We start from the raw sequence: 71,385 nt of genomic DNA, 5'->3' as shown, positions 1-71,385 counted from the left end.
GTGAGAAAATAACCAAGAAATTGTGCAATTCTGCAGACAATCAAGTCTAAAAGATTTAGCAGCAAAAATGTTTTCTATAAAAAAGCACTGTAAGAGGTACTTCGCACACTGCGACATCGCTAGCCGATGCTAGCAATGCCGAGCGCGATAGTACCCGCCCCCATCGCACATGCGATATCATGGTGATAGCTGGCGTAGCGAACATTATCACTACGGCAGCTTCACATGCACTTACCTACCCTGTGATGTCACTCTGGCCGGCGAACTGAATCCTTACTAAGGGGGCGGGTCGTGCGGCATCATAGCGACGTCACATGGCAGGCGGCCAATGGAAGCGGAGAGGCGGAGATGAGTGGGACGTAAACATCCCGCCCACCTCCTTCCCTCCGCATTGGCGGCGGGAGCCGCGGGACGCAGGTAGGAGATGTTCCTCGCTCCTGCGGCTTCACACACAGCGATGTGTGCTGCAACAGGAATGAGGAACAACATCGTAACATCAGTCGTTCAGAAATTATGGAAATTACCGACGCTACACAGATCGCCGATTTACTACGCTTTGCGATCGTAAATCGGCGCATCTAGGCTTTACACGTTGCGACATCGTTACTGGCGCCTGATGTGCGTCACTATCGATTTGACCCCGACGATATCACAGTAGCGATGTCGCAACGTGCAGAGTACCCCTAAGGGTATGTTCACACAGGGCTTTTTTGGTAAGTTATTGCTGTGTTTTTTATCTGCAGATTTGTCTTGGTTTTATGCAAATCCATGCTAATAAAACACTGCTTTTTACAGTACCAGTAAAGTCTATGATATTTCTGAAATCTCATGCACACAAACACCTGCAGATTTTTTTCCTCTTTTGTCAAATAATCAAATAGTCAAATATCTGCATTTTTGCTGCAGATTTCAAAGAATGAGCATATCAATTCTTTGCAGTGTTTTTGCAACGTTTTTTCATTGATACAACCCAATTAGAAAAAACGCACAAGAAACGCACCAAAAACGCACGTGACTGAAATGAGATTTCCTGCCACAAGATCAGGTTTTGGTCAGGAAAAAACTTACCAAAAAAATCAATGTGTGAACATAGCCTTAAGATCTAAGGAGTACTGGCCAGGATATACAGTTAGGTCCAGAAATATTTGGACAGTGACACAAGTTTTGTTATTTTAGCTGTTTACAAAAACATGTTCAGAAATACAATTATATATATAATATGGGCTGAAAGTGCACACTCCCAGCTGCAATATGAGAGTTTTCACATCCAAATCGGAGAAAGGGTTTAGGAATCATAGCTCTGTAATGCATAGCCTCCTCTTTTTCAAGGGACCAAAAGTAATTGGACAAGGGACTCTAAGGGCTGCAATTAACTCTGAAGGCATCTCCCTCGTTAACCTGTAATCAATGAAGTAGTTAAAAGGTCTGGGGTTGATTACAGGTGTGTGGTTTTGCATTTGGAAGCTGTTGCTGTAACCAGACAACATGCGGTCTAAGGAACTCTCAATTGAGGTGAAGCAGAACCTCCTGAGGCTGAAAAAAAAGAAAAAATCCATCAGAGAGATAGCAGACATGCTTGGAGTAGCAAAATCAACAGTCGGGTACATTCTGAGAAAAAAGGAATTGACTGGTGAGCTTCGGAACTCAAAAAGGCCTGGGCATCCACGGATGACAACAGTGGTGGATGATCGCCGCATACTTTCTTTGGTGAAGAAGAACCCGTTCACAACATCAACTGAAGTCCAGAACACTCTCAGTGAAGTAGGTGTATCTGTCTCTAAGTCAACAGTAAAGAGAAGACTCCATGAAAGTAAATACAAAGGGTTCACATCTAGATGCAAACCATTCATCAATTCCAAAAATAGACAGGCCAGAGTTAAATTTGCTGAAAAACACCTCATGAAGCCAGCTCAGTTCTGGAAAAGTATTCTATGGACAGATGAGACCAAGATCAACCTGTACCAGAATGATGGGAAGAAAAAAGTTTGGAGAAGAATGGGAACGGCACATGATCCAAGGCACACCACATCCTCTGTAAAACATGGTGGAGGCAACGTGATGGCATGGGCATGCATGGCTTTCAATGGCACTGGGTCACTTGTGTTTATTGATGACATAACAGCAGACAAGAGTAGCCGGATGAATTCTGAAGTGTACCGGGATATACTTTCAGCCCAGATTCAGCCAAATGCCGCAAAGTTGATCGGACGGCGCTTCATAGTACAGATGGACAATGACCCCAAGCATACAGCCAAAGCTACCCAGGAGTTCATGAGTGCAAAAAAGTGGAACATTCTGCAATGGCCAAGTCAATCACCAGATCTTAACCCAATTGAGCATGCATTTCACTTGCTCAAATCCAAACTTAAGACGGAAAGACCCACAAACAAGCAAGAACTGAAGGCTGCGGCTGTAAAGGCCTGGCAAAGCATTAAGAAGGAGGAAACCCAGCGTTTGGTGATGTCCATGGGTTCCAGACTTAAGGCAGTGATTGCCTCCAAAGGATTCGCAACAAAATATTGAAACTAAAAATATTTTGTTTGGGTTTGGTTTATTTGTCCAATTACTTTTGACCTCCTAAAATGTGGAGTGTTTGTAAAGAAATGTGACAATTCCTACAATTTCTATCAGATATTTTTGCTCAAACCTTCAAATTAAACGTTACAATCTGCACTTGAATTCTGTTGTAGAGATTTCATTTCAAATCCAATGTGGTGGCATGCAGAGCCCAACTCGCGAAAATTGTGTCACTGTCCAAATATTTCTGGACCTAACTGTAGACAGAATGCAAGGTAATATAATTATACCCAGGTAAATAGCTGATGTTACAGTTCGCGTATTCGCCTATCCCTAATCATGGATTCTTTTCAAGAAGGGGTGGAATCAGAATTAATTTGGATAAGAGGATTAGAATAGAAAAGGATAATATGGATAATTTAAATGCACTAGAAAGAAAAGCATTGAGGGATTTAAGAGAGAATGAAGGCCCAGTCACACACAATGACTTACCAGCGATCTCGACAACGATACGACCTGATAAGGATCGCTGGTAAGTCGCTGGTGAGATGCCACACAGTCAGACCTACCAACGACGCAGTAACGATGAGCGACCTGTATAACAATCTCGGCGGATCGTTATATATGTATAACGACTCTGTTAGGAGGTCGTTGGTAGGCGTCAAACACAGCGATGCGTCCTGCCCAGCAGGACATCGCCTTTGAAGAAAATGGTCCGGACCATTCGGCAACGACTAGCAATCTCACAGCAGGGGCCTGATCGCTGGTAGGTGTCACACATAACGAGATCGCTGGCAAGATCATTGCTGCGTCACAGAAACTGTGACTCAGCAACGATCTTGTTAGCAATCTCGTTGTGTGTGATGGGGCCTTAAGGATTTACTCATTAGAAAATCTGATAAAGGATGATCCACTGTTGTATCAAATTCAGAATTATATAGAATATTAAATTTGAAGGATATTGAGAATAAGGAGATGTATCTTGAATTGCCCTCAGACCCCACTGAGAGATTTAAGAAAGAATTATCCATGTTACTTAATGAAGGTCTATATACAAAAGCAATAGATAAAAAATGATGTGATTATATTTTGGTAGAATATCCAATTGTTCCTGTATATCACTCCCTTCCGAAAATTCACAAGGACATCTTTCCCTTACCCCTTAGACCCATTGTGGCAGGGATAGGGGGCTTGAATGAAAGGTTAGGGGAGGGTATTGATCATTATCTCTAGCCCTTAATCAAATATATTCCCAGTTATATCTGAGATAGAGGTCCACTGTTTCGCTACTTGAAAATCTTATATGGAATAAGGAGTTTTTTTGGATCATGTGACGTGATAGGTTTATATCCATCGATACCGCATGATGTGGCAATCACCAGTTTATCATATTTTCTAGATATATATAGCAATTATGATGTAGTGGTTAAAGATTTTCTGATGGCATCAGTTATGTACCTTCTCAGCCATAATTCTTTTTCTTTTAATGGATGGTTCTATTTACAATTTAAAGGAGTTAAGCCCGCAACACACGCTTCAATATATCTCACAATCCGTCGTTGGGGTCAAGTTGTAAGTGACGCACATCCGGCATCGTTTGTGAGGTATTTGCATGTGACAGCTACGTGCGATCAGGATTGAACGCAAAACCGTTGATCGCAAACACATCGTATCTTTGTCTAGAATTGAACGTTTTGTTGCACGAACCTAGTCAATTGTAACGTGTGACATCCCTCATACGATTTTGGTGTCTGAGGCTATGTGCGCATGTGTGCGCTCTGCACCGCAGCTTAAAAAAGGTCCGCTTCAGAGCGCAGCTGAAAAGCTGCGTTCTGAAGCGCCTCACAATGTCTGTCATTCACTAATCTCTGTCAGTCGGTCACTATCTCTGTCCCTCACTCTCTGTCCATGTCAGTCTATCCCCCTCTCTCATATACTCACCGATCCCCGATCTCCGGCGCTGCACGGCGTTCACACTGCTCCGGCGGCTTTTACTGTTTTGAAAAAGCCGGCCGCCCATTAAACAATCTCGTATTCCCTGCTATCCCCGCCCACCGGCGCCTATGATTGGTTACAGTGAGACACGCCCCCACACTGAGTGACAGGTGTCACACTGCAACCAATCACAGCAGCCGGTGGGCATGTCTATACTGTGCAGTGAAATAAATAATTAAATAATTAAAAAAAACGGCGTGCGGTCCCCCCCAATTTTAAAACCAGCCAGATAAAGCCATACGGCTGAAGGCTGGTATTCTCAGGATGGGGAGCTCCACGTTATGGGGAGCCCCCCAGCCTAACAATATCAGCCAGCAGCCGCCCAGAATTGCCGCATACATTATATGCGACAGTTCTGGGACTGTACCCGGCTCTTCCCGATTTGCTCTGGTGCGTTGGCAAATCAGGGTAATAAGGAGTTATTGGCAGCCGATAGCTGCCAATAAGTCCTAGATTAATCATGTCAGGCGTCTATGAGACACCTTCCATGATTAATCTGTAAATTACAGTAAATAAACACACACACCCGAAAAAATCATTTATTAGAAATAAAAAACACCAACATATACCCTGGTTCACCACTTTAATCAGCCCCAAAAAGCCCTCCATGTCCGGCGTAATCCAGGATGCTCCAGTGTCGCTTCCAGCACTGCTGCATGGAGGTGACCGGAGCTGCAGAATACACCGCCGCTCCTGTCACCTCCACACAGCAACTGAAGACAGCCGCGCGATCAGCTGAGCTGTCACTGAGGTTACCCGCTGTCACTGGATACAGCGGTGGCCGCGGGTAACCTCAGTGACAGCTCAGCTGATCGTGCTACTCACCTCAGTTGCTGCGTGGAGGTGAGAGGAGCGGCGGTGAGTAGCGCGATCAGCTGAGCTGTCACTGAGGTTACCCGCGGCTACCGCTGCATCCACCGCTGGATCCAGGTAACCTCAGTGACAGCTCAGCTGATCGCGCTATTGTCTTCATTAGCTGTGTGGAGGTGGCAGGAGCGGCGGTGTCTGCTGCAGCTCCGGTCACCTCCATGCAGCAGCGCTGGAAGCGACGCTGGACCATCCTGGATTACGCCGGACATGGAGGGCTTTTTGGGGCTGATTAAAGTGGTGAACCAGGGTATATGTTTGTGCTTTTTATTTCTAATAAAGGATTTTTTTGGGTGTGTGTGTTTATTTACTGTAATTTACAGATTAATCATGGAGGGTGTCTATGTCTCACATAGGGTGTCAGTTCATTCTGACAGTGCGGCTCTGTCTGTGTCTGCTGTCATCTGCCATTCAGCTCTGCTACATGGCTGTCTGTGTCTGCTGTCAGCGGCCATGTAGCAGAGCTGAATGGCAGATGACATAGTAAAAACGCATCCCTACACATTACACATGCTTGTCAAGTCAATAAATAAAAAAAAAAAAAAGGTGCCCAATGCATACGTCACAGAACACATGATCTAAAGGATCGCACACAAAATTGATCAATTTAACATAGACTACTAACGCTCGTGTGACAGCAAATGAACGACCTACGTGCAATCTCATAAGATCCCGTATGCAACCTGGGCGTGTCACATCGCAAATGCGATTGTACAACTAATTGCAACGTGTAAAGCAGGCTTTAGTATGGGTGAAATTTTCTCACCATCCTTGGCGAATATCATGATGGCGGTATGGGAAGAAAAAGTTTTATACAGTTCCACCAGCCCATTTTTTGATTCTTTATTTTGGATTGGGGAGGTACATTGATGATTTAGTAATAATTTGGAAGGGAACTGAATTAGAAGCTAAAAATGTTTTTTTTAATGCATTGATATTAATAACTTCAACCTAAAATTTACAAAAAATATTCATAAAACAGAAATTAACTTTTTAGACATTAAACTTTCTGATTTACCAAAGAAAAAAGGAGCTATTTCGTGTAATTATAATAATTTATTATAAATAGTAGAAAAGTACATATATAGAGAGGACATTTAAAGCAAAAGATTAGGGAATATACACCGGGGTCCCATAAACCACACTTACAGACATAGTACAGTTATTATGATGAGGTTTTCAAAAGCCCAAATCATTAGAGACATACAGTACAGACCAAAAGTTTGGACACACCTTCTCATTCAAACAGTTTTCTTTATTTTCAGGAATTGTTGATTCACATTGAAGGCATCAAAACTATGAATTAAAACATGTGGAATGAGATACTTAAAGTGTGAAACAACTGAAAATATGTCTTATATTCTAGGTTCTTCAAAGTAGCCACCTTTTGCTTTGATTACTGATTTGCACACTCTTGGCATTCTCTTGATGTGCTTCAAGAGGTAGTCACCGGAAATGGTTTTCCAACAGTCTTGAAGGAGTTCCCAGAGATGCTTACCACTTGTTGGCCCTTTTGCCTTCACTCTGCGGTCCAGCTCACCCCAAACCATCTCGATTGGGTTCAGGTCTGGTGACTGTGGAGGCCAGGTCATCTGGCGTAGCACCCCATCACTCTCCTTCTTAGTCAAATAGCCCTTACACAGCCTGAAGGTGAGTTTGGGGTCATTTTCCTGTTGAAAAATAAATGATGGTCCAACTAAACGCAAACCGGATGGAATAGCATGCCGCTGCAAGATGCTGTGGTAGCCATGCTGGTTCAGTATGCCTTCAATTTTGAATAAATCCCCAACAGTGTCACCAGCAAAGCACCCCCACACCACCACACCTCCTCTTCCATGCTTCACGATGGGAACCAGCCATGTAGAGTCCATCCGTTCACCTTTTCTGCGTCGCACAAAGACACGGTGGTTGGATCCAAAGATCTCAAATTTGGACTCATCAGACCAAAGCACAGATTTCCACTGGTCTAATTTCCATTCCTTGTGTTCTTTAGCTCAAACAAGTATCTTTTGCTTGTTGCCTGTCCTTAGCAGTGGTTTCCTAGCAGCTATTTTACCATGAAGGCCTGCTGCACAAAGTCTCCTCTTAACAGTTGTTTTAGAGCTGTCTGCTGCTAGAACTCTGTGTGGCATTGACCTGGTTTCTAATCTGAGCTGCTGTTAACCTGCGATTTCTGAGGCTGGTGACTCGGATAAACTTATCCTCCGCAGCAGAGGTGACTCTTGGTCTTCCTTTCCTGGGGCGGTTGTCATGTGAGCCAGTTTCTTTTAGCGTTTGATGGTTTTTGCCTCTGCACTTTGGGACACTTTCAAAGTTTTCCCAATTTTTTGGACTGACTGACCTTCGTTTCTTAAAGTAATGATGGCCACTCGTTTTTCTTTACTTGGCTGCTTTTTTCTTGCCATAATACAAATTCTAACAGTCTATTCAGTAGGACTATCAGCTGTGTATCCACCTGACTTCTGCACAACACAACTGATGATCCCAACCCCATTTATAAGGCAAGAAATCCCACTTATTAAACCTGACAGGGCAGACCTGTGAAGTGAAAACCATTACCGGTGACTACCTCTTGAAGCTCATCAAGAGAAGGCCAAGAGTGTGCAAAGCAGTAATCAAAGCAAAAGGTGGCTACTTTGAAAAACCTAAAATATAAGGCATATTTTCAGTAGTTTCACACTTTTTTGTTAAGTATTTTATTCCACATGTGTTAATTCCTAGTTTTGATGCCTTCAATGTGAATCTACAATTTTCAGAGTCATGAAAATAAAGAAACCTCTTTGAATGAGAAGGTGTGTCCAAACTTTTGGTCTGTACTGTAGGTAAGGCACCAATTATAGATTGTAATAAAGTTTGGAATGGAGACAGGCTGTAAGTCCTATAGCAGCATAATAACATGTATCGCAATAGCCCTATCCAATATCTATTAGAGAGCCCAATGATGGCCCTTACCTATATCAAAGGTGGTTCAGGTGAGCCAGCCAGACCAGAGGTTCCTGTCTGGTCTGGCTCCCCTGAACCACCTTTGATATAGGTAAGCGCCACCATTAGGCTCTCTAATAGGTATTGGATAGGGCTATTACGTTACATGTTATTATGCTGCTATAGGACTTACAGCCTGTCTCCATTCCAAACTTTATTGCAATCTACAAGCTATAATTGGTGCCTTACCTATGTCTCTAATGATTTGGGCTTTTGAAAACCGCATCATAATAACTGTACTATGTCTGTAAGTGTGGTTTATGGGACCCCGGTGTATATTCCCTAATCTTTTGCTTTAAATGTCCTCTCTATATATGTACTTTTCTACTATTTATAATAAATTATTCTAATTGTACGAAATAGCTCCTTTTTTCTTTGTTAAATCATATGTTTTTGGAGTGTGCGGTCTCTTGGCCATTCTGGAGGGTTAATTCAAACCCTTTACCAGTATGACCTATATGAGACTTTAAGGTATAACCATTAGGCTCCTTGTTTGGAGATTAAACTTTCTATAGTAAATAATAAAGTGACTATTGCACCTTATCACAAGCCTCTTGCTAGTAACAGTACTCTTAATGCTAAATCCTGTCATCCCAGACAAGTAGTGAGGAATATACCTGTCGGTGAATTTATACACACACAAAAATAAATAGTACGCAATTACAGTCATACAATAATGAAATTCACAAGATTAGCTCTAGATTAAGAGAATTGAATTATCCTATATGGCCTATAAATAGAGCAAAACATATAGTGGATGGTACAGGTAGAAAGAAATTATTAAAATAAAAAGTAGAGGAGTTCATACCAATAATAATAAAATCATTATTACTTTTTCTACGCAATATAGCGAACAATTTGAGTCAATCAAAAATATATTTTAAAAAATTACCATTACTTGATTAAGACCCTAAAATTAAAGAAATATTGAAAAACAATGAAATTAGATATGTTGCAAAAATAGCACTCACACTCAGTGGCGTACCGTCAATAGAGGCAGGCCACGCGACTGCTACGGGGCCCGTGAGCTGGAGGGGCCCGGGGGCGGCTGCCCGCGGTATCAGCTCCAGCACCGGGCCCCCCCAGGATCGCACTTTCAAGCGTATCGTCATCGCAGATGCTGATACAGTTGAAAGCGACGATGACACAGAGCGCAGCGCGCCCTCTCATCATTGTGCTCTGACAGTTCTTCAACACAGCGGTGACGTCACTAGTATGTGCCAGCCGCCACTGTGTTGAAGTACTAGGCAGAGCACAGACATCTGGTGAACTAGGAGCAGCGTCGGGGGACCGAGCTGAGTATGCAGGAACAGCGGGATATCCACCGGAGGGCCCCGGGTCCTCAGTTGAGCCCCCCGTGCTTTATATAGGACTGGTTAATAGCCCTCTGCTATCGGCTGGCTGGGCTAAGGTAGGGGGCCCCTCATGCAGCACCACAAGCGGCTGTTCCAGGCCGCCTGTTTTTTTTATGTCGGCCGGGGCTACACTGCACCTTCAGATGTTCTTGTGCAGCCCGGGAGTGTCACAGTTAACAGACGCTGTCCTGTCTGCTGACCAACGTCAGGCTGTGCGCCCTGGGCTCCAGCTTCCTGTTCAATGGAGCCTGCAGGCCGGACCGGAGATAAGCCGCCGGGGGAAGGTAAGAACTCCTCTGATGTGTGTGTATGTATGTATGTATGTATGTATGTATGTATGTATGTATGTATGTGTGTGTGTGTGTGTGTGTGTGTATGTATGTATGTATGTATGTATGTATATGTACAGTCAGGGCCAGAAATATTTGGACAGTAACACAAGTTTTGTTATTTTAGCTTTTTACAAAAACATGTTCATAAATACAATTATATATATAATATGGGCTGAAAGTGCACACTCCCAGCTGCAATATGAGAGTTTTCACATCCAAATCGGAGAAAGGGTTTAGGAATCATAGCTCTGTAATGCATAGCCTCCTCTTTTTCAAGGGACCAAAAGTAATTGGACAAGGGACTCTAAGGGCTGCAATTAACTCTGAAGGCGTCTCCCTCGTTAACCTGTAATCAATGAAGTAGTTAAAAGGTCTGGGGTTGATTACAGGTGTGTGGTTTTGCATTTGGAAGCTGTTGCTGTGACCAGACAACATGCGGTCTAAGGAACTCTCAATTGAGGTGAAGCAGAACATCCTGAGGCTGAAAAAAAAGAAAAAATCCATCAGAGAGATAGCAGACATGCTTGGAGTAGCAAAATCAACAGTCGGGTACATTCTGAGAAAAAAGGAATTGACTGGTGAGCTTGGGAACTCAAAAAGGCCTGGGCGTCCACGGATGACAACAGTGGTGGATGATCGCAGCATACTTTCTTTGGTGAAGAAGAACCCGTTCACAACATCAACTGAAGTCCAGAACACTCTCAGTGAAGTAGGTGTATCTGTCTCTAAGTCAACAGTAAAGAGAAGACTCCATGAAAGTAAATACAAAGGGTTCACATCTAGATGCAAACATTCATCAATTCCAAAAATAGACAGGCCAGAGTTAAATTTGCTGAAAAACACCTCATGAAGCCAGCTCCGTTCTGGAAAAGTATTCTATGGACAGATGAGACAAAGATCAACCTGTACCAGAATGATGGGAAGAAAAAGGTTTGGAGAAGAAAGGGAACGGCACATGATCCAAGGCACACCACATCCTCTGTAAAACATGGTGGAGGCAACGTGATGGCATGGGCATGCATGGCTTTCAATGGCACTGGGTCACTTGTGTTTATTGATGACATAACAGCAGACAAGAGTAGCCGGATGAATTCGGAAGTGTACCGGGATATACTTTCAGCCCAGATTCAGCCAAATGCCGCAAAGTTGATCGGACGGCGCTTCATAGTACAGATGGACAATGACCCCAAGCATACAGCCAAAGCTACCCAGGAGTTCATGAGTGCTAAAAAGTGGAACATTCTGCAATGGCCAAGTCAATCACCAGATCTTAACCCAATTGAGCATGCATTTCACTTGCTCAAATCCAGACTTAAGACGGAAAGACCCACAAACAAGCAAGACCTGAAGGCTGCGGCTGTAAAGGCCTGGCAAAGCATTAAGAAGGAGGAAACCCAGCGTTTGGTGATGTCCATGGGTTCCAGACTTAAGGCAGTGATTGCCTCCAAAGGATTCGCAACAAAATATTGAAAATAAAAATATTTTGTTTGGGTTTGGTTTTTTTGTCCAATTACTTTTGACCTCCTAAAATGTGGAGTGTTTGTAAAGAAATGTGTACAATTCCTACAATTTCTATCAGATATTTTTGTTCAAACCTTCAAATTAAACGTTACAATCTGCACTTGAATTCTGTTGTAGAGGTTTCATTTCAAATCCAATGTGGTGGCATGCAGAGCCCAACTCGCGAAAATTGTGTCACTGTCCAAATATTTCTGGACCTAACTGTATGTATGTGTGTGTGTGTGTGTGTATGTATGTGTGTGTGTGTGTATGTATGTGTGTGTGTATGTATGTGTGTGTGTGTATGTATGTGTGTGTATGTATGTGTGTGTGTATGTATGTATGTGTGTGTATGTGTGTGTATGTATGTGTGTGTGTATGTATGTATGTATGTATGTATGTGTGTGTGTTAAAATATATATATACTGTATATATAAAATATAAGTGTTTATATTATATATGAGTGTGTCTATATATGAGCATATGTGTGTGTGTGTATATATATATATATATATGACCGTGTGTATATGCATCTTTGTGTATAAATATACATATATACTATATGAGTGTGTGTGTGTATAAGTATGTAATATACATATGAGTGTGTGTGTATATATGAGTATATATGTGTGTATATGAGTATGCATATGTATGTATGTATAAGTGTATATGCATGTGTGTGTATATATGTGAGTGTGTGTGTGTGTGTGTGTGTATATATATATACACAGTATATATGTGTATGTGTATATATTGTATATAAGAGTGTGTGTATATTTGTCTGTTTTTGACTTTTTTTATGAATTAGTGTGTATCTGTGTACATGTGTGTATGTATATGCCTGTGTGTCTACGTATTTGTGCTTGTCTGTGCATGTGCCTGTCTGTATTCTGTGTGCATGTATGTGCCTACGTTTGTGTGTCAACGTACCTATACAACGCATACACTCCACATACAGGGTGTGCAGGCTTGTGCCTGTGTCTAAATATGTGTGCTTGTTTTTGCATGTGTTTGCCCTTCTGCATTCTTGTGCATGTCTGCATATTTGTGTCTGTGTGCGTGCATGTGACTGGCTGTGTTCTTGCGCGTCTGTGCGCATGCATCTGTTTGCATGATTATGTATGTGTGTATGTCTGCGTTCATGTGCATGTCTATGTGAATATGTGCATGTGTGTCTACGTGCACCTGTCTGCATATATGTAAAGTTTTCTGCATGTGTACATATCTGTGTACCTGCCTATGTGTACATGTGCCTATTTGTGTGTCAGTGTGTCTACGTATGTAAGCGTATATGTGTGTATGTGCACATTTCTGTGTCTGCATATGCGTGTCTGTGTGCATGTCTTTGTATGTTCATGCCTGTGTGTTTACGTATGTATGAGTGTGTGCTTGTCTGCATGAGTGTTCACGTCTGTGTGCATTTGTATGCATGTGTCCTTGTGCCTGTTTGCATGTATTTTCCCTTTGTATATCTGCTTGTCTATGTATATAAGCGTGTGTGCATGTATGTGTGTCTACATACTTTTGCATGTCAGTGCATCTTTGTATGTGTGCAGGGCCGTATTTACCATTAGGCACCCGTGGTCCGGTGCCTAGGGCGGCAGATTGTGAGGGGCGGCACCTTCTGGCAGCAAAAAAAAAAAAATTTTTTTTTTTTTTTTTTTTACATTTTTTTTTTTGTGGCCGCCGAGCACAGGGAGCTGATTGACCCTGGAACTGCCGGCGCCTGCACTTCCGGGGTCACAGGCGCGCGCCAATCAGCTCCTTCCTCTGTGCTGCGTCCACTGCTGTGTGGACGTCACATGCAGAGCTCACAGCAGGACGCCGTGGAGGACGCCGTGATGGAAGCCGGTGTCAGAAGAGGATACTCACGTGAGCCAGGAAGATGGCGGCGGGCACTGGAGCAGGTAAGTGGATTCATAAGGAGCGTGGGAGTGTCTCTAATGCAGACCAGAGATCTGCGCATGCGGGGGGGGGGAGGCGGCAAAGGCAGATACTGGAGGGAGGCAGAGGCTGAGACTGGGGGGAGGCTGGAGGGAGGCAGAGGCTGAGACTGGGGGGAGGCTGGAGGAAGGCAGAGGCTGAGACTGGGGGGAGGCTGGAGGTAGGCAGAGGCTGAGACTGGAGGGAGGCAGTGGCTGAGACTGGGGGGAGGCTGGAGGGAGGCAGAGGCTGAGACTGGAGAGAGGCAGAGGCTGAGACTGGGGGGAGGCTGGAGGGAGGCAGAGGCTGAGACTGTGGGGAGGCTGGAGGGAGGCAGAGGCTGAGACTGGGGGAGGCTGGAGGGAGGCAGAGGCAGAGACTGGGGGGGAGGCTGGAGGGAGGCAGAGGCAGAGACTGGGGGGAGGCTGGAGGGAGGCAGAGGCTGAGACTGGGGGAGGCTGGAGAGAGGCAGAGGCTGAGACTGGGGGGAGGCTGGAGGGAGGCAGAGGCAGAGACTGGGGGGAGGCTGGAGGGAGGCAGAGGCTGAGACTGGGGGGAGACTGGAGTGAGGCAGAGGGAGAGACTGTGGGGAGGCTGAGGCAGAGACTGGGGGGAGGCTGGAGGGAGGCAGAGGCAGAGACTGGGAAGAGGCTGGAGGGAGGCAGAGGCTGAGACTGGGGGGAGGCTGGAGGGAGGCAGAGGCTGGGGGGAGGCTGGAGGGAGGCAGAGGCAGAGACTGCAGGGAGGCAGAGGCTGAGACTGGAGGGAGGCAGAGGCTGAGACTGGGGGGAGGCTGGAGGGAGGCAGAGGCTGAGACTGGAGAGAGGCAGAGGCTGAGACTGGGGGGAGGTTGGAGGGAGGCAGAGGCTGAGACTGGAGGGAGGCAGAGGCTGAGACTGTGGGGAGGCTGGAGGGAGGCAGAGGCAGAGACTGGGGGGAGGCTGGAGGGAGGCAGAGGCAGAGACTGGGGGAGGCTGGAGGGAGGCAGAGGCTGAGACTGGGGGGAGGTTGGAGGGAGGCAGAGGCTGAGACTGAGGGAGGCAGAGGCTGAGACTGTGGGGAGGCTGGAGGGAGGCAGAGGCTGAGACTGGGGGAGGCTGGAGGGAGGCAGAGGCAGAGACTGGGGGGAGGCTGGAGGGAGGCAGAGGCAGAGACTGGGGGGAGGCTGGAGGGAGGCAGAGGCTGAGACTGGGGGGAGGCTGGAGAGAGGCAGAGGCTGAGACTGGGGGGAGGCTGGAGGGAGGCAGAGGCTGAGACTGGGGGGAGGCTGGAGGGAGGCAGAGGCAGAGACTGGGGGGAGGCTGGAGGGAGGCAGAGGCAGAGACTGGGGGGAGGCTGGAGGGAGGCAGAGGCAGAGACTGGGGGGAGGCTGGAGGGAGGCAGAGGCAGAGACTGGGAGGAAGCAGAGGCTGAGACTGGAGGGAGGCAGAGGCTGAGACTGGGGGGAGGCTGGAGGGAGGCAGAGGCTGAGACTGGAGAGAGGCAGAGGCTGAGACTGGGGGGAGGTTGGAGGGAGGCAGAGGCTGAGACTGGAGGGAGGCAGAGGCTGAGACTGTGGGGAGGCTGGAGGGAGGCAGAGGCTGAGACTGGAGAGAGGCAGAGGCTGAGACTGGGGGGAGGCTGGAGGGAGGCAGAGGCTGAGACTGGAGAGAGGCAGAGGCTGAGACTGGGGGGAGGTTGGAGGGAGGCAGAGGCTGAGACTGGAGGGAGGCAGAGGCTGAGACTGTGGGGAGGCTGGAGGGAGGCAGAGGCTGAGACTGGGGGAGGCTGGAGGGAGGCAGAGGCAGAGACTGGGGGGAGGCTGGAGGGAGGCAGAGGCAGAGACTGGGAAGAGGCTGGAGGGAGGCAGAGGCTGAGACTGGGGGAGGCTGGAGAGAGGCAGAGGCTGAGACTGGGGGGAGGCTGGAGGGAGGCAGAGGCAGAGACTGGGGGGAGGCTGGAGGGAGGCAGAGGCTGAGACTGGGGGGAGGCTGGAGGGAGGCAGAGGCAGAGACTGGGGGGAGGCTGGAGGGAGGCAGAGGCTGAGACTGGGGGGAGGTTGGAGGGAGGCAGAGGCTGAAACTGGAGGGAGGCAGAGGCTGAGACTGTGGGGAGGCTGGAGGGAGGCAGAGGCTGAGACTGGGGGAGGCTGGAGGGAGGCAGAGGCTGAGACTGGGGGGAGGCTGGAGAGAGGCAGAGGCTGAGACTGGGGGGAGGCTGCAGGGAGGCAGAGGCAGAGACTGGGGGGAGGCTGGAGGGAGGCAGAGGCAGAGACTGGGGGGGAGGCTGGAGGGAGGCAGAGGCAGAGACTGGGGGAGGCTGGAGGGAGGCAGAGTCAGAGACTGGGGGGAGGCTGGAGGGAGGCAGAGGCAGAGACTGGGGGAGGCTGGAGGGAGGCAGAGGCTGAGACTGGAGGGAGGCTGAGACTGGGGGGAGGCTGGAGGGAGACTGAGGCTGAGACTGGGGGGAGGCTGGAGGGAGGCTGAGGCTGAGACTGGAGGGAGGCTGAGGCTGAGACTGGGGGGAGGCTGGAGGGAGGCAGAGGCAGAGACTGGGGGGAGGCTGGAGGGAGGCAGAGGCAGAGACTGGGGGGAGGCTGGAGGGAGGCTGAGGCTGAGACTGGAGGGAGGCTGAGGCTGAGACTTGAGGGAGGCAGAGGCTGAGACTGGAGGGAGGCTGAGACTGGGGGGAGGCTGGAGGGAGACTGAGGCTGAGACTGGAGGGAGGCTGAGGCTGAGACCCTGGTGGGGAGGCTGGAGGGAGGCAGAGGCAGAGACTGGGGAGAGGCTGGAGGGAGGCTGAGGCTGAGACTGGAGGGAGGCTGAGGCTGAGACTGGGGGGAGGCTGGAGGGAGGCAGAGGCAGAGACTGGGGAGAGGCTGGAGGGAGGCAGAGGCAGAGACTGGGGGGAGGCTGGAGGGAGGCTGAGGCTGAGACTGGAGGGAGGCTGAGGCTGAGACTTGAGGGAGGCTGAGGCTGAGACTGGAGGGAGGCTGGAGGGAGGCTGAGGTGGAGACTGGGGCAGGCTGAGGCTGGGGGGAGGCAAAGGCTGAGACTGGGGAAGAGAGGCTGATGCTGAGGGAAGATAGAGGCTGATGCTGGGGGAGAGAGGCTGATGCTGGGGGAGTGGGAGAGAGGGGCTAATGCTAGAGACAGAGGACAAGGGATGAGGGATAGTGCAATGACAAAATCGATTGGGTGGGGGGAGTGTAAGGACTCAGAATAAGAGGGGGCAGCATTGGGAGCTCATTGTGAAGAAGGGGCAGCATGTGTGGGATCAGTATGGAGTGGAGCAATGTAGGGGAGTCAATATCAAGAGTGGGGTAGTGTGTGTGTGGGGGGTCTCAGCATAAGCGTTAGTGTGGTGGTCTTAGCATGAGTGGGGCAACATGAAGGTCTCATTATGGAAAAGAGGAAGGCAGCATTAGGAGCTCATGGAGAGGGACAGCATGCATGGGACATTGTGAGAAGGGGGCAGCATGCATGGGACACTGAGGAGGGGCAGCATGCATGAGACATTGTGAGGAGGGGGCAGCATGCATGGGACATTGTGAGAAGGGGGCAGCATGCATGGGACACTGAGGAGGGGGCAGCATGCATGAGACATTGTGAGGAGGGAGCAGCATGCATGGGACATTGTGAGGAAGGAGCAGCATGCATGGGACATTGTGAGGAGGGAGCATCAAGCATGAGACATTGTGCGGAGGGAGCAGCATGCATGGGACATTGTGAGGAGGGAGCAGCATGCATGGGACATTGTGAGGCGGGAGCAGCATACATGAGACATTGTGAGGAGGGGGCAGCATGCATGAGACATTGTGAGGAGGGAGCAGCATTCATGGGACATTGTGAGGAGGGAGCAGCATACATGAGACATTGTGAGGAGGGGGCAGCATGCATGAGACATTGTGAGGAGGGAGCAGCATGCATGGGACATTGTGAGGAGGGGCAGCATGCATGGGACATTGTGAGGAGGGAGCAGCATGCATGGGACATTGTGAAGAGGGGGCAGCATGCATGGGACATTGTGAGGAGAGAGCAGCATGCATGGGACATTGTGAGGAGGGGGCAGCATGCATGGGACATTGTGAGGAGGGGGCAGCATGCATGGGACATTGTGAGGAGGGGGCAGCATGCATGGGACATTGTGAGGAGGGGGCAGCATGCAAGGGACATTGTGAGGAGGGGGCAGCATGCAAGGGACATTGTGAGGAGGGAGCAGCATGCATGGGACATTGTGAGGAGGGGGCAGCATGCATGGGACATTGTGAGGAGGGGGCAGCATGCAAGGGACATTGTGAGGAGGGGGCAGCATTCATGGGACATTGTGAGGAGGGGGCAGCATGCATGGGACATTGTGAGGAGGGGGCAGCAAGCATGGGACATTGTGAGGAGGGAGCAGCATGCATGGGACATTGTGACGAGGGAGCAGCATGCATGGGACATTGTGAGGAGGGGGCAGCATGCATGGGACATTGTGAGGAGGGGGCAGCATGCATGGGACATTGTGAGGAGGGGGCAGCATGCATGCGACATTGTGAGGAGGGGGCAGCATGCATGGGACATTGTCCTCACATCATGCTGCTCCCTCCTCACAATGTACAGATCATATTTCATAATCGAGGAAGGTGTGGTGGATATACAGTAGTTTATAAGGGAGGGCAGTGTGGTGTTTATTAGGGGCAGTGTCACAGTCACAGTATATAAGTGGGGAGGGTGTGGTGGGAATATTTTATACTCATGCTATGTTTTGATGTGCCTGTGGTGATTCCCATTGGGGGGTGTTCGTTTCTTATTGATACTTTTTAAAGTGTGCTACAGAGTAGATCTGCCTTAAACAGATGTCGTGTGCGAAAACTCAGTTTTACGTTGTCACTAAGGGGCGCGACCACTTAAAGTGCCTAGGGCAGCACGAAGGCAAAATACAGCCCTGTATGTGTGCGTGTGTGCATGTCTGCATGCATGTGTTAGTGTGTGCCTGTCTGCATGTGTATGCATGTATGTGGGCCTACATCACATCTTTAAACATCGCTGCTATGCGCCGCGTTCTGATGTCATCTCGTGGCCTCGGATGGGTGGGGTGGCCATTTGACCACACGGGATATAAAGCCGCAGGGTGGAGGGGGGAGCGCAGGGAGGTGAGAAGAATCTTTTTGTTCTTCCCTCTGTGAATGGACAGAGTAGTGGATATAGGAGCCCAGGATGGGGCAGTTTAGGGGCCTGGAATGGAGGAACATAAGAGGCCAGGATGGGGCACTTTAGGGGCCTGGGATGGAGGAACATAGGAGGCCAGGATGGAACAGTTTTGGGGCCTGGGATGGAAGAACATAGGAGGCCAGGATGGGGCAGAGTAAGTGCCTGGGATGGATGAACATAGGGGCCCAGGATGGGAAACATTATTAAACATAGGGGGCCAGGAAAGTAGACATTATTAAATACAGGGGGCCAGTATGGGGGACATAATTATTATTATGGGGCCAGAGTGAGGAACATCGTTTATGATGACAAATACTGGAGATCATTACTGTAGGGGCAAATTAGGGGACATCATTACTGATGAAATATAGTTTATTTTTTATGATACTATCTTCCATGGTGGGAACAAAAGTCTGATGTGGTGTAGAAATTGGGGAAACTGTGGAATGTGCCCAGGGAGTGATCAGCTCTAGGTGATAGTGTGTTATTTTCTGCAGAGGCATGTTCTGGCTGGAAGAAATGATGGCGGTCAGTGCCAGATGGAGAGGAAAAGCGAAGGTGAGCAACGTCAGCTAGAGACGTCACTGGTAAGTCAGTGTATTACATGTTTCCACACACACTATACACTATATACAGAACTCCTGTGTATAATGTTAATGGTGATCACTGTATTACCTATATACAGATCTCCTGTCTATAAAGTCACCAGTGATCACTTAATTAGCTGTACACTATATACAGAATTCCTGTGTATGTCACCGGTGATCACTGTATTACCTGTACACTATACACATACACTATATACATACACTATATACAGAGCTTCTGTGTATAATGGTACTGATGGTAATATTAGTGTTATTAGTATTGTGGTTGCTATTCATGATCATTATTGTAGTATTATTCAGTCAGTATGTGGTCTGGTCATGTCATGTTGGTATTTGACCCTTGTATGTGGTTGTATTCGGTCACTATGTCGTGTTTATATGTGGTCTGGTCACGATATAGTGGTATTTCTCTTTTGTATGTGGTATTCTTTGGTCACCATGTGGTTTAGTCACAGTATGGCGGTATTTCTCCCTTGCATGTAGTATTATTCGGTCACTATGTGGTCTGGTCATAGTGTTGCAGTATTTCTTCCTTTGTATGTGGTTGTATTTGGTCACTATGTGGTGGTAATATGTTGTCTGGTCACGGTGTGACAGTATTTCTCCATTGTATGGGGGTGTATTCGGTCATTATGTGGTGGTAATATGTAGTCGTAGTCTGGTCAAGGTGTGGCGATATTTCCCCCTCATATGTGGTGTTATTGGTCTTGGTATAGGGGTATAGTGTATTGTGTTGTGTATGGAGGTCACTTTTTCTCTCTGATATCAATATGGGAAAGATTCTTTATTTCCAATAGAGATTAAATACTTGAATGTTTAACCTTTTCCTGTCCTGTGATTATTACACTGTAGCTCATATACATTTATAGAGGTTGTCTGGTGAAAACAAGTACCGTAATCGCCTCTTCATTTCACTATATGGAGGACTATCTGACGCCCATTATTCGCTTCTAAAGCACTGTGCACATGTTGGGTCAGTATTTTACCTCAGTATTTGTAGTCAAAACCAGGAGTGGAACAATCACAGGAAAAGTGTAATAGAAACCCGGGCACCACTGCTGTATTTATCACCCACTCCTGGATTTGGCTACAAATACTGATGTAAGATACTGACTGCGTTTGGGGGACACTTTTGCTGCAATCATATTTTATGGCTTCAATGAAAGATGAATCTAGGGGCTTCAATAGGAGAAAAATTACTTGGAAAGGGCTGTAAAGTTGTGAAATATGCTCTTCTGTGTCCCAGGTGAATATTTTAATTTATTATTATTAATTTATTTTTTGGGGGAGGCCCAATTAGAAATTCTGCTATGGGGCCCCATGATTTCTATGTATGCCCCTGCTCACACTACATACTATCCCATCACCGAGTATGTTTATATCATAACAACAACAAACTAAATCAAAAACATGGTTGGAACTCACAGGTTTTTTCAAATGTGGAGCATCCCGCTGCAAATGCTGTAGTTTTGTATCTAAAAGTAAAATTTTGTCTTCGTCAGTTAATGGAGATAAATATATTAATTCTTTTTATTAACTGTAATACAGAATACGTGATATACCTGATCGAGTGTGTAGTCTGTCATCTACAGTATGTGGGATGCACAATAGGTGCCCTTAAAAGAATCCGCAAACATCTATCAGACATACCTAGTACACAATCGACAGGTATATCTGCGGTTTCCAGACACTTCGCTACGGTGCACAAGGGGGTTGTCTCTTCATTTTAAATTAATGAGAATAGAAAAAGTTCACAAACCAGCCAAAGGGGCAACCACAGAAAAAAAACTTTAAATCACAAGAGTAAATGGATCTTCATGTTAGAAACGTGGACCCCTGCTGGTCTGAACAGCAGGCAAGAATTAATAAATTGTTGTTATTGAGGTGGGGTTTTTTGGGGGGGGGGGGTCTCTTTTCTTAATGTTTATGCCTATATCCCATCTATAGAATATAAAATGTGTGGTTTTTGAAGTGATTTGTGGGTAATTATACTACTTATATCTCTTTGAATACAATGTTAGAATGTTTGCGATATAGATACAATAATTGCGGTTTCTGTGAATTTGTGATAATTTTGAAAATCTCTCTACTTATGGATTGATCAATATTTACTTGTTTATGCATATTTAAAATATTGATAGAAAAGAATTATGCGATTGATTTAATCATAAATAATGTGGTATATCTGTGGTTTCGTTACATTGTTTATTTGCAATCTAATTGTGGTCTCTCCCACTTCGGATGGTGAATCTAATTAGTATGCTAATTGTGGGAGTGCCTACATGGTAGATATTTTCTTTTAAAAGTCTTTTTGTAACAATAGTTATTAGACCAGAAGAAGGCATTGCTGCCGAAACGCGTTGTTTTCACATGTAACCATCTATGAAGTTAATATGACAATGCCAGTATGATGAATAATTTTTAAAAAGATAACTATTAAAAGTTACATTTTATTGCTGCCACTAATTTCCAGCGGATTTTTTTTTCATGTGGATCATTATACTGTGCGGCTGGCTATCCTATATCCTGCTTGGACCCGGTGGAGGACATTACAAAGATTAATTCAGGCATACCTTTGTCATGTATATATAAACCTCAAACAGACTCCCTAAGGCGAGGAAGGCAAAAAACTTGCCTTTAAGAGTCAAAACACCATATAAAAATAAAAAGATATTTTATTCACAAAGTGATTTAAAATTTACAATTAAAAACAATATGGAAGTAAAAAATTAAAAAAATGTAAATAGGGTGAATCTGTGGGACGGTTTATGCGAAAAGAATACCAGAGGGACTACTATAAAAAGGTAAATGGGCTATAGAATATCAAATAAGAAAGCTCATAAATAGTCTAAAAAATTTCCATTATACTGTATATCACAGCTTATTCTTAATTAACCCCTTCAGCCCCCGGGCACTTTCCGTTTTTGCGTTTTTGTTTTTTGCTCCTTTTCTTTCGAGAGCCGTAACTTTTTTATTATTCCGTCAATCTTGCCATATGAGGGCTTGTTTTTTGCGGGACGAGTTGTACTTTTAAATGAAACCATAGGTTTTACCATATATTGTACTGGAAAACAGCAAAAAAATTCCAAGTGTGGAAAAACTGCAAAAAAAGTGTGATTGCACAATAGTTTTTGGGATGTTTTATTCACCGTGTTTACTATATGATAAAACTGATATCTATGTGATGCCTCAGGTCGGTGCGAGTTTGTAGACACCAAACATGTATAGGTTTACTTGTATCTAAGGGGTTAAAAAAATTCACAAGTTTGTCCAATAAAAGTGGCGCACGTTTTGCGCCATTTTCCAAAACACGTAGCATTCTTATTTTTTGGGATCTATGGCTCAGTGATGGCTTATTTTTTGCGTCTTGAGCTGACGTTTATAATGGTATCATTTTTGCGCAGATGCTACGTTTTGATCGCCTGTTATTGCATTTTGCGTAAAACTTGCGGCGACCAAAAAACGTAATTTTGGCGTTTGGAATTTTTTTGCCACTACGCCGTTTACCAATCAGATAAATTGATTTTATATTTTGATAGATCGGGCATTTCTGAACGCGGCGATACCAAATATGTGTATATTTATTTATTTTTTAACCCTTTAATTTTCAATGGGGGGAAAGGGGGGTGATTTGAACTTTTAGGTTTTTTTTTTTTATTTTCTAAAACTTTTTTTTATTTTACTAGTCCCCCTAGGGGGCTATAGCGATCAGCAATCCGATCGCTATTATCTATCTGCTGATCACAGCAATACAGCTGTAAACAGCAGATTCAGTCACTTTGTTTTTCCCTCTGCTCTCGGCCGAGGGAAAACGAAAGTGAAACCTCGTAGCTGCAGGCGTCATCACATGACCCTGTGCTACGATGGCAACCACCGATAGTCACGTGATAACACACGTGACTTCCGGTGGGGGCGGCGGTAAGTAAAAAACATGGCCGCGCGCATTTAGATCTTGCTGCCAGACTTTGGCAGCAAGATTTAAGGGGTTAATGGCCGCGGGTGGAAGCGATTCCACCCGCGGCTAGCAGGCACACATGTCAGCTGTTGAAAACAGCTGATATGTGTGCCGATCCAACGCCGCCTGCCCGCGGCAGGGGGCGGGGCTTAACGGGACACGATCCTGGACGGATAGATCCGTCCAAGGTCGTGAAGGGGTTAATATCTATGGGGGTAATGAAAATGAATATAAATAGTGTTTGTAAAAAAGAATATAAATAGTCTTAATCCAGTTTAATTCTTATATTTATACCAAAAATAAAGTGCCTAGTGCTTAATAAATATGAAAAGTGATGCTGTATCTTAGAATAGATATTATACCAGTGTAATCAGTGCAAATTGGGAGCATGTGAAATGCAAACTAGCTAGAAGCCTGGCTAATGCAAGTTGAAAGCATACAAATGAAAGCTAGCTGAAGGTATAACTAATGCAAATTAGAAGTATGGAAATAAAAGCCAGAATGTAAGATACCTTGGTGTATAGTCCTTAGAATTTGCCTGCCTCTGCCCGATGCGCATTTCATCCTGCGTTGGACTCAAGAGAGGGTGATAGCAAGAGGTATATATTTTTGAGGTATATATATTTGCATGCAAACATTTAAGGTTTTTTTTGGTTATTGATACCTTTGTCATGGTAAGCTTTTCTATATTATCTTTTGTTTTTCAACAAAAAAAATATTTTAAACTCCGAAATGTTGGTCTACTGAAATGTATGTACAGTAAGTGCCTCAATACTTGGTTGGTGCTCCTTTTGCATGAATTACTGCATCCATGCGGCATGGCATGGAGGCGATTAGCTTGTGGCACTGCTGAGGTGTTATGGAAGCCCAGGTTGCTTTGATAGCAGCCTTCAGCTTGTCTGCATTGTTGGGTCTGGTGACTCTCATCCTCCTCTTGACAATAAGTCATTGATTCTCTATGGGGTTTAGATCAGGTGAGTTTGCTGGCCAATCAAGCACAGGGATACTGTGGTTATTAAACTAGATATTGGTACTTTTGGCAGTGTGGACAGGTGACAAGTCTTATTGGGAAATGAAATTTTCATCTCCGTAAAGCTTGTCGGCAGAGGGAAGCATGAAGCGCTCTAAAATTTCCCAATAGAGAGCTGTGCTGACTTTGGTCTTGATAAAACACAGTGGACCTACACCAGCAGATGACATGGCTCCCCAAACCATTACTGATTGTGGAAACTTCACACTAGCCCTCAAGCAGCTTGGATTGTGGCCTCTCCACTCTTCCTCCAGACTCTGGGACCTTGATTTTCAAATGAAATGCAAAATTTACTTTTATCTGAAAACAACAACTTGGACCACTGAGCAACAGTCCAGATCTTTTTCTCCTTGGCCCAGGTAAGATGCTTCTGGTGTTGTCTATTGGTCATGAGTGGCTTGGCACAAGGAATGCAGCAGTTGTAGCCGCATTCCTTGTCCTCGATATATCTGTGGGTGGTGGCTCTTGAAGCACTGACTCCAGCAGTCCACTCTTTGTGAATCTCCCCCAAAATCTTTGAATGGCTTTTTCTTAACAATCCTATCACGGCTGCGGTTATATTGGTTGCTTGTGCACCTTTTTCTACCACACTTTTCCTTCCACTCAACTTTCCATTAATATGCTTGGATACAGCACTCTGTGAGCACCCACTTCTTTAGCAATGACCTTTTGTAGCTTACCCTCCTTGTGGAGCCTGCCAATGACTGCCTTCTGGAATCTGTCAAGTCAGCAGTCTTCCTCATGATTGTGTAGCATACTGAACCAGACTACCAGACATAACCCTTTCCATATCTGGGATGGATATTGCGCCTTAAATGAGTTACAGTACCCTGTGGCGACCAAAAACGTCAGGGACGCCACAAATCAGCTAGCAGATTAAGCAGCCAAACAAGCAGCCATTTATGACATTCAAGAGGAAGTAGGAATCCATGTCATGACAAGACAGCAAAAGAAAGATGAACAGAACAAACAAGAAGATGTCTGAGGAATACATCAATTCAAGATCTTCCAAGACAAGGCTTTACCTGAAGAAAAAACTCAATGGAAAGAGAAAGGTGCTGAGCAAGACACAGACAGGATTTGGAGAAAAGGGAAGAATGTCTGCCTACCAAGGAGTCTGTGTCATGCCGTATCACAGTGGGCTCATGGGATTACCCAGCGAGGAAGGAATCAAACACTTTCGGCAATCACAGGTCTCTGGCACCAGGGATATCTTCAATCATTAACCAACTTGTACAGGACTGTCAGATCTGTCAGATGTGTAATTCAGGAGGATCAGTGAAGACACCGGCTAAACATCTGGTCAAACCACTATACCCATTCCAAAAGATCCAAACTGACTATGTGCAGTTACCCAAGGCCGGGAAAAAATGAATATGTACTAGTAGTAACAGATATGTTCTCAGCATGGCCCGAGGCCTACCCCGTCTCCAACATTACAGCCAAAACAACTATCAAGAAATTGCTTACAGACTAAAGGCCCCATCACACGCAATGACTTATCTAACGATATATCGCCGGGGTCATAGATTCCGTGACGCACATCCGGCATCGTTAGCGTCGTCGTTGCGTGTGACACCAACGAACGGCCGTTAACGATCAAAAATACTCACCTTATCGTTGATCATTGACACGTCGTTCACTTTCAAAATATCATTGATTGTAGAGGTCGCAGGTTGTTCGTCGTTCCCGAGGCAGCACACATTGCTATGTGTGACACCGCGGGAGCGACGAACATCTCCTTACTGCGTCCACCGGCAATGCGGAAGGAAGGAGGTGGGCGGGCTGTTACGGCCGCTCATCTCCGCCCCTCCGCTTCTGTTGGGCGGCCGCTTAGTGACGCCCTTGTGACGCCGCATGAACCGCCCCCCTTAGAAAGGAGGCGGTTCGGCGGCAACAGCGACGTCACTAAGCAGGTAAGTCCGTGTGATGGCTCCTAATGATTTTGTGCGCCACGGGCAGCGACTTGCCCGTGACGCACAAACGACGGGGGCATGGACGATCGTTAGCGATATATCGCAGCGTGTAAAGGGGCCTTTAGTCTGCCGCTTTGGAATCCCAGAAGTTATGGATAGTGATCAAAGCCCTGCCTCTACAGAAGATGTGACCAGAGAACTCTGGTCCCTAGTGGGAGCACACTTAGGTCTTCTCACACCCTACCACCCCCAGAGTAGTGGCAAAGTTGAAAGACTCAATGGGACCTGAAGAATAAGATCCTAAAAGCCAGTCAGGAACTGTCTCTTCCCTGGGCTGAGATGTTGCCCATAGCCCTGTACTCAGACAGAAACACCCTGCACCAATCTACAGGGCTAACTCCCTATGAGATTCTGTTTGGGGGGCCTCCAAGGCTAGGACAGTGTACCCTGGCCAAGGTTCTCATGCCATTTCACATAGCCTCAGAGGGAGCAGGAGCCTCATGATCTACGGGTATAAATAGAAATAGAAGGGAAGTAGAAATCAAGGGAAGTTTCTATCCCCATGTTAATATTGATGCCATAGGAAAATAATGACAGTACAGGGAATTAACAGGGATAATGGGAATCCTCTGATCCTGAGAAATTCGGGTACAAAGGGCAGTGCTCCAAAAGGGATCATAAATCTCAATCCAGTGAAGACTCCACTACCCTCCCCGCTTGGAATTAGTCCAATTCAAAGGTAATTCAGGTAGGGATAGACTTAGGGAATCAGACAACAAAGTAGTTTAGGGGGGACTGTGAGAATACAAAATATTTTTCTATATGCTTTTTTACTGTGAGTACAATATATATATATATAGTATTTTTTTTTTCTATATGCTTTCTGTAACCAAGTTTTCTTTTGTATATGAGTAGCAAGATGCAGTTTAAAAGTCTGCAGTTGATGTTTGATACAAGGAAGTGTCTGTAATCTGATTACTGCAGCATATTAGGAAAAGTATGTGTATTCCAAGGTCACCAGCTGAAGACTGATACAAAGGAACAGAATGCAGATGTGGATAATAAAGAGTGACTGTGCAGCTGTGTGCCAAAAACTGTGTGTGATGGACTCTTGAGTTATAGAGAGCAGAAGAGGAAATTCCCAAATATGGATATACACTTCATATTATTATTATTATTTATTATTATAGCGCCATTTATTCCATGGCGCTTTACAAGTAAAAGAGGGTATACGTACAACAATCATTAACAATACAAAACAGACTGGTACAGGAGGAGAGATTACCCTGCCCGCGAGGGCTCAGAGTCTACAGGGAATGGGTGCACCTCCTCATACTACTGAACGAGGAGCTTATACCAGCGACATTTTGTTTGGTCTGAACTCCTCCTTGCTAGCATTCAGTAACGCTTGATTTGAGATTTCAGCAGACATTCGCCATTATAAAGGAGATTTCCGAAAGCTGTGGAATTTCTCCTTGACAGAAATAAACACGCGGCTTCGCTCCGTACACGTCCTACACACGCGTCTACGCTCCGTACATATCCTACACACGTGGCTCTGCTCTGTACACGTGCGGCTCGGCTCCGTACACGTCCTACACACATACCTCCCAACCGTCCCGGATTCTGCGGGACTGCCACGATTTTTCAGGTCTGTCCCGCACTCCCGCGGCTCACAGCTGATCTCCCGGCTCCTCCCCTCAGTGGAGTGAATAAATTAAATTATTATCGGCTCTGACTCGATCTCGTGAAACTGTGAAGCTCATTGCTCCATAGGTAGCAGCTCTACCTCTGAGCCACTGCCCATATTGTAAACCATGGGAAGATTTGGTAATCTTAACCTCTATACTGCAGTAGACAAAGCAGAAGCAGATTATTTAGCTGCAAAGATTGATGGATGGATGATAGAGGGATATATATATATATATTATATATATATGACAGATAATGGATACATACATGATAGACATATGGATAGATACATGATAGATATATAATAGATGGATAGATATATGGATAGATAGATAGATAGATACATGGATAGATAGATAGATAATGGATAGATAGATAGATAGATACATGGTTAGATAGATAGATAGATAGATACATGGATAGATACATGGATGGATAGATAGATACATGGATAGATACATGGATAGATAGATAGATAGATACATGGATAGATAGATAGATACATGGATAGATAGCTAGATAGATAATGGATAGATAGATACATGGATAGATAGATAGATAGATACATGGATAGATAGATAGATAGATAGATACATGGATAGATAGATAGATAGATAGATACATGGATAGATAGATAGATAGATAGATACATGGATAGATAGATAGATGGATGGATGGATAGATAGATAGATAGATATATAGATACATGGATAGATAGATAGATAGATAGATAGATAGATAGATAGATAGATAGATAGATACATGGATAGATAGATAGATAGATAGATAGATAGATACATGGATAGATAGATAGATAGATAGATACATGGATAGATAGATAGATAGATAGATACATGGATAGATAGATAGATAGATAGATAGATAGATACATGGATAGATAGATAGATAGATAGATAGATAGATACATGGATAGATAGATAGATACATGGATAGATAGATAGATAGATAGATAGATAGATAGATAGATACATGGATAGATAGATAGATAGATAGATACATGGATAGATAGATAGATAGATACATGGATAGATAGATAGATAGATAGATACATGGATAGATAGATAGATAGATAGATACATGGATAGATAGATAGATAGATAGATACATGGATATATAGACAGACAGATACATGGATAGATAGATAGATAGATAGATAGATACATGGATAGATAGATACATGGATAGATAGATAGATAGATAGATAGATAGATAGATAGATACTGCATCTCTTTGTAGGTGAAGGAGTCAGATTCATTTGTACCCATAAAACTACTATAAAGAAATGTGGAAAAAATGCAAAATAAAATGTTTATTTTCACCAACTTGGATTTGAACCAGCAACTTTCAAACCTGTCTCCAGCAGCCTCCTAGCTTTCCTAGCTGCTCTAGCTGTTGAGCCACTAGGATTGATGACATCAGAGGATTTTGTATGAATAAACCTACACTGCAGCCTCTTACACAGCAGATTACACAGGACACAGCTCCATTGTACACAGCAGTGTCTCTGTGTCCTATATTCTAGAGGGATAGGGAAAAGAGATTTTTTTTTTCCTTTTAATAAAATCACTAAAAATAACAAAAAAGTGCAATAAAATTACATTATTCTACTTTTTTCTAAAATAATAAACATCACAAATCAGCAAATAACATGGACATATTTGGTGTCCCTGTAATCGTAACGACCCGAACAACACAGCGATCAGATTATTTATGGGGATCGGTAAATGGTGGGAAAAAAATGGCGCAATTTATTATTTTTCTTTATTAAAACCCATAAAAAATGTAATTGTAATAAAAATGTATCACTGAGGCCGTGTTCACACGTATCAGAAATGCTGCATTTTTTCTGCAGGTGTCTGGGCCATGAGTGCAATAACAATCTCCTCTGATTATTGCGTGTTTGCGGTATTTTTTATACATTGTCCCCCTTATTTGATACGTGTTTGGTGCAGATGTGAATCCTGAAGATTATAAAGAAAGAAACACCAAATCCGCACCGTTCAGCGGCGTCTTTCCACGCACCGGGGGCGGAGATTTCAGGGCGTCTCATCCACTTTGCTTGGACAATTAGTCCGTGTTCACATGTAGTGTAAATGTTGAAGTTTTTTCTGCTGTTTTTTTGCACATTTATTCCGCTGTGTTTAATTATCCAAGCAAAGTGAATGTGATTCCACGAGAAGATGCCGCTGAATTCTGCAGTTTGGGGTTTTTTTCTCTGGAGGTTTCTATGTGGAGCTTCATAAAATGCAGGAAAAAGCTTCTCTGTACAATAAAACCACTTAAAAACGCAGATTCACATCTGAACCAAAAACACATTAAATAATGGAGAAAAGGCAGAAAATGGAACAACCAGAGAAGATTGTTATTGTGTAGTTTGGTGCAGACAGCGGCAGAAACAAAAAGAAACAGAATTTATACAACATGTGAACACGGCCTTATAAGCACCCATAAGCAATGTCATAGTGACACATAGAAATATAAGAAAATTCTGGCTGCTATGACTATTAACGAACAGTCCAGGGCATCTGCTGAATGACCCTTACTGACCAATGGGTGTGGCTAGGGGCGTGGTCAAATTTTGCCGCTACGTGCGCCGCTTACTTTGTCCCTCTTTCCTTTCTTCAAAAGTTGGGAGGTATGTACACACGTGGCTCCGCTCCATACACGTGCTACACATGCGGCTTGGCTCCGTACACATACTACACACGCAACTCCACTCTGTATACATCATACACACACAGTTCCGCACTGAACACGTTGTATACACATGCCTCCGCTCACGTCAAATACATGGGTCTGCTCTGTACGTGTCGTACACGTAACTCTCCACCTCTGAACACTTTGTACACTTGCGGCTCTGTTCCTAACACGTTGTACACACACGGCTCCGCTACATCCACACTGTAAATCCCTCCTGACCCCACACATAACCTTCCCCTCATCCAGCACCTGACACCCAGCACAGCAGAGTCCTGCATACACTGAGGAGCTGATCATGTGACCCCTGACTCCTCCCCTCCATGTGACATCATCACAGGTCCTGGAAGCACAGAGCAGCCATATATCTAGTGTGCGGCTCTGCAGGAGGAGGTGTGTGGAGATTCCCTATTACTGGGCTCAGGCTCCATACACATTAGATGCTGGGGGAGAACAGTCGGTCGCTCGGTGGTGTCTCCCGTATACAGGGACGCTCGGCTGTCGGCTCCTGTGTTCTCTATTCGCTGCTGTTTTTCTGCTGGAGGTAAAAGATGCGACTGTGTCAAACAGGGGTGGGCAATTAATTTTCCCATGGGGCCGCATGAGAAGTTGGGATGGTTTTAGAGGGCCGGACTAATATAATTAACTCGGTCCTGCTCTCTCTCTCTTATTTATATATATATATATATATATATGTGTATATAATAGATATACACATTCACACATTGTATACATACATACACACACAATCCCCATATACTACATCACTACACCCGCCACATACTACACCTGTAATATACATCCCTATACACTACACATGTAATAAACTACACCTCTATATACTATACCACACCACTATATACTACACCTCTATATACTATACCACTATACACTACACCCCTATATACACCTGTAATATACTACATCACTATATACTACACCTGTAATAAACTGCACCACTACATCACTATATACTACACCTGTGATAACCTACATCACTACACCCCTATATACTACACTTGTATTATACTACACCCCTATATACACACCTGTATTATACTACACTCCTATATACTACACCTGTATTATACTACAGCACTACACCCCTATATACACCTGTATTATACTACACCCCTATGTACACCTGTAATATACTACATCACTATATACTACACCTGTATTATACTACACTCCTATATACTACACCTGTATTATATTACAGCACTACACCCCTATATACACCTGTATTATACAGGTGTATATAGGGGTGTAGTATAATACAGGTGTATGTAGGGGTGTAGTATTATACAGGTGTATATAGGGGTGTAGTATAATACAGGTGTGTATATAGGGGTGTAGTGGTGTAGTATACAGGTGTATATAGGGGTGTAGTATTATACAGGTGTGTATATAGGGGTGTAGTGGTGTAGTATAATACAGGTGTATATAGGGATGTAGTAATATACAGGTGTGTGTATATAGGGGTGTAGTGGTATAGTATAATACAGGTGTATATAGGGGTGTAGTATTCTACAGGTGTGTATATAGGGTTGTAGTATAATACAGGTGTATATAGGGGTGTAGTATTATACAGGTGTGTATATAGGGGTGTAGTGGTGTAGTATAATACAGGTGTATATATAGGGGTGTAGTATTATACTACACCCCTATATACACCTGTATTATACTACAATACTACACCCCCCATATACCACACCTGTAAAACTACATTCCCATATACTAAACCACAACACCCCAAATATTTGTCAACAGTTAACCCCCTCCCCCCCCCCCCGCCCCCCCATTGTCCCCGCAGGTTACTAGTAACCACTCACCTGTCTTCTTATTGTCCCCTCCTCAGGCTCCTCCGTACGTTCCCCCCGCTGAGCAGCTTCTGTTTTACATGCCCAGGCTGCGCCGACGCTGTATTCCTAGTAGCCGCTGCCTCTCTGTCCGTACGGGCCCCGCCACTGCAGCTTCTTCTCCTGCCGGGCGGGAACTTTTTAAATTACACACGCGCGCCGTACTGACGATATCAGGGTGCGCGTGTGTCACAGAGAAAAGTGCCGGACAGGGAACAGAAGACAGATTCCTGCGTTCCGATACCTGCACTGACTGTGCAGAGCTGCAGGATCTGTTCTCTGTTTCCTACCCGGCACGCAGCGTGTGATGAGGGCAATCTGAACACGGGGCTCCCGGAGCCTGGAGCTCCGGACAACAGGTCAGATTGCCCTCATCAGTCAACATAGGAACTCCGGCACACTCACTATCACCCTTAGGCTATGTGCGCACTAGAAATGTGAATTTTCTCAAGAAAATTTCTTGAGAAACTTCTGGGAGTGGAAGATTTCCGCACCTGCGGAAAAATCCGCGGCAAAAACGCATGCGGATTTGCCGCGGATTTACCGCGGATTTACCGCAGGTTTGTCCCTGCAATAAATAATAAAGATAATCGATAGACAGATAATGGATAGAGGGAAAGATGGATAGATGAATAGATAGATAGATAGAGGGATAGATAGATAGATGAATAGATAGATAGATAGAGGGATAGATGGATAGATGGATAGATAGATGGATAGAGGGATAGATGGATAGATGAATAGATAGATAGATAGAGGGATAGATGGATAGATGGATAGATAGATGGATAGAGGGATAGATGGATAGATAGATAGATAGAGGGATAGATGGATAGATAGATAGATAGATAGAGGGATAGATGGATAGATAGATAGATAGATAGATAGATAGAGGGATAGATAGATAGATAGATGAGAAAAACCTATATAATGTTCCACCTCCCTGCATTTTCTAAGCTGGCACCCTTTAGTGACTTTCATGTGGCACTAAAGGGTGCTTAGCCTTGTATTTAGCCATAAAATAAATAAATAATTAAAAAAAAACGACGTGAGGTCCCCCCATATTTTGTAGCCAGCTTGGGTAAAGCAGACGGCTGCAGCCTGCAGACCACCGCTGGCAGCTTCACCTTGGCTGATAATCCAAAACAGTGGGCACCCCACGCTGTTATTTTAAATTATATAAATAATTTAAAACAAAAAACGTGCGGTCCCCCCCATATTGGATCACCAGCCAAGGTAAAGCGGACAGCTGGGGTCTGATATTCTCAGACTAGGGAGGTCCACTGTTATTGGACACTCCCCAGCCTAAAAATAGCAGGCCGCAGCCGCCCCAGAAGTGGCGCATCCATTAGACGTGCCAATCCTGGCGCTTTGCCCCAGCTCATCCCGCGCCCTGGTGCGTTGGCAAACGGGGTAATATATGGGGTTGATGCCAGATGTGTAATGTCACCTGGCATCAAGCCCTGGGGTTGGTGAGGTCAGGCGTCTATCAGATACCCGACATCACCAACCCAGTCAGTAGTAATTAAAAAATAGACAACAAAAAAAGTTTTATTTGAAAAAACACTCCCCACATAGCCTCTTTAACCAATTTATTGAAAAGAACAATCAATCCACGTCCGGCGTAATCCAATAGGGGGGGGGTCCCACGGCGATCCATACCATAGTCGCTGTCCCAGTCAATGAAGAACAGAATGTTCCCCATTGGCTGGGAGAGCAATGCAGTGACCTGAGCTAACATCAATAGGTCAGCCCAGGTCACTGCAGGGGATGCCGAGCGCTGCCATCAGGAGCATAGATGAGATCATTACCTTCTGTGATCATCTCCTGTACTGCTGACGTCAGAGCTGTCACTGACTGCGTTGTCAGAAGTATCGCGAGAGCCCGTGACGTCACCGCTAGTGACAGTCTCGGGCCGCTCGTGAGACGGGCATAGACAGCGCTGACGTCAGGAGGCAGGAGATCGTCACAGCAGGTAATGATCTCACCTCCTGACAGCAGCGATCGTCATCCCCGCGGCTCCCAACACTGCAGGGTGTCAGTGTCTGCCTGTGTCAGTGTCTGCCTGCGGTGCAGCGTGACAGGCTGCTGACACTGCGGGCAGACACTGACACCCTGCAGTGCAGTGTCAGTGTCTGCCTGTGTCAGTGTCTGCCTGCGGTGCAGCGTGACAGGCTGCTGACACTGCGGGCAGACACTGACACCCTGCAGTGCAGTGTCAGTGTCTGCCTGTGTCAGTGTCTGCCTGCGGTGCAGCGTGACAAGCTGCTGACACTGCGGGCAGACACTGACACCCTGCAGTGCAGGCAGCCGCGAGGCCGGAGCAGGACACAGACTGGCACCTGGAGGTCGCACGAAAGTGCTTCTGTGCGGCGTCCAGGGAGTGTGACGTCTGCTCCGCTTCCTCTTCCTGACATAATGACATCGCTTCCTGCAAAACCGCAGGCAGCGATGATCATTCCCGCAGGTAATTCGCGGCTATTCCGGGGGTATACCGCACATCATTGCTACCTGCGGAATACCCCCGGAATACCCCCGGTACCTGCGGAAATTAATGGACATGCACATTTTCTCAAGAAAGTTTCTCGAGAAAATTTTCTCAAGAAATTTTCTTGAGAAAAATCCGCACAGTGCGCACAGCTATTTTTTTTTCTCATTGAATTTCATGGGAAATGTCTGCACAAAGATTGCAGACATTTCTCAAGAAATTTCCGGGGCAAATCCGCGGGTAAATCCGCATGTAAAAAGCTCTAGTGCGCACATAGCCTTAGAGACACAGAAAATCGGAAAACATGAAATGATGTCAAAAATCCTTTTCTTTTTATTTTGTAGTGAAAATGTGCCAAAAGTGCTGTACAATAGTCCGCCAATCACGACGTTTCGGCCAATATGGCCTTCTTCAGGTCGGACAGGCTGAATATAATATATACAAAAAAACAAAACAAAAATACAGGACATCCATCAGTATAGAAAATTGGAACAAATGAAGATATCATAACATGTACATTAGGATAACAGGAAATAAAAATAGGAGACAATGTTATAGAGTCATAGGTACATCGAATAAGCTAATGCGTCAGCATCAATGATTCAGAGTGAAGTTGGTCAAATTTTTGGAATAATGGCGTCAGGATGTCACTTTAAAGTGACATCCTGACGCCATTATTCCAAAAATTTGACCAATTCTATTATACCATAGGTCAAACAATAGTGTCCTGTGCATATTCATCCACTTTGTGTCCTTCTATTCTTAAGGTGAGCCTCTTTACCATGTACGTCACATAGTATTGACATCACACAAACGCGCGCATACTACTATGGATGCATGGGAATACCCATTTTGGTTAGTTACATTTTTTCTACATTTTTTCAATGTTTTTCCCTACTTCACTCTGAATCATTGATGCTGACGCATTAGCTTATTCGATGTACCTATGACTCTATAACATTGTCTCCTATTTTTATTTCCTGTTATCCTAATGTACATGTTATGATATCTTCATTTGTTCCAATTTTCTATACTGATGGATGTCCTGTATTTTTGTTTTGTTTTTTTGTATATATTATATTCAGTCTGTCCGACCTGAAGAAGGCCATATTGGCCGAAACGTTGTGATTGGCGGACTATTGTACAGCACTTTTGGCACATTTTCACTACAAAATAAAAAGAAAAGGATTTTTGACATCAGCTTCATGTTTTCCGATTTTCTGTGTCTCTAAGGGTGATAGTGAGTGTGCCGGAGTTCCTATGTTGTCTGACTTATTTTTCTCCTGAGCACCCACAAGAGGTGATGCGAGGTTTTCTCTGCATCACTGCCCTCATCAGTGACTGGTCACCAAGGACGCCCTGAGCCAGGCGGGCTGGTCACAGAGAGTAGGCGGGCCGGATGTGGCCCGCAAGCCGCCCCTTGCCCAGGTCTGGTGTAGAATCTGACAGACCGGACCCTTCCCCCGACATCCTCTGCTGTGGAGAGTACACAGGGGGCGCAGCAGGCGGATTATAGAGTGCGGTTGTGTTGTTCTCGGGCTGATGCTCCTGTGTTTCCTTTAGTCTCTGATGACATCACTGCAGCTACGTCATTGGTCACAGCGGTGATGTCACTATGTATGACACGTAATCGCTGTGGCTCTCGATTGGCTGTAACTCGTGTGTCGGTGACATCACTGTGACCTCACTCACCGAGGATCCGTCCTGACCGGATATTAACCTTATATTTCCCTCCACAAACAATCTACACGTTCTGTCTCCTCATATGTTTCCCCTTTTCTTTATCGTTCCTATGGGAGACCCGGACAATGGGTGTATAGCTTCTGCCTCCGGAGGACACACAAAGTACTACTCTCAAAATTGTAGCTCCTCCCTCTGAGCTTATACACCCCCTGGAGAACCGGATCTAGACAGTTTATCACTTTGTGTTCAGGAGGCATACATCCACACATGCATTCTCATCTGATTTTTGGAAAGAGTTTGAAGAAAAGCGGGTCCAAGCCTGGACCCACGGCATGTCCCTTCTCACCCCACTGTGTCGGCGGTGCTGTTAAGGTTGATTCCAAGGCTGGAGCCTTACATGCCGTGCTCCTTCACCATCCCTCCTGGGCTCTGGCTTGAAGTGGGAGCCAGCACGGTTCTCCATGCTTGGCAGGAGACCGGTCTCCATCCGCAGCCCTTCAGGATCCTGCTGGACCGGACCACTCATCCCCAGGGACTTGGAACCCTGTGTCTCAGCAAGGTAAGTACCTAAGACGTTTATATATTGGGGGTCCCTGTACTTTATTGTTGTGGGGGAGTGTGTTGAGTGAGTTTTATGACATTTCCGGCGGGTTCTCTGGCTGTCGCCTGAGAACCGCGCCGATGGTGCCTGCGAGCCGGCCGCACCGCTCAAATTTAGGCCCCGGCTTCGCCGGAGGCCTACTTTCAGTTTCACTGCCCTCGCATGTCATTCATGCAGAGGGACAGCGCGGCTCCGCCCAGCGGCCGTTCTGCACAGGGAAGGGACACTCCTCACTGAGTACATGTCTCCTCCCCTGTAAGTCTCTATAGCCCTCCAGATCCCGCTCCCAGAGTAAGTCCCGCCCCCTCTCTTCGCTCCGGCGGCCATTTTCTCAGCGTTTTCCCTGCGATCAGCACTGGTCTGCAGCATCCCTGCTGAGGTGCTTGGGGGTCCGGGCTTCGGGATCTGGAGGGCACACAACACCGCTCCAGCGGTCTGGTAAGCCACAACCTCTGGTTGTGGACCTCTGTATATACTCTCTGGGGGTCATTCTGGCAGAGCCCCCACTCCAGCAGCATGTCTCACACGAGGAGCAAGGCTCCAAAGCTGTATTCAGTATGCACTGCATGTAAGCTCCTACTGCCTGAACCGAGCACCTATCCACATTGTGATGCCTGCTCTAACCTGACGATGCCTCAGCCTGGAATCGCACCCCCAGTGGTCTCTCCGGCTGCTCCGGCTCCTGTGGCTGAACCCCCGGCTTGGGTAGAATCCTTATCTAGGTCTATCTCCCAGTCTTTTGCCGACTCCATGGGACAGCTGTCCAGGACTTTGCTGAACATGCATCAGCCCCCTTCACAGGGTGCCTCTGCTGCTAGGGCTCTCTCAGGACCGGAGCTCACAGAGGATTCATCATCTGGTCCCAGACCCCGTCCTCCTAAGAGGAGACGCAGGGCTCCCTTTCCTTCCTCGTCCCGCGGCTCTGTTTCAGAAGCTGACTCGCAGGACGAGGAGGATGCCTTTACAGGGGGCTCGGAGGCTAACTCCATGTGCCCCATTGATCTGTCCGAAAGTGACTCAGATGTTAGTGATTTGATTGCGTCCATTAATTCTGTACTGGATCTCAATCCGCCAGTATCAGGGGAGCAACCCTCTCTGGCAGAAAAGCACCAGTTTACCTCGCCTAAGAGGACAAAGAGTGTGTTCTTTAACCACTCCAGTTTTCAGGCCGCTGTGACCAAGCCTAGGGCCTGTCCTGACAAACGCTTCCCAAAGCGTGGTTCTGATGACTGTTTTCCCTTTCCACCTGAGGTGGTCAAGGAGTGGGCTCATTCACCAAAGGTAGACCCCCCGGTGTCTAGACTCTCAGCCCGGACCGTTGTATCAGTGGCTGATGGCACCTCTCTTAAGGATTCCACTAACCGCCAGGTTGACCTTCTGGCCAAATCTGTATATGAGGCGGCAGGGGCCTTGTTCTCCCCGACTTTTGCAGCAGTGTGGGCTTTCAAAGCCATCTTTGCTTCTCTAGAGGAGATGCATTCCCTCGCCAGGGAATCTATGCCCGAAATGGTTACATTAACTTCCCAAGCTTCAGCTTTTTTCATCCTATGCCATGTCTGCCATGCTGGAGGCTTCTCACCGCACTGCGGTGGCTTCGGCTAATTCCCTCGCTATCCGCAGGATCTTGTGGCTTTGAGAGTGGAAGGCAGATGCTTCTTCAAAGAAGTACCTTGCTGGACTCCCGTTTGCTGAGTCCAGGCTGTTCGGTGAACAGCTGGATGAAATTATTAAGGAAGCTACTGGCGGGAAGAGTACTTCCATGCCACAAACCAAAACCAGGAAACCTGTCCAGGGTAGGAATCAGTCGAGGTTTCGTTCCTTTCGTTCCTCCAACTGGTCGTCCTCTAAGCCCTCGGCCTCGTCCACTAACTCAGCCAAGGACCAAAAATCCAACTGGCGCACAAAAGCGCGTCCACAGAAGACCGCAGGAGCTGCTGCCACTAAGGCAGCCTCCTCTTGACTATCTGTCCGCGCCAGCAACGTCCTTAGTCGGTGGCAGGCTCTCCCACTTTGGCGACGCGTGGTTTCAACACGTCTCCGATCAGTGGGTGCGAGATATCCTCTCCCACGGCTACAGGATAGAATTCTCTTCCAACCCGCCAGACAGATTTTTTCTGTCAACTCCCCCCTGCTCCAAGGCCGCCGCCTTCTCTCAGGTCGTGGCATCCTTGCAGGCCAATGGAGTAATTGTACCGGTTCCCGTCCGGGAACGGTTCAGAGGTTTCTACTGAAATCTCTTCCTAGTCCCCAAAAAGGACGGTTTCTTCCGGCCCATCCTGGATCTCAAGCTTCTCAACAAGCATGTTCAGGTGCGGCATTTTCGCATGGAGTCTCTGCGGTCAGTCATTGCCTCAATGACCCAAGGGGATTTCCTGGCATCCATCGACATCAGAGATGCCTATCTGCATGTGCCAATTGCAGTTTCACACCAGCGTTGGCTACGTTTTGCAATCGGAGAGGAACATTTCCAATTCGTGGCTCTTCCCTTCGGGTTAGCCACGGCCCCTCGGGTATTCACCAAGGTCATGGCAGCAGTGGTTGCGGTTCTGCACCTCCAGGGATTGGCAGTGATTCCTTACCTGGACGACCTTCTAGTCAAGGCTTCATCCAGCGCAGACTGTCAGCGGAGTGTCTCGCTCACTCTCGCCACTCTAGCCCAATTCGGGTGGCTTGTCAATCTGCTCAAATCCGCTCTGACTCCGACCCAGAGGCTCACGTACCTAGGGATGCAGTTCGAGACTCTGCCGGCACTTGTGAAGTTGCCCTTAATCAAACAGCAGTCCCTCCAACTGGCGGTGCGCTCTCTGCTGAGGCCCCGCCGTTATTCCATCAGGCACCTGATGCAGGTGCTGGGTCAGATGGTGGCGTCAATGGAGGCTGTTCCCTTTGCCCAGTTCCATCTGCGTCCTCTGCAGCTGGACATTCTCCGCTGTTGGGACAAGCGGCCTTCCTCCTTGCACAGGTTAGTGGCTCTGTCGCCAGAGAACAGGAGCTCTCTTCAGTGGTGGCTTCGGCCCCTCTCTCTGTCTCAGGGACGCTCCTTCCTGGCTCCGTCCTGGGTGATCCTCACCACGGATGCCAGTCTATCCGGCTGGGGAGCGGTATGTCTCCACCACCGAGCACAGGGCACTTGGACTCCGTCCGAGTCAGCCCTCTCGATAAATGTGCTGGAAACCAGAGCCGTGCTTCTGGCTCTCCTAGCTTTTCACCACCTATTGGCGGGCAAGCACATCCGAGTCCAGTCAGACAACGCGACAGCGGTTGCCTACATCAATCACCAAGGCGGGACACGCAGCCGCCTGGCAATGTTGGAGGTACAACGCATCCTTCAATGGACGGAGGACTCCAAGTCCACCATATCCGCAGTCCACATCCCAGGCGTGGAAAACTGGGAGGCAGATTATCTCAGCCGTCAAACCGTGGACAGTGGCGAGTGGTCCCTGCATCCGGCAGTGTTTCAGTCAATCTGCCGCAAGTGGGGCACTCCGGACGTGGACCTAATGGCATCCCGTCACAACAACAAGGTTCTGGTTTACGTGGCTCGCTCTCACGATCCTCAGGCATTCGCCGCGGATGCTCTGGTTCAAGACTGGTCCCAGTTTCGTCTGTCCTACGTGTTTTCCCCCTCTAGCTCTCTTGCCCAGAGTTCTGCGCAAGATCAGAATGGAGGGCCGTCGAGTCATCCTCATTGCTCCGGACTGGCCCAGGCGAGCTTGGTACCCAGACCTGCTCCATCTGTCCGTAGAGGTGCCGTGGCATCTTCCGGACCGTCCAGACCTTCTCTCACAAGGTCCGTTTTTCCGCCAGAATTCTGCGGCTCTCAGATTGACGGCGTGGCTCTTGAGTCCTGGATCTTGACGGCTTCTGGTATCCCCCCTGAAGTCATCTCCACTATGACTCGGGCCCGTAAGTCTTCCTCTGCCAAGATCTATCACAGGACTTGGAAAATTTCCTGTCCTGGTGTCGCTCTTCCGGCCATCCTCCTTTGGCCTTTTTCCTTGCCGACCCTTCTGTCCTTTCTACAATCCGGTCTGCAGCTGGGACTGTCCCTCAACTCTCTCAAGGGACAAGTCTCGGCTCTGTCAGTGCTGTTTCAGCGGCGTATCGCCCGGCTGGCTCAGGTCCGCACCTTCTTGCAGGGCGCGTCTCACATCATTCCGCCTTACCGGCGGCCCTGGGACCTCAATTTGGTTCTCACGGTTTTGCAGAAACCCCCCTTTGAGCCTCTTAGGGAGGTTTCTTTGTTTCGTCTTTCACAGAAAGTGGTTTTTCTAGTGGCCATAACTTCCCTCAGGAGAGTCTCCAATTTGGCTGCGCTCTCTTCGGAGTCACCTTTTTTGTTTTTTCATCAAGATAAGGTGGTTCTCCGTCCGACTCCAGACTTTCTTCCTAAGGTGGTCTCTCCTTTCCACCTTAACCAGGACATTACCCTACCTTCCTTTTGTCCGGCTCCTGTTCATCGCTTTGAAAAAGTGTTGCATACTCTGGATCTGGTGCGTGCTCTCCGGATCTATGTGTCTCGCACCGCTGCTCTTAGGCGGTGCATCTCTTTTTGTGCTAACCACAGATCGGCGTAAGGGCCTCTCTGCTTTTAAGCCGCCCTTAGCCCGTTGGATTAGGTCGACCATTTCGGATGCCTACCAGTGTTCTCAGGTGCCTCCCCCGCCGGGGATCAAGGCACACTCGACCAGAGCTGTCGGTGCCTCTTGGGCTTTCAGGCACCAGGCTACGGCTCAGCAAGTCTGTCAGGCTGCCACTTGCACTAGCCTGCATACCTTTTCAAAGCACTACCAAGTGCATGCTCATGCTTCGGCAGATGCGAGCTTGGGCAGACGCATCCTTCAGGCGGCTGTCGCCCATTTGTGAAGTTCGGCTCCGCCTACTTCTTAGTTTTTCTGTTTATTCCCACCCATGGACTGCTTTGAGACGTCCCATTGTCTGGGTCTCCCATAGGAACGATAAAGAAAAAGAGTTTTGTTTACTTACCGTAAATTCTTTTTCTTATAGTTCCGTATTGGGAGACCCAGCACCCTCCCTGTTGCCTGTTGGCAGTTTCTTGTTCCGCGTGTTATCACCGGCTGTTGTCGTGGACAGAGTCTCCGGTTGTTCCGGTTCTTCCTCTGTTTTTACTTGTGGGTGGCTATTCTCCTTCAGCTTTTGGACTAAACTGGCTAGATCTGGTTCTCCAGGGGGTGTATAAGCTCAGAGGGAGGAGCTACACTTTTGAGTGTAGTACTTTGTGTGTCCTCCGGAGGCAGAAGCTATATACCCAATGTCTGGGTCTCCCAATACGGAACTATAAGAAAAAGAATTTACGGTAAGTAAACAAAATTCTCTTTATTATCTCCAGTAATTGTATCATTACAGCGGATTTTTTATGATGTTACATCGTCATCTTCTCTCCATTCAGATTCCTACAATATCGGATCCTCTCAGTGGAGATCTTCTATAGAAGAGAATTCTCCTGATTGCCCCGTGAAGGATGGATATGGACAGGGACAAGATGGCGGAGAGGATATTACACCTCACCCTAGAGATCCTCTTCCGGCTTACTGGAGAGGTGAGAGATTCTGATGACGTAACATTACATCATTCTTATCTATGGGAATAACAGATGGACAGAACTGGAGAGGTGAGGACTCTGGAAATGTGTGGAGTGAGATTTCTTACTGTGTCTCTCCATAACCAGGATTACACAGTAGTGAAGAAGACCTCTAGTGAGCGCTGTCAGGCCCCTGTGTCTGAGGGATGGGGAAGACCCCTGAGCCCAATCACGGGGCCTCCACCTCACCCCCCGATACATGAGGACATCAGTGACCAGAAGATCCTAGAACTCACCTACAAGATGATGGAGCTGCTGACTGGAGAGGTGACACTGCTGGGAATGCTGGGACATTATACAGTAACGCTATGAAGGGATCGGGGGTGACGGTATCATTGTATGTGTCAGGTTCCTATAAGGTGTCAGGACGTCACCGTCTATTTCTCCATGGAGGAGTGGGAGTATTTAGAAGGACACAAAGATCTGTACAAGGACGTCATGATGGAGGTTCCCCAGCCCCTCACATCACCAGGTAATAGACAGGACTAAATACACACGGCCTATAATTATCTGTATGTAAGGAATGAATTCAGTCCCTGTATGTGTCTCCTCCAGTTCTATCCAGTAAGAGGACAACACCAGAGAGATGTCCCCGTCCTCTTCTCCCACAGGACTGTAAACAAGAAGATCCCGATGTTCCTCAGGATCATCAGGTAGATGGAGAGAAGGTGCCATGAAATCTCCCTATGATGTGTAGACGGCTGTGAAGGTCTTGTGCTCAGTCTTGTTATATCCTCCAGTATTATATGTTGTACTAGAAGGTGGCCCGATTCTACGCATCGGGTATTTTAGAATTTACGTATTGTGTAGTTCATGTATGATTTTTGTTATAGATAGATAGATAGATAGAGATATATATATATATATCTCTATCTATCTATCTATATTAGATGTTGTTGTGTGTAGTTACCAAGTGTTTGTGTAGGGCGCTGTACATGTTCTGGGTGTGGCGGGGGGTGAGAGCGGTGTTGTATGTGTGTTGCGTTGTTTGTGGAGCGCAGTGTGTCTGTCGCGTTGTGTGTGTGTGTGTGTGTGTGTGTGTTGCGCGGTTTGTGTGTGTGTGGTGTGTTTTGGGGGGAGGTATGTTTTGTGCAATGTGTGTGTTGTGCGGTATGTGCGTATATGTATGCCGCGGTGTTTGTGTGTTGGGTGTTGTGTGTGTGCAGCGTTGTCTGTGTGTGTGGGTGTGTGTTGGGGGGAGGTGTGCACCTCCCATCGTGCTCCATCCCCTATGCTGCGCACCCCCCATCGTGCTCCATCCCCCATGCTGCGCACCCCCCATCGTGCTCCATCCCCCATGCTGCGCACTCCCCATCGTGCTCCATGCTGCGCACTCCCCATCGTGCTCCACCCTCCATCCTGCGCACTCCCCATCATGCTACATCCCCCATGCTGCGCACCCCCCATCGTGCTACATCCCCCATGCTGCAAACCCCCCATCGTGCTACATCCCCCATCGTGCTACATCCCCCATGCTGCGCACCCCCCATCGTGCTCCATCCCCCATGCTGCGCACCCCCCATCGTGCTCCATCCCCCATGCTGCGCATTCCCCATCGTGCTCCATCCCCTATGCTGCGCACCCCCCATCGTGCTCCATCCCCCATGCTGCGCACCCCCCATCGTGCTCCATCCCCCATGCTGCGCACCCCCCATCGTGCTCCATCCCCCATGCTGCGCACTCCCCATCGTGCTCCATGCTGCGCACTCCCCATCGTGCTCCATCCTCCATGCTGCGCACTCCCCATCGTGCTACATCCCCCATGCTGCGCACCCCCCATCGTGCTCCATCCCCCATGCTGCAAACCCCCCATCGTGCTACATCCCCCATGCTGCAAACCCCCCATCGTGCTACATCCCCCATCGTGCTACATCCCCCATCGTGCTACATCCCCCATGCTGCGCACTCCCCATCGTGCTACATCCCCCCATGCTGCGCACTCCCCATCGTGCTCCATCCGCCATGCTGCGCACTCCCCATCGTGCTCCATCCCCCATGCTGCGCACTCCCCATCGTGCTCCATCCCCCATGCTGCGCACTCCCCATCGTGCTCCATCCCCCATGCTGCGCACTCCCCATCGTGCTACATCCCCCATGCTGCGCACTCCCCATCGTGCTACATCCCCCATGCTGCGCACTCCCCATCGTGCTACATCCCCCATGCTGCGCACTCCCCATCGTGCTACATCCCCCATGCTGCGCACTCCCCATCGTGCTACATCCCCCATGCTGCGCACTCCCCATCGTGCTCCATCCCCCATGCTGCGCACTCCCCATCGTGCTCCATCCCCCATGCTGCGCACTCCCCATCGTGCTCCATCCCCCATGCTGCGCACTCCCCATCGTGCTCCATCCCCCATGCTGCGCACCCCCCATCGTGCTCCATCCCCCATGCTGCGCACTCCCCATCGTGCTACATCCCCCATGCTGCGCACCCCATCGTGCTACATCCCCCATGCTATAATAGTTCTCCTATTATACTCAGAGAGGAGTATAATAGGAGGACTGTAATAGGAGGAGTAGTCCTGGGGGGAGAGGAGTATAATGCCGGCTCCCTGCACATGTGTACCGGGAGCCGGTGTACACTAGTAACTATGATACACATTGGGTAACCAAGGGACCTTAGTTACCCGATGTGTATAATGGTTTCCAGCGTTCACGGGCTCCGTCAAGATCCCAGCATCGCAAGGTTATGTCTGGCACTGCTGGGATCGTGACGGAGCCGGTGTAGAAGCAAGCGATATCCCAGGATGTTGTGAGTGTGTGGATGTGATGTGTGAGGTATGTGTGAGAGTGAGTGTGATCTGATGTATGTGTGTGTACTCACCTGGGAGTCGGAGCTCCGTGTCAGTTGGGCCAGAGCGAGCGTGCATTGCGTGAGGAGGGCGGGGCCTGCAGAGAGCCGGGGCGAGAGGCCAATCCGTGTGGGGGGGGGCGGGGCCATGGCGAGCCCAGCGGCCAATCAGCTTTGTGTCACCGTAAGGACACAATTTTGGAGCATGACAGACAGACAGACAGACAGAATAAGGCAATTATATATATATAGATACTTGTGTAATGAGAGCGGTGGAGATGGCAGGATTAGAGCTGATCATAGATGGGACTTCTCCATCTGTCTGTGACTTTTACAATATTTGTTTCAGGGTGAAGGTCTGCCCATTATTAATACTACAGAGACATATGTGAGGGGTGATGATGAGTGGTTTAAAGTGGAAATTCCTACATATGATTATCCAGGTGAGTAGTGACCACTAAATGCAGAGAAGTCACAGATTCTTCTCAGTCACCGGCTGTTGCTGCTTTATCAGGGTTGTAGTCCGGCCAAAACAAGTGGTCAACGTTCTGCTACCAGACCACAACATGCTCCTCCACCCAAAACTGTACCCATTATTTTGGGCATAGGACACCTTTATGTTGGTCTGATATCTGTTTCTGCTCAGATCTCTCATCTGTAGGGGAAAGATGCTTTAAATACTTAGTGCCTTTAAACTGTAAAAACCGAAAATTCCTTTTACCTTAAAATCACAATATTTATTGGACATATATGCCACAAACAGAGTACATACAAACATTGAATAATAAAATTATATTAAATTATTATTGGAAAGAAAGGCGAGAAGATTTTTCCCTCTTTCACCCTTCCTTACATACGGAGGTCGGCGTTCTAATTAGTCATAACGCCCCCGTTCCTCGTCGACTGATGTCCTATACTTACCCTCCACTCACTCTCAAGAGGACATACCGTATATGCCGGCGTATAAGACGACTGGGCGTATAAGACGACCCCCAACTTCTGCCCTAAAAATATAGAATTTGGGATATACTCACTGTATAAGACTACCCCGCTCCCAAATGAAAAAAAGTCTGCTTTGATTGCAACATGTTAATTTTAATTCCGCGAGAGCCGTACAATATGTTTTTAAAGGGCCATTGACAGATCAATCGCTCCAATGTTCACTTAGTACAGCAAGGAATGCTCCTCCCTGCTGTATAAAGCCACAACTGGACTGAAACAATGGTACTACACTCTGCTACAAACAGACACACACAACTCTGCTACATACAGACAAACACACACAACTCTGCTACAAACAGACAAACACACACAACTCTGCTACATACAGACAAACACACACACACAACTCTGCTACATACAGACAAACACATACAACTCTGCTACATACAGACAAACACATACAACTCTGCTACATACAGACAAACACACACAACTCTGCTACATACAGACAAACACACACAACTCTGCTACATACAAACAAACACATACAACTCTGCTACATACAGACAAATACACACAACTCTGCTGCTCTGTGGGGCCTGCACCCACGGCTCGGCGGGTACAGCACCCGCGGCATCGGCGGGGGGGGGGGGGGGATTGGCAGGGCATACATCTGGGGGGTTAGAAGCAGCTCACCGGGGCCCATAATGGGCACAAGTCCCCCTGTGTTAGATATCTCCCCCATAGTGCTGCCCATGGCCCCTATATAGATCGCACAAGTCCCCCTGTGTCAGATATCGCCCCCATAGTGCTGCCCATGGCCCCTATAGATCGCACAAGTCCCCCTGTGTCAGATATGGCCCCTAGGCTGCTGCCCAAAGTAAAATAAAACCCTCTTTCCGTATCTCCTCCAGCGCTGAGCTCCCTCCTGTCTCCTCCGTGCTTCTGTTCTTCCACTTCCTGGTTCTCAGTGCGGTCATGTGATCGGCACAGCAGCCTGAGATCTCTGCCTGCCTGATCACAGTGGAAGCAGGGACACGGGGAGAAACGCTGCAGGGGTAAGTAAAGCTTTTTTATTTTAGAATGAGCAGCAGCCTGGGGGCCAAATCTAACACAGGGGGGACATGTGCGATCACACTGGGACGCAGGCTCATAGAATATGCACCGCTGCTCCAGCCCCTCACTGCGTGCGATTTCAGCACCATTGGAGATGGACAGCGGCTGTGCATATTATATGAGCGGGTGCAGGAGATCAAAGGCAGCAGCCCGCAGCGTTCCCCTGTGCTCCAGAGCTGCTGCCCCCACCTCCCCTGGACCCTGCAGTGTACATATATATATATATATATATATATATATATATATATATATATATATATATATATATATATATATATATATATATATATATATATATACACCCCCCCCCCCCCACCCCCCCCGTATATCCGGCGTATAAGACGACCCCCCACTGTAGCCATTATTTTAAGGGGGTAAAAAGTCGTCTTATACGCCAGTATATACGGTACAGTGTGTCTAAATAGCAGTGGGTAAGGCGTAACACCAAAGAAAGAGCCCACAAGATTATAAACACACATAAGATGTGTAGAGGAGGAAATTACGTCCGTCACTAATCATCTGTCATAGACTAGTAGGGATGGGCCAAACTATGTCATCAAGTCGACATACAATAAAAATACATTATTGACTTAAGCTGTTTTTTGTCCAGGATTCACCCTACGCGTTTCGCCCCTTAGTTAGCAAATAGGGGCTCATCAGGGGTATAACAGCATGGATCCTTGAAACACACAGCTTCAAACCATTATAAACTCGTACCAGGACCATTAGATAATATGGTACGTCCTCCAAAGAACAGTAATAAATCACCACTTCATGCACCTGGTAAAATCGTTGCTAACCGTAGAGTCTGAATGAGGTTCAGGCTAAATTGCCACTACAGACAATATCCATGCATCCAGAAAATTTTTCAGTCATATGGAGTATGCAACCCAGGTTTTCAAAAAACAATATAAGCAGAGTCCTAAGGCCGGTTTCACACATCCGGCTTTTCGCCGGTTTACCGGATCCGGCGCTCTCCCGTACAGACAATACAGTACAGTGACAGCGCTGTAACTTCCGGGTCACATGCGCCGGTCACATGACAGCATGTGACCGGCGCTTGTTGCGCTGTCACTGTACTGTAGTCACTGTATGGGAGAGCGCCGGATCCGGCAAACCGGCGAAAAGCCGGATGTGTGAAACCGGCCTAAGATAGCGTTCATTCCGAATGAACGCCCAGATGGAGTACATACTCTTACCTGGGGACTGTTTCCTTGATGTGATTCAGAGGGCTTGAACGCTATCTTAGGACTCTGCTTATATTGTTTTTTGAAAACCTGGGTTGCATACTCCATATGACTGAAAAATTTTCGCGTAGGGTGAATCCTGGACAAAAAACAGCTTAAGTCAATAATGTATTTTTATTGTATGTCGACTTGATGACATAGACTAGTAGGGATGGGCCAAACTATGACAGATGATTAGTGACGGACGTAATTTCCTCCTCTACACATCTTATGTGTGTTTATAATCTTGTGGGCTCTTTCTTTGGTGTTACAGTGTGTCTAAATAGCAGTGGGTAAGGTGTATGTCCTCTTGAGAGTGAGTGGAGGGTCAGTATAGGACATCAGTCGACGAGGAACGGGGGCGTTATGACTAATTAGAACGCCGACCTCCGTATGTAAGGAAGGGTGAAAGAGGGAAAAATCTTCTCGCCTTTCTTTCCAATAATAATTTAATATAATTTTATTATTCAATGTTTGTATGTACTCTGTTTGTGGCATATATGTCCAATAAATATTGTGATTTTAAGGTAAAAGGAATTTTCGGTTTTTGATAGTATACTCTACCTTGGTATCTATATTCGGTTTTTTGTTTTGCCTTTAAACTGTAGGCTGGCCCTTTTAAAAAAAACACGTGTTCACGTGCCGTATGTGTGTGCCGCTCCCGTGTCAGCAGCCGGGCTGCTCGGATCCGCGGTGGCTCGAGGGGTCTCCGGACCCGGGGGTGGGGGCCGCGCGGCCACTCGGATAAAAGGGGGAGTATTTACAGTGGATGGGGAGGAAAGTTCGTGACACCACCCGTGGTGGGTGGTAAGGTGGAGTACCACCGCTGCAGTTGGGAGCATCCAGTGGCGATGGTGGGGGCAGCCAGGTGTTTAACCCCTCCACGGGTAGGGGAGAATGCCCCGGGGACTCTGTGGTAAACTAAAGTTCTGAACACCGCTGCCGCTGAGAGAGAGAGCACGCCTGAATCCCGTACCCGTTGGTGTTGCCTTTTAGTCTGTGACCTTTGCCTTGGCAGCTAGTTTTCTGGTTGGTCCTTTAAGTATAAAATTGATCGGGTCCCGCTCACCAGTATGGCTAACTGGGTAAGCTTGCTCTCAGGGTTCACGCTTGTGATTTTCTGGACCGTGTAGTGGTAAAGTCCTATCCCCCTCGTTGCGCTAGTACCCCGATTTTTGGAGCGGGTGGAGAACGGATCCTGAAGGTTCCGTCCTCGTCGGGTAAATTGTCAGGACGCCTGAAGCTTCTTCCTGACCTAGGGTCCACGTACTCCGTCGTGCCCTAGCCCCTGCCCGGTGATGGCACAAGGCCGCCGTCTGTCTTCCTTGATAGTTCATGCCCCTTGTCACGATCCTCTGTGACCGGGGTCCAGCTCCTACCAGGTCCAGACCAACGTCAGCCACCTAGTAGTCTCAAGGAGCCCAGCTCGTGACTTCTCCTCTCGAGAGTCACCACTCAACTGACTGTCTGTCTCCTGACCTCCCCTTCACCAACCCCCCCCCAAGTGGGCGACCCTATTCCACTCAGGTCGGCCACTGGTGTGTCTGGTGGGTGTGGTGCAGAGTGTTCTTAGGATTTTGATTAGCTTGTTCTTGGCAACACCAAAGGTCAGGGACCCATAACCAAGGAGGAGGTGGATATTGTACAGAAGGGCAGATTGCACAATACCCTGTGATGACCTGATAGGCCAGGGCGTCACATGTGTGCTCCCAGGAGACGTGTGGTATGTGCATGCGTTGGGAGATGGGGGCACGGACAATGAAGCCACCGCTAGACAACCGAGAGCGTAAGTGTGCAATCGTCCCTGCCGGGGAAAGGGTTCAGTACAGAGATACAGTGCTGCCCCTTTTCCAGGCCTGAAAGGAATCTCTTCAGGAGAAGAGGGTGTGAGGCAAATCCTGGGATATGAAGAGGAATTATGATTGCCAGTCATAATCGCTCTCATCACTCCCTGGCAGTGCCCCCTCCCTTCTTGTTCTCAATGTCCACCATCTGGGAAGGTGTCACATCCTAGCAACACATCCCATGGCCATCTCCTGTGATATGGAGATTAGATGATGTGGGAACAATGGACACAGGATGACTCCCTGCCGTGACCCTGTGGTAGGGGCTGCTATCTAATTAGCAAGGCTATGGAAGTATCCAGACAGAACGACTCCAGTAAAAAATTGTTCATATCTCGCAAGCCATATTTCCGATAAATATGGCAACCATAAAAATGGTGTCTCCGCATGCGGACGATGCTGGCACACCCTTTTTATGGGAGCAGGACCTGGGGAAATACCCCAGGCGTGATATCAGCCAATGGGGAACTAGTAGACAAGTCATGAGTCCTCTCGTTCTGTAGCTAAATTCATAACTGTCACAATGAGAGCGTTGGCGTCTGCCTACGACGCTCCCAGGCCAAGTTATGGCCATATCCCCTGTTGTGGATATTGTCCATAACTCCAGCCAGGGGTGGAGCAGTGCTCCCTGTGAGGTCACTAAGGTAGGAGGGGACCTGGATTTGCCCAGGTTGATAACCCTACTTCGGCCATTTTCCAGTGTTCTTTCGCCGGGGGTCACGTGTAGGAAACATCTGTGGGAAGGATCCTAGAAACCTGGTCTACAGCGCCCCCCTGTGGCCAGACGCACAAGGTAACTGCTGGAACTGTGTATGCCTGTTTGTAAACCATGCTTTATCTGTAACTGTACTCTGACATATGTATATTCTGTAGATTCCCTATTGTATATATTGTAGTTTCTAGTGTGCTTTAGGCTGATTAAATTATATAATTAATCTTGGGCTGTTCTGTTATCTCGATCTTGAATCCCACGTCTGTGTGCTCGGCTAATAGTTACCGTGAAGCGGTTGGTGGCAGCGAGTTGTGCCAAGGATTATTGTGGGGAGGCCAGTGAGATTCGGGGAGGTTTTATATATTCCGCCCGCGGAGGTCGGGGGAATATATACCCTACTCTCACCGGGGACCCTTCAATAATCGGCATAAGTAGTATAGCGGCCTCCTTGCTTATTGTCGGGCAATTCCATAATTGGCCTGACTATAAGAGGGGCGCTAGAGAGCGCGTCACGTGCTCTGCCTGTCGGTCGGGAGGTATAAAGGAGGGTTGACTCCTGCTTGTTACCCCCCCGATCGTGACGTACTGGTAGCCAGCGCGGGGGATTTCTGAGTGACCCCCCCGGTGGTTCGTGACAGAGGGGCAATAATATTATCCTTAAGCTCCCATGAACTCTCCTCAGGACCAAGCCTCTTATCAACCAAAAAGAGGGTTTAACCTTTCACTCTTTTCATGGCAAGGATGCTTTTTGCCTCAAAGATGTGTTCTGTACTGATTGGTGAAGGAAAGATACCAGGATTTCTGAAGTAGCGGCTCAGGACAACAGGCTTGGGGAGAGACACATGGAAGGAGTTAGGGATCTGCAAACAGACTGGAAGATTCAGCTTATAAGACATGGCGTTGATCTTTTGAAGCACCTCAAAGGGACCAATAAAGTGCGAATTCAACTTGTAGGAAGGCATCTTGAAGTGGACATATCTAGAAGAGAGCCAAACCTTGTCTCTGGAATGGAATGAAGGAAGATCTAGGTGTCTTATCTGCACGCCTTTTCACCCTGATGGAAGACTGCTCCAGGAAGGCCTTGGTTTGCGCCCAGAATTCAGAGGACTCCTTGATAAGAACATCTACCAGAGGTGATAGCCACAGGGATTTTGGGCTGCTGTCCATATAATATGAAGAATGGAGAATGATTGGAGGACTCGCTAACATGATTATTAAAGGGAAACTCTGCCCATGGTAGAAGTGTCACCTAATCGCTGTGGTGTCCGTTGACAATGTGCCACCAGAATTTTGTCAGGATCTATTTAACCACTTGGCTGTTAGGGGTCCTTTGCACACTATGACATCGCAGGTGCGATGTCGGTGGGGTCAAATCGAAAGTGACGCACTTCCGGCGTTGCTCTCGGCATCGTAGTGTGTAAATCGTTTTAACTACGATTACCGAGAGCAAAAGCGTCGGTATCGTATGATCGGTGTAGTGTCGGTCATTTTCATTATTTTGGCTGCAGCGACGGTACGATGTTGTTCCTCGTTCCTGCGGCAGCACACATCGCTGTGTATGAAGTCGCAGGAGCGAGGAACATCTCCTACCTGCGTCCCGCGGCTGACGCCGGCTATGCGGAAGGTCGGAGGTGGGCGGGATGTTTACGTCCCGCTCATCTCCACCCCTCTGCTTCTATTGGCCGCCTGCCGTGTGACGTCGCTGTGACGCCACACGACCCGCTCCCTTAGGAAGGAGGCGTGTCGCCGGCCAGAGCGACGTCGCAGGGCAGGTAAGTGCATGTGAAGCTGCAGTAGCAATAATATTCGCTACGGCTGCTATCACAAGATATCGCAGCTGCGACGGGGGCGGGGACTATTGTGCTCGGCATCGCAGCATCGGCTTGTGATGTCGTAGTGTACAAAGGGCCCCTTAGATTGTGGATTTTAGGCCAATGAGAAGTCCAAGGTGACATCCATATGAAAGATTCCCCTTACAGAAATTCCACAAAGGTGTGCAACTCCAAATTGAATAGCAGTAATTAGGGAAGGGAGTAGAAGGGATTAGGTGTGTGGATAAAATGTAACTTTTATTTAGTTAAATTTTAAAATAAAATGTTTATTTATAAAATAGTCCCTATGTTTGTATCCCAATAGATTGCAGAGGACCTATACCCTATTTTTATGTCCTTGTTTGATTGTGGTGCTATATGTTGAATGGGGGATGTGTTTAATGACGGGAGGGGGTGAGGAAAGGCCAGAGGAGTTGCTCACTTTTTTTTTTTCTTAACTTTATTTGTGGATGATCCTGCAGCCAATAATGGTGCAGAAAACATCCACGAGGTTCAGACACAAGGGCTTGTGGCATCTGCCTAAAGCCTGCTTTACACCTTACGATATCGCATGCGATCGTACCCGCCCCCATCGTATGTGCGGCACGTTCAATTTGTTGACTGTGTCGCACAAACTATTATTTGCCGTCACACGTACTTACCCTTCCATACGACCTCGATGTGGGCGGCGAACATCCACTTCCTGGAGTTGGAGGGACGTTCGGCATCACAGCAACGTCACGCGGCAGCCGGCCAATAGAAGCGGAGGGGCGGAGATGAGCGGGATGTAAACATCCCGCCCACCTCCTTCCTTCTGCATTGTGGGCCGGGAGCCGCGGGACACAGGTAAGATCTGTTCATCGTCCCCAGGGTGTCACACACTGCGATGTGTGGTACCTCGGGAACATTGAACAACCGACGTGCAATTCTAGAGAAAGGTACGATGTGTATGCGATGAACGTTTTAACGTTCAATCGCACGTACCTGTCACGCACTGCATTGTAGTTTGCAATGCCGACTGTGCGTCACTTACGACGTGACCCTGCCGACACATCGTAAGATACATTGCAGCGTGTAAAGCGGGCTTAACAAACACACATTGTATGGATAACTCTTCTCGCATAAAATCAAGGCAGCGTCCAGTGCCCTTCCAATCAAGCCATAAAGGGGATACCGTCACTGACATCAGTGGTAGGTATAGTTGGTATGGCCTTTATGGTAAGGGGAAGCTCCTGAAACTTGAACTATCATTTAGTACATAAAAATACTCAGGAGGGGAGGGAAAAAAAAAAAGACTCCCTCCACCACATAAATCTTCCGTCTCACCATCCTGACGCACAGCATAATCGATCCAGGTGGCTATGGCAATGAAAGTATTGCACTCACTTCCCCTTGTTTCCTCGGTGCAGTTGGAGCCATTCGGAAGCCTCCTCAGGCGTATAAAAGAAAAGCGTTTTGCCTTCATTGATAATCCGGAGGCGAGCTGGGTAAATCATTGAGTATAGGATGTTACGTTCTCTGAGCAGTCTCTTGACTTCCATAAACTGGGCCCTCTGCTTCTGGAGGTCGACCGAAAAATCCGGAAAAATGGAAATTGTGGCATTGTCCAGCTTCAGTAGACTCTTTTGTCTGCTGAGACGCAATGCTGTATTTCTGTCTCTGCAGTTAAGAAGTCTTGCCAGGAAGGGTCTAGGGGGGGGGCTCCCGGAGGGGAGGTTCGAGTGGGAACTCTGTGAGCCCTCTCCACTGTGAACGTTGAGAAGGTATCGCCCAGGGTGGTTTTGAGCCAATTTTCCAAAAAGCGTTCTGGCTGCAGTCCCTCTGAGCGCTCTGAAAGGCCGATAATGCGTATGTCGTTACGCCGCATTCTGTTCTCTAGATCATCTGCTTTTTGCCTCCAGGCGTTCATTGAGCCAGCAACTTCGGTGAGTTTCGACGTCATAAGGGTGACAGTGTCCTCCAGATGAGACACTCTATTTTCAACGTCCACAATTCGCCCCCTCAAAGCCTGCAGATCTTGCCAAAGAAGCCCGACCTCCGAGTGCACCTCGTCTATTTCCCCTGACAGGGAGGATTTGCATGGAGATATAGCGTGAAGTAGTCGTTCAGACACCTGTTGGAGAGTCAGATCTTCACCCCCCTGTTCTTCATCAGTCGAGGGGTTTCCTTTACTCTTAGTGGGGGTACCTCCCCTCAGGGTCCGGGATGACTCCGAGGGGTCCCCCATGGCGTACTCCTTTAGCTTGTCCACCGCAGAGGGATTTTTAGCTGGACACATATTGTATATGAGCAGGAGATCCAAAGGAGGAGTAAACGATAGGAGATGTATGTTTTTCAGCGGCCACAGCACAACAATTAATATAGGCAGGTATATCTCGCGGCGCTGTGCAGTGTACCAAGAGAGTGTATGTCTGCCGCTTCTTCCCAGATCAGCAGGGAGAACAGGTTTGCACGTTTTCCAACGCTCCCAAAGGGTTAATGCAGCCACCAGATCACTATCTCTCAACTATATGTCACAGTCCACAGGCCAGGGAACTCTATCCACAGTATGAAGGGTTAAAGATTTGTGCAGGAGAGAGATCTCTATCTCTTCAGTGAGTTATGAGGCCGGGCTCTCCGCTGTAAGACTCTCACCATTTAACCTGACATCCGGGCGTCCCATCCCACAACACATGGGCCGAGGAGCATGGAGGGAGAGGGGAAGTGCTGCAAGCAAGATTGATCAGATAGCCGGCGGGGCTGTCTCTGCAAGTGTGAGGGGAAAGTGCGGGACCCGTTTTTCAGGGCAGACACCGCCTTACCCCGATTGCTGCTGATGTTCGTCTGTCCCCCGACTCCCCCAGACGACTTCTCAGGTACAGGAAGGGAGGAAAAGCCGGTCGCACAGGCTACGGCGTCTCTGCAGCGTGCAGGAAAATGACCGCCGTCTTCTGATTGCCTTTACACCGCCGCGCTGTCTGCGGATCTCGACGGGTCAGATCCTGTAAAGCAGCTCCCTGGAAGCCTGAGGGTGTCACCGCACACCGGGGGATGGTGCCCAGGAACAGGTGAGACGCTAAGCTGTCAGTACTTAGCAGGATGGTAACAGGATGGCAGGAGCTCCCTCACCATGCGACCGTTCTCCACGCTACATCGCCCCACCCCCTCTTTGACATAATTGGTAGAGTAAAGGCCCTGTCACACACAGAGATAAATCTGCGGCAGATCTGTGGTTGCAGTGAAATTGTGGACAATCAGTGCCAGGTTTGTGGCTGTGTACAAATGGAACAATATGTACATGATTTCACTGCAACCACAGATCTGCCAAAGATTTATCTCTGTGTGTGACAGGGCCTTAAGGCCGTGTAGGTGGAAGATGTGCTGGATGAAGTACTCAGCAAGCACAGGAGTTCAGAAGGAAGACTGGATAACGGAGTGAAGTGGGCTATTTTATGGAACCGGTCTACTACTACCCAGATGACTGAGCAACCAGAGGATACCGTTATGTCGGTGATGTAGTCCATTGATGTGTTGCTATGAGAGGACAGCACAGGTAGTAGTTACCCACCCATTCGGAAGCTTTTTAGGGGTCTTAATGCAGGCGCACAAAGGATAGGCTGAGACAAATGCCATGATGTCTTTACTTAGCGTTGGCCACCAGTAGTGCTGCAAGATGAGCAGATTTGTATTTTGCTCACCAGCCAGTTTACAGAAGAGACCCCACTGCAACACACGCTTCCTGTCTACCTCTGCCACAATTTCTTTTCCAGATAGTATCTGAGACACGCTTACTGGAGTTACTGTGATAATTTTGGAGCGCTCAATAATGTGTTGAGGCTCTTCCTCCTGATTGGCTTATAGAAAGGACCTGGAGAGTGCATCCACCTTGATGTTCTTTTTGGCCAGCTGGAAACGTAAAACAAAGTCAAAGCGGACGAAGAACAGCAACCATCGGGCTTGGTGCAGATGCAGCCTCTCAGTCAACTGTATGTAGGCCAAAGTTTTGTGGTCGGTGTAGATGACAACAGGATACATGCTTTTGCCAGTACGTATCGCCACGCCTCCAGAGCCATCTTAATCGTCAACAATTCTCGGTTGCTAATAGAGTAGTTGCGCTCAGCCGATAATAAGGCCTGCTTGACGGTGATAAATGCTATTAGCTTCTTGAGATTTGCCTCCTTGCGAGTCAAGGCCATGATGAGGAGAATCTGGGAAGAGAATTGCGGAATGAATTGGCGGTAGTAATTGGCAAAAAACAGGAACTGCTGAATTGACTGCACTCTGTCAGGACAAAGCGACTTGAAAAAAGGCCACACCTTCTCCTGATGCATCTTCAAATCAGTGTCAGAGATTATGTAGCTCAGGAAACTAAGGAAAGTCCATTCAAAAAGGCACTTCTCGAATTTGGCGAATAAACGATTCTCCCTAGAGCCTCTGTACAACCTGATGAATATTTCTCCTGTGCATTGGTAGATCCGGAGAAAATACAAGAATGTCATCCAGATACATCACTACACATGAGTAGAGCAGATCTCGGAAGACCTTGTTCACAAATTCGTGGGAAACCGCCAGAACATTGCTGAGCCCGAATGGCATTACCTGATACTCGTAGTGACCGTCACGGGTATTAAAGGCAGTCTTAGGCTATGTGCGCACGTGTGCATAATTCATGCAGTTACGCTGCGCTTTGTAGCGCAGCGTAACTGTATGTGTCCTGCGTCCCCTGCACAATCTATGGTGATTGTGCAGGGGCCGTGCGCACGTGGCATATTAGAACGCAGCGCTTCGGCTGCTGCCCGAATCGCTGCGTTCTAAGAAGTGACATGTCACTTCTTCCGTGCGCTTTGCCGGCAGCCCCTGCTCTGTCTATGGCAGGAGCTGCAGGCAGAGCGCACGTTCTCGCCGGCACCATGCGCTTCAGAACGCAGCTTTTCAGCTGCGCTCTGAAGCGCACCTTTTCGGTGCGGTGCAGAGCGCACACATGCGCACATAGCCTTACATTTGCTATTTCCTGTTTTCCCTAGAGTTCCTACATGTGTTTTTTTTTTTTCACCCCGTCACCGAGCAGCATACCTAATCCCTGACTAGCCATGCATTTGCCCTCACTAGTGAGATGGTTGGAGAGAGACACTAGTACTAGCTCTGCACTAAAACAACACCAGGAAAGATCAACAAACAGGGGAAGACACAAAAGAATAGACACCAACTTCTAGGCTGCAGACAGGCACCAGGACTGCATCATATAACACTTGCACCAGCAGCAGGGATTCACCAACACAAGGGGCTCCACAAGCAGAAGCAGCAAAGGTCCAGTGGCTATAAGAGCAATCTTCCTCAGTGGTAAGTATACAAGTATGGATTCTCTATAACCAGCGGTTCTGTATAACTGTTGGTTCATGTGACTAAGGCCTCTTTCACACGTCAGTGATTCTGGGACGTTTGTGCTTATTTTTTAAACGTACCAGAATCACTGACATACGCAGACCCATTATAATGAATGGGTCTGCTCACACATCAGTGATTTTTCACTGCACGTGTCTCCGTGCAGCGTACCCGCGTGTGCGTGATTGCCGCACAGAGACATGTCCATTTTTTTCTGGCATCACTGATGTCCCACGGACCACGCAGTGGTGTGGTCCGTGAAACACGTGCCAGAAAAAAACGTGCTTTTAAAATAAAAAACATTTTAACTCACCCGGCGTCCAGCGATGTCCTCTGCAGCCCGTGCAGCCTGCTGCTTCTGAGCCGGCTCATTATTGTCGCGCATATTTATGATGCGCGACACAGCCGACCCGGAAGCAGCTGCTGCGGGGGTCAGCGCCGGCCGGATGCTGCACCGCGGGAGCGATCAGCACCATAGAGAGCGGGAGCGGGCGCAGGTGAGTTGATTACTAAGTGCAATCACGGGCCACGGAGAACGGAGCCCGGATTGCACTTAGACAACCCACATGTGCCGTGATTCATGGCACACGCAGGGACATGTGCGTGTTTTACACGCCAGTGAAAAACGTCAGTGTTTTTCACTGACGTGTGAAACGGGCCTAAAGGTGATTGGAATGGTCAAAAACCAGATGCACATAATAAGAATCTTTTATATAGCGCCAACATTATCCGCAGCACTTTACATGTATCAGCAGCACTGTCCCCAGTGGGGCTCACAATCGAAATTCCCTGTCTTTATGTCTTTGAAGCGTGGGAGGAAACCCACACAAAAACAGGGAGAACATACAAACGTCTTGCACACGTTATCATTGGTGGAATTTGAACCCAAGACCCCAGCACTGCAAGACTTCAGTGCTAACCACTGAGCTACCATGCCGCCCTGCACATGAGGAGAGGTAATCAGAAGCTACTAGCAACGAAAACTGATATTAACCCTTTTTGCACCAAAAGAAAGAAAAACAAAGTTAATATCTCATGTCTCACATGGCTAAGTGAAACTCCTTTACCCAAACCTGTCACTAGTCTCCTAATCATGGGAGACATTCATTACAACAATATGCGGAAACAGATGGCATAGTGACCTATGGTGAGAATTCCCTGGCAAAGTCTATGGAGTAAAGATGCTGCAGAGGAAACTCGACCCCGGATCATTAAATACCTTGTGGAACGCCCCCCCCCGGAAGGTTTGCAGGTTCAAGACAACAGGATCACTTTTCTCCCATTATGAATTGGTTCAAGGAACGGCCTCACTGGTCAAGTGTGACATCATAAAGGCCGCTTTGCCATGCTCCAAAACAAACTGGTATACAAAAGTTTAAAGTCCAAGGTGCACTGATTTATGAATCCCCTGCATTGCTTGTGGTTGCTGTCAAACCGCAGAGAAGCAAACATGCAAAGACCGAAGCTCGGAGTGGGATATGCTGCCAGGGTGGTGACTACAGCCTGAACAGGATCAGATGGAGACATTGGTGTTAAGACTGACAAGCAGGTGTCCACTGACTGCAAGTAGTTCAGGATCCGGTCTTGTTCATGTTGACGGACCATCTCTTGATGCATACCTCTGAACTAAGGAGGATTGGCGTCAGAGGGATCCATGGTCAGGGTAAATTATTATGCTTGTGGGCACAAATGGGAGTGGACGCACTAGGCCGCAGCATCGACTCAACCAGGAGGGGTATAACTAAGTGACAACCTGGACTTCACTAGAGCCTCTGATGGTGAGGATAGGCTTGTGCCTGGAATTTAGCCGCCAGGTGCTACAAAGAGTCCTGGTACTGCGACAGCTGGTCCCAGGGGTCGGGCATTGTATAGTGACAGTCACTGATAGTGTAGGTGGGTGCTGCAGATGCGGCTGATACAACAGGTGCCGCAGATACGGCAGGCACAGCTGGTATAGATTGATGCAACAGGTACGGTAGTCACAGCTGGTAAATATAGATGCAGCAGGTACAGTGGACACAGCGGATAATAGGATACAGACACGTGTTATCACGCACAGCATACGGCTTCCTTCACATATCCATGCAAAATGCTGCCATGCATTGATCCATGTCATCCATGATCCATGTGCATTGATTTTGGCACGCGTGTGTTCTCAGTGTGCTATCTTTGATAGCACACAGAGAGCAGCAACGTTTTACTCCCCTGTCCCCGGAGTAGCTGTCCCTGGTGCAATGAATATGCATGAACGGAAATGAACAGGCCTGGAAGCAAGCGCCAGCAGCACCGAAGACAGCAGCGGTTGAGACAGATGAGTATAAAATAATCATTGTATTTCAAAGACGTGTGCGGTCCATGTAACATCAGTGCTACCGGAAGAAAAATGGACATGTCGCTGTATGGAGCACACGTACACGCATGAGCTCCACACAGACACACTTCCGTGTGAACGCACAGAGGTATGTGCAGGCCGATTGATTTTAATGGGTCTACGTGATCACTGTCAGCGCATCTCTAAGGATAGTCCACGCTGCCTAGGCACCTCCCGTAGCGGAAGATGGCCTAAATACCTAGTGCCTCTCAACCATGGGCTGAGAAGCACTTCTGGGTTAGGGCATGCTGGCCCTTTTAAGAGTAGGTGCCTGCGTGTGCCCTAAGCGCACGCCTAGGAGTCCTACGTGGCATGTGCAGGAAAAGGCAGCAGAACACGGAAGCCACTGTTGAGCGATCGGGATGGTAAGTGTTCCGGGGTGTCCTCCGGGAAAAGGGAGCATGACAGTATGGGGAAGCCGGTAACAACATTACAAGCTATTTTATGATTTATATATCCTTAAATTTGATATATTATTAAAAATGCTCTTTATTCTTGGCAGATGACAGTATTAGAAGATTAGAGGCACAGCTGACAACTTCAATGTTTAAATCAGATGACCTTGATATCACACCGGATATAACTGAAGTGAATGCCACTATTCCAGATATATCATCCCTTCACAACAAAGATTTAACATCTGATTGTATTAAACAAGACCTACCTTCTGATACTTCACAGACTATTAAGAAAAATAAATGTCACAAAAGAGGCATTAAAAATCAAAGTGCTCTTACAGTAAAGAAGACATATTCAACGTCAGAATTTGGAAAAATCAATCAAAAAATTCACACGGGGGAGAAAAGATTTTCTTCAGACTCTGTTAGTTGCCAGAAAAGTCACACAGGGGAGAAGCCATTTTCATGTTCAGAATGTGGGAAATGTTTTAAGAAAAAATCACATTTTGTTAGACATCAGAGAATTCACACAGGGGAAAAGTCTTTTTCATGTTCAGAATGTGGGAAATGTTTTGCACATAAATCATGTCTTGTTTTACATCTGAGAACTCACACGGGTGAGAAGCCTTTTTCATGTTCAGAATGTGGGAAATGTTTTGCAGCTGACTCAAGTCGTGTTAGACACCAAAGAATTCACACAGGAGAGAAGCTTTTTTTATGTTTAGAATGTGGGAAAGGTTTTGCACGTAAATCACAGTTTGCTGCACACCAGACAGCTCACACAGGGATGAAGCCATATTCATGTTCAGAATGTGGGAAATGTTTTGCATGTAAATCACAGTTTGTTGCACACCAGAGAGCTCACACAGGGAAGAAGCCATATTCATGTTCAGAATGTGGGAAATATTTTACACAAAAATCAAGTGTTGATAAACACAAAAGAATTCACACAGGGGAGAAGCCTTTTTCATGTTCAGAATGCGAGAAATGTTTTGCAGCTAAATCAACTCTTGTTATACATCAGAGAATTCACACAGGGGAGAAGCCATATTTATGTTCAGAATGTGGGAAATGTTTTGCAGATGACTCAACTCGTGTTAGACACCTAAGAAGTCACACAGGAGAGAAGCCTTTTTTATGTTCAGAATGTGGGAAATATTTTGCAGATCATGCAAGTCTTGGTAAACACAAAAGAATTCACACAAGGGAGAAACCCTTGCCATATTCAGAATGAGGGAAATATTTTACACACAAACGGTATCTTAAAATATCACAAAACTCACAAGGGTAGAAGCCATTATGGTACGCCGAAGGTGACAAATGTTGATTTACTTGAAAATTATAATTTGTTGACCACTAAGAAAAATTTGCATGGGAGGAAACCATATATTTGAGAAACTTAACAAGAAAACACAAAACTGACAGTAAAAGTAAAGGCAAGTAAGTAAACAAGAAAGGGAAAGCATGTTAGAAGTTACATTAGAATTATAATATGTACAGTTACTAATAGACGTCTGTTTTCTAAAAAAAAATAAGCAATATTCAATGTGCATCGAACATTTCACATTGTTATATATTCACTATATGAACAAGAGTATTGCAACCCTCCTGCCAAAAATACTCTACATTCCTCCTCCCTCTTCTTCCTAACTCCCAATCTCAGCGATCTGCCATTCATTACAGTTGCTTTCAGCGCACAGTCTCCATGTCTGAACAATGTATGTAACTTCTCTATACTACAATAATAAACATGTTCATATTACAAATTACAATTGCCATCTATGATCCATTCCTTCTTTGTGGGAACATCTGATGTGATCGAGTTTTTATAATAATAATAATAATAATAATAATAATGTTTATTTATATAGCGCCAACATATTCCGCAGCACTTTACAATCAGGTGGGGGGGTTGTATAGACAAAACAAAATAGTACAAAATTCAACAGCTACGGTAGGAATGAGAGCCCTGCTCGAAAGCTTACAATCTATGGGGAAAAAAGGGGGACACAAAAGGTGAAGCACACTTGTAGATCTGGCCTGCCATCGTTATGCTAGTTTATTGGTTACATATAAAGATGAATGATCTGGTCTTTAGACAGTAACCTTTTGAGTGCCCTTACGTGCAATTGGTTGTATGTAGGATGTGAGGACAGAAATAGGAGAGAGAAGGTTACGAGTAGCATTTAGAAGGTTGGACGGGGGAGAGTTAGGTTAGTAAGTTATTATGATAAGCTTGTCTGAAGAGATGTGTTTTTAATGTACGCTTAAAAACTTGGGGGCTGGATATTAGTCGCATTCTTTGGGGTAGTGCATTCCAGAAAACTGGCGCGGCACGAGAAAAGTCTTGTAGACGGAGGTGTGAGGTTCGTATTATGGAGGATGTTAGTCTAAGATCATTTGCGGAATGAAGGGGGTGGGTAGGATGATAGATAGAGATGAGGTATGAGATATATGGTGGTGCAGATCTGTGGAGAGCTTATAATCCCTTTCCGCTAAGTTTAGTAGTTTCTTCATCATCATTGGGAACTGACTCCCTTCTCTATTCCCCAATACACATATTATAGGTTCTAAGGGGACTTTGATTTTAAATACTTAATAAATTGTCCCAATAATTTTACACCCAAAACATTTGTTTCCAATAAAGTCTGAGTATCTAAACTAATGTTCTTCATTTCTTCTTCCTCCATTTACTTTTTGCTGGAGCAGAGGTTGCCCAACCTTTTCCCTCATTATGACATTAAAGCGAACCAATGACCATGATTTTCCTATGTAAACTAAAGCCAGTGCTATACTGGTGCTATCATGCTGATTCTATACATATCTTTAGTTGTCAGATTGGATGAATAGTTTTTGAAATACAAGCAAGTAAAGTTTGTGAAATGCACAGTATTTTGATTGTCAGGAGCTGCCGAATAGCTAATAGGTGGGTTGGGTTTTGATAGTGATTCCCGCCCCCCTGCCCATCCCTCCTCCCGTATATTTTATTTATGCTAGTTCTATTATAGAAGAATTTTACTACTATCTTCACTAGGATGGAGTTTGAGTTGGTGCCTGTACATAGCGCTTATCTCTGGCACCATATTTGTGAAGATAGTGTGACCTCATGTTTTGCTTTCCTTGCTTTCGCTGTGAGGGCGGTGCATGCGTGGGAGTATGCAGTCACAACAGAAGTGGAAACCGCCCTCAGTAACAGAGCGCAGGACGCGATCAGCTGGAGATCAGACGCTGGACACCAGAGCGGAGAAACAGGACAGCAGCATTACAGGACAGCATGACAGTGCCAGGACAGCAGTGTTTATCTCACTGTCCCACATGTATCTTCATATGCCCTCCTTGCCGGCCATCACCCAAATTTAACCCCACTGTAGAAATAGTGAGAAAATAACCAAGAAACTGTGCAGTTCTGCAGACAAGTTTAATAGATTTAGCAGCAAAAATGTTTTCTATAAAAAAAAGCACTGGAAAGATCTAAGGAGTAGTGGCCACGATATAGACAGAATGCAAGGTAATATAATTACAATATACCCAGGTAAATAACTGATGTTCAATGTAAATAGTCGACTCTATGCTTATAATCTACAAGCCCAGTTGGTAAAGTAAAAGTGACAGCATGTAAACAAGATAAACTTGTCTAAAGGTGGTGTCACACACAGCGACGGCGACAACGACATCGCTGCTAAGTCACCATTTTTTGTGACGTAGCAGCGACGTCCCGTCGCTGTCGCTGTGTGTGACATCCAGCAACGACCTGGCCCCTGCTGTGAGGTCGCCGGTCGTTGCTGAATGTCCTGCTTCATTTTTTGGACGTTGCTCTCCCGCTGTGAAGCACATATCGCTGTGTGTGACAGCGAGAGAGCGACGAACTGAAGCAAGCAGGGAGACGGCGTCTGGCAGCCTGCGGTAAGCTGTAACCAAGGTAAACATCGGGTAACCAAGCGAAGTGCTTCGCTGGTTACCCGATATTTACCTTGGTTACTAGCGTCCGCTGCTCTCAGGCTGCCAGTGCAGGCTCCCTGCACGCGTAGCCAGAGTACACCTGGGGTAAATAAGCAAAGGTTTGCTTATTAACCCGATGTGTACTCTGGCTAGGAGTGCAGGGAGCCAGCGCTAAGTGGTCTGCGCTGGTAACCAAGGTAAATATCGAGTAACCAGCGAAGCATTTTGCTTGGTTACCCGATATTTACCTTAGTTACCAAGCGCAGCATCGCTTCCACGTGTCGCTGGGGGCTGGTCACTTGTCGCTGGTGAGATCTGCCTGTTTGACAGCTCACCAGCGACCATGTAACGACGCAGCAGCGATCCTGATAAAGTAGGTAGTCAATTGTGATCGCTCCTGCGTCGCTACGTGTGACCCTAGCTTAACAACCAAGAAGCAAGTGATCAGTCAGAAAATAAGATACATATCAAACAACTGTTAGATTACCAGAGGTCATTGTCTCTTTCTGCTGTGACAGCACATCTATTTACCTGGGTTTAATTATATTACCTTGCATTGTGTCTATATCGTGGCCAGTAGTCCTTAGATCTTTAGGCTACGTGCGCACGCTGCGTTTTTTGACACTGCGTTTTTGTGCGTTTTTTATCGCAAACAATGCATAAAAATGCATCCGTGGCAAGAAATGCATACGTTTTTATCACGTTTTGGTGCATTTTGCTCACTGCGTTTTTATGCATTTTTTTTATCAGTGAACAATGCCATTGAAGATTGGAAAAAAAAAAGGTCTGATGTAATTTCCTTCTTCAATATGTTGTTCATTCTCCACTAGTGTATGCAGGAGAGCAGAACTACAAGGCTCAGCATGCTCCATACAGGACTGTATGCTGGAGGGAGAGGCAGGGGGAGCAGAACTACAAAGCTCAGCATACTCCATCCACTAGTGTATGCAGTAGAGCAGACAGCAGCTGCAAAACTACAAGGCTCAGCATCCTCCATCCAGGACTGTATGCAGGAGTTTTTTGCCCACCCCCCCAAAAAATGACGTGGGCTTCGCCATATTTTTGTATGCTAGCCAGGTACAGCAGCGAGGTACGGGCTGCACACAACCCCCAGCTGCCTATTTGTACCCGGTTGGGAACCAAAAATATAGGGAAGCCCTTTTTTTTAATTATTTCATGAATTTCAAGAAATAATTAAAAAAGAAAAATGACGTGGGCTTCACCCAATTTTTGAGTCCAGCTGGGTACAACTAGGCAGCTGGGGATTGGAATCCGCAGTGCAGGGTGCCCAAGCTTTTTGGGCACCCCCGCTGAAAATTGCAGTCCGCAGCCAACCCAGAAAATGGCGATTTCATAGAAGCGCCATCTTCTGGCGCTGTATCCAACTCTTCCTGATGCCGGATAGCTCGCTGGGCAATAATGGAGTTAGGGCTAGCTGTATATTATCAGCTGGCCCTAAGCCCGAAATTCATGGTGTCATGCCAATATTAGACTTGGCCACCATGAATTTCTAGTAAAGATTAAAAAAAAAAAAAAAACCGCACACAAAAAAATATTTTTATTAGAAAAAAAAACAACACAATTAGTGACTCCATCTTTATTGAACTAAAGACCCTACCTTCCACAGTAATCCTAGGTCAAGGGTCCCGCGCCATCCAATCCAAATCCAATATCATCTGATCGGTTTGCAGGAAGGAAAAGCGATCAGATGATATGTCAGGTTCAAGGACGTGAATCCCATGACACATCAGCTGATTGTATAAAAGCCGTTTATTCAATCAGCTGATGTATCAGTGCAAAAACAAAAACCTCACTTCTGTGCAGACTCCCGTCCGATCGCTGCAGGACCCGGCAGTAATCAGCTGATTAAGTCACCTGACGGCATCAGCTGATAGTTTAAGCCGGCCGGGCAGTAAAAATCCGGCTGTTCACCGCTGGACTTATACGATCAGCTGATGCCGTCAGGTGCCGCATCAGCTGATCACCGGCAGGTCCTGCAGCCATCTGCAGACAGGTGAGTATGATATTATTTTTTTCTACTGTTCACGTTTGATTTCGCAGCTGCTTCCACCTCTCGTCCGGACATGGCGCAGGATGGGAGCCGACATGGTGCCAGACAGGAGGTGGAAACAGCAGTGGCGGTATCGGGAGGATTCACGCTTCTGTGTTTACCAACAGAAGGAATCCTCTTCCTGTACACGTCACTGTACTACCCACCCCTTGCATTTATAGCTGTGTTTTTAGTCATAGAAACGCTTTAAAACGCAGCTATATTTGCAATTTGTATTTTTCATTCATTTCATTGCAATTTTGAACATCTCATTGAACTCAATGTGTGGAAAACGCAGTGAAAAAACGCAAAAATAATTGACATGATGCGTTTTTGTGGGCAGACAGCAAAAATGAAAACTCATAGACTTTGCTGGTGAAGCAAAGTCATGCCGTTTTCGGAACAAAAAGGCACCCGAAAAACGAGCAAAAACGCCGCAAAAAACGCACTGTGCACACACAGCCTTACAGTTCTTTTTTTTTATACAAAACGTTTTTTTGTTGCTAAAGCTATTAGACTTATTTGCCTTTGTTATTTTCTCACTATTTCTATACCTGCCTTATACATTTTTAATGTTATCACTAATAAAATGTTTTTATATTCGTATTTTATGGCTAGTTTTTGTAAATATTGTAAATAGGATTTGTTGCCTCCATATAGTACTATGTAGACCCATATAGTATTATGTGCCCCAATATAATATTATGTGCCACCATACAGTAGGATGCGCCCCCACATTGTATTATGTGACCCAATAAAGTAGGATGCAGTGCCATATTGTATTATGTGCCCCCATATTCCATTATGCCCCCCACATATGCACCCCATATAGTATTATGCGCCTCCGTATTGTATTATGTGCCACAATACAGTAGGATACAGCACCATTTCCATTATGCGCCTCCATATTGTATTATGTGCCCCTATACAGTAGAATGCAGCCTTCTATATTATATTATGCACCCCATATTATATTATGTGCCCCCACACAGTAGCATGTGCCACCCATATAGTAGTATGCAGTATAGACACATCGGTGTGTCTATACAGCTGTATAAATGTGTGTATCTATGTGTATCTATTGTGATGTTCACACTGTATATTGGAGATTTTACTCAATATTCTGCGATGCGAGGTAGACTCAGAAACACTGTCTCTTTAAGAAGCCCATCAGATTTATCTAAATGGGCACATAAACCATTCTTGCAAAATAAACACACAGCCTCATCCAGCTTAAAGGAACATACATGGTATTAAGTCTAACTGTAGTATTCCCCTCAGTCAATTAGATACATGTTTAAAATTAGTGTCCGCCTGGCCCCGGCTAGTATTCACACACGACTTCCAAGCTCTTTACCTTGACCACAGGTTTCTTTCCAGGACATTACAGCCCTCCATACACTGACTCCTGTCAGTCTCTACACAGGACCTCTCCCAGAGGCTCTTTCCTACAGTCCAGCACTATCCCTGCTGGCTGTAGTTTCTCACCCTGTGTCAAACAACAGACTCCATTCAATCTCTCATGTGACCTACCAGACACATGTCAAACACACCCATGGGTGGGGTATGTAGGTGGCCACACCCACCCATCTCTCCAGCCACCTGTGATCCTAACCCTATGAACACTACAGCAAAATATGTGGCACTAAAAGTACCAGCACTCCTGAGGATCACACCATTTATGTGGTACATACCGGCCATTGATAATATAGCCGGTCGCCTTCTCACATTCCCTTCCCCTCTACCCAAAGCTGTGGGCTTTGGCAACTTGATATACCAGATGAAAGATCCTTCTCTGTCGACTTTGAGGTTCAGCCCCTGGAAAATAGTCTGTAACTGTCACCAAATTATTCTTTGTGAACAATGCTCTGTCAGACTCAGTCACTTCATCTCTTTGAGTCACCTCTTTGTTAGACCTTCCCCACCCCAACGGTTATCCCGGTAGTAAGATTCTCTTGCTCTGTACAGTATCTACTGTCTGGACTGATTCTGAGTTCTCACAAAAGTTATAGAGTTTCTTGACTGTGTCCCTCAGCATCGATCTAACAGAGGATTCCCTACCTCTAAATGCATTGCATTCACTTTATACCGCATTAGAGTCAGGGTTAACCATGGAGTCATTATCACGTCCCCTGGTGTCATGGAACAACAAGCCGCCACCTAACTTTGTTTGTGCCCCTTTCCTGGAGCTACCACATAACGTTCAGTAATACTGCTGCTCACTTCTTTAAACGTTAAGTCGCTAAGTTGGGCACTTCCACCATTTTCTTTGAACAAGAAGAAAAAGCAACAGATGGAGTTCTAACAGCATGTAAATGGCCACTCAATATAAGGGTACATAGAAAAAGGAAAAAACTGAGTTTTATATGGCCGTACATAATAAGAGAATATCGAGAGTGCAACTATATCATATATATAAACTTTTTATTGAAAATTCAAAGTTACAAATAGTGGCACTATCATATTATAGTATATGGAATTGATAAAAAAACAACAGTGAATGGAGATACAAAGAGTCAGAGGTTTCCCTAACTAGGACCTCGACAGCATGTATAAATATACAAAGCAGTCCCATGCATTACATCAAAAACAAAATACACAGGGAAGCGATTGTAAAAATAGCCCTAAAGGGCATGTACTTAAGGAAAATTCCATGCCCTGTGAAGTAGCATGGGACAACGCTTACCCATAGTAAAGTGCAAGTGCAATGTGCTGAGTCGAGAGTCCTGTAGAGAAAGGGGGAAGCACCGACGCGTTTCGCAAGAATGCTTCCTCGGGGGGCTGCCAACCCAGACACCTGAGTAGACTATTGGCAGGCCTGGTTACAGGTCTGCCCTTGAACTCAACTTGTCTCCTCCACCGTCAAAGCTACTCTTTAGACTCTTTAGATTCTCTAGACTCTCTGTTTTCCCGCCTTCAGGCCTGTGAACTCCTCGGTGGGCGGAGTCAACCACCTGGCTCCACCCCCTGGTGTGGACATCAAACCTGGAGGGAGGTGACAAGGGTTTTGAAGTTTGGCTGCTGTCACCTTTTTAGGGAGGGAGTGTGTGTGCATGGGACTACCTGGGACGACCTGATTAGTCCAGGGCGTCACACTGTCTCTTTAAGAAATTCAGGATTTTTACTTAAAAAGTCACATATACTGCTCTTGCAACATAAACACAAGGCCTCATCCAGCTTAAAGGAACATACATGGTGTTCAAGTCCGTTTAACGGTAGCATCATCCACAGTGAATTAGATACAGTTCTTAACATTAGTATCCCCTTGGCCTTGGCCAGTATTTACACACAGCTTCCAAGATCTTTACCTTGACCACAGGTTTCTTTCCAGGACATTGCAGCCCTCTATACACTGATTCCTGTCAGTCTCTACACAGGACCTCTCCCAGAAGCTCTTTCCTACAGCCCAGCACTATCCCTGCTGGCTGCAGTTTCTCCCCCTGTGGCAAACAACAGACTCCATTAAATCTCTCATGTGACCTGTCAGACACATGTAAAACACACCCATTTGTGGGGTATGTAGGTGGCCAGACCCACCCATCTCTCCAGCCAATTGTGATCCTCATACTGTGAACACTGAACTCAAAATATGTGGCACTAAAAGTACCAGCACTAGGGCTGAGCGGATCCGGACTGTTAAAGTCCGGATCCACACGGTTTCAAAGATGCCCGGGTGCCAGTGTGACGCCCTGGGCAAGCCAGGGGTCACAGGTCACAACACCACACGCACCCCACATTCCCTGCAGGTACACCTAAGTCAAACAAAATACCTTGTTGCCTTCCTCCAGGAGCTGGTGTCCACACCAGGGGGTGGGCCAGGCGGTTGGCTCCACCCACCGAGGAGTTCACAGCTCTGGAGGCGGGAAAACCAGGCAGTTAAGCTAGGGAAGTGAAGGAGTAAACAAGCAGATGAGTGTTAGAGTTGAAAGTGAAAGGGAATGAAGTGGTAAAGGAGGAAAGTAGGAGTAGTGACAGCAAGAAGCCTGAAGTTAGTCCAGGTGTGTGCCCCGGACTGAGACAG

The 71,385-nt window shown here is 46.9% G+C and overlaps 1 protein-coding gene across 1 annotated transcript; it reads left to right on the top strand.

The window, feature by feature from the left end:
- Nucleotides 1-43,020: 43,020 nt before the first annotated feature.
- On the top strand, nucleotides 43,021-63,116 carry LOC142312298 (uncharacterized). The gene is made up of 4 exons (XM_075351230.1): nucleotides 43,021-43,272; nucleotides 43,356-43,453; nucleotides 45,944-46,037; nucleotides 61,480-63,116. Exons 1-4 carry the CDS (start codon nucleotides 43,140-43,142, stop codon nucleotides 62,607-62,609), a joined length of 1,455 nt encoding a protein of 484 aa, XP_075207345.1. The 5' UTR covers nucleotides 43,021-43,139; the 3' UTR covers nucleotides 62,610-63,116.
- The last annotated feature ends 8,269 nt before the right edge of the window (nucleotides 63,117-71,385 follow it).

Source organism: Anomaloglossus baeobatrachus, chromosome 5 (assembly GCF_048569485.1).
Source record: "Anomaloglossus baeobatrachus isolate aAnoBae1 chromosome 5, aAnoBae1.hap1, whole genome shotgun sequence".
Classification (NCBI taxonomy): Eukaryota; Metazoa; Chordata; class Amphibia; order Anura; family Aromobatidae; genus Anomaloglossus; species Anomaloglossus baeobatrachus.
This window is presented reverse-complemented; position numbering and strand designations above follow the sequence as displayed.

Bases quoted from the DNA above. Each gene is read 5' to 3' on its own strand.
- LOC142312298 (XM_075351230.1), top strand. From the start codon at position 43,140: ATGTGTCAGGTTCCTATAAGGTGTCAGGACGTCACCGTCTATTTCTCC. The intron at 43,273-43,355 runs GTAATAGACAGG...TGTCTCCTCCAG, and splicing joins CCAGCCCCTCACATCACCAG to TTCTATCCAGTAAGAGGACA. The intron at 43,454-45,943 runs GTAGATGGAGAG...TATTTGTTTCAG, and splicing joins ATGTTCCTCAGGATCATCAG to GGTGAAGGTCTGCCCATTAT.